General features: G+C 42.8%; 4 protein-coding genes across 16 annotated transcripts in view; all 4 read left to right on the top strand.

The window, feature by feature from the left end:
* Window positions 1-1,042, top strand: part of nr2c1 (nuclear receptor subfamily 2, group C, member 1) — a 7,019-nt gene extending 5,977 nt beyond the window's left edge. For all 6 annotated transcript variants that reach the window (XM_069695155.1, XM_069695156.1, XM_069695157.1 and 3 more), the window contains exon 14: window positions 129-1,042. In XM_069695155.1, coding sequence (XP_069551256.1) covers window positions 129-300 — 172 coding nt within the window. In that variant the 3' untranslated portion in view covers window positions 301-1,042. The remainder of the gene's footprint in view (window positions 1-128) is intronic.
* A 2,948-nt stretch (window positions 1,043-3,990) lies between these two features.
* Window positions 3,991-16,776, top strand: LOC138618999 (transmembrane and coiled-coil domain protein 3-like). Of its 2 annotated transcripts, none has more exons than XM_069695161.1 (4): window positions 3,991-4,284; window positions 12,932-13,905; window positions 14,143-14,278; window positions 14,704-16,776. In XM_069695161.1, the coding sequence occupies exons 1-4, from the start codon at window positions 4,219-4,221 to the stop codon at window positions 15,007-15,009; spliced, it is 1,482 nt and encodes a 493-aa protein (XP_069551262.1). In that variant the 5' UTR covers window positions 3,991-4,218; the 3' UTR covers window positions 15,010-16,776. The 2 variants fall into 2 exon arrangements, with proteins under 2 accessions (XP_069551262.1, XP_069551263.1); XM_069695162.1 differs by having other exon boundaries at window positions 4,235-4,298.
* Window positions 16,777-23,054: 6,278 nt separating this feature from the next.
* LOC138618997 (coiled-coil domain-containing protein 136-like) lies at window positions 23,055-43,676 on the top strand. Of its 6 annotated transcripts, none has more exons than XM_069695150.1 (10): window positions 23,055-23,380; window positions 24,188-24,324; window positions 31,278-31,583; window positions 34,521-34,595; window positions 35,490-35,792; window positions 36,983-37,100; window positions 37,480-37,756; window positions 37,917-38,048; window positions 39,745-39,857; window positions 41,481-43,676. In XM_069695150.1, the coding sequence occupies exons 2-10, from the start codon at window positions 24,273-24,275 to the stop codon at window positions 41,491-41,493; spliced, it is 1,389 nt and encodes a 462-aa protein (XP_069551251.1). In that variant the 5' UTR covers window positions 23,055-23,380; window positions 24,188-24,272; the 3' UTR covers window positions 41,494-43,676. The 6 variants fall into 6 exon arrangements, 5 of the variants coding, with proteins under 5 accessions (XP_069551251.1, XP_069551250.1, XP_069551252.1 ...); XM_069695149.1 differs by lacking the exon at window positions 23,055-23,380 and adding an exon at window positions 23,605-24,020; XR_011310773.1 differs by lacking the exon at window positions 23,055-23,380 and adding an exon at window positions 23,610-24,020 and having other exon boundaries at window positions 39,794-39,857; window positions 41,481-41,516.
* Window positions 43,677-45,735: 2,059 nt separating this feature from the next.
* On the top strand, window positions 45,736-69,480 carry LOC138618996 (filamin-C-like). 2 transcript variants are annotated; one of them, XM_069695147.1, is made up of 47 exons: window positions 45,736-46,496; window positions 49,714-49,962; window positions 51,454-51,551; window positions 52,643-52,793; window positions 53,243-53,361; window positions 53,500-53,577; window positions 53,689-53,851; window positions 54,015-54,215; window positions 54,380-54,496; window positions 55,112-55,249; window positions 55,441-55,567; window positions 55,667-55,803; window positions 55,894-56,087; window positions 56,186-56,299; window positions 56,403-56,546; window positions 56,808-56,931; window positions 57,210-57,370; window positions 57,476-57,566; window positions 57,729-57,898; window positions 57,989-58,106; window positions 58,196-58,458; window positions 58,572-59,169; window positions 59,487-59,660; window positions 60,460-60,622; window positions 60,804-61,132; window positions 61,226-61,349; window positions 61,511-61,667; window positions 61,742-61,931; window positions 62,039-62,062; window positions 62,182-62,423; window positions 62,523-62,622; window positions 62,728-62,868; window positions 63,003-63,131; window positions 63,237-63,410; window positions 63,530-63,694; window positions 63,838-64,041; window positions 64,123-64,275; window positions 64,369-64,491; window positions 64,605-64,853; window positions 64,994-65,263; window positions 65,363-65,500; window positions 65,649-65,764; window positions 66,736-66,868; window positions 66,951-67,127; window positions 67,285-67,503; window positions 68,005-68,229; window positions 68,764-69,480. In XM_069695147.1, exons 1-47 carry the CDS (start codon window positions 46,121-46,123, stop codon window positions 68,949-68,951), a joined length of 8,238 nt encoding a protein of 2,745 aa, XP_069551248.1. In that variant the 5' UTR covers window positions 45,736-46,120; the 3' UTR covers window positions 68,952-69,480. The 2 variants fall into 2 exon arrangements, with proteins under 2 accessions (XP_069551248.1, XP_069551249.1); XM_069695148.1 differs by lacking the exon at window positions 54,380-54,496.
* Window positions 69,481-70,420: the final 940 nt, after the last annotated feature.

Genomic DNA, 70,420 nt, shown 5'->3' with positions numbered 1-70,420 from the left:
CTGCTGGGCAGGCAGTGGTGTATCACTACAGAATCACTCTATAAAGCGGGACAGATTTGTCGTGGTATCATAGATGCACTTGCTACATGTTTATATTTTATCTCTCCTTTCTCCCTCATTACTCCCAGGTTATCCAAGCTGTTACTGCGTCTTCCTGCCCTCAGGCTGATAAGTGCAGCTGTCACTGAGGAGCTGTTTTTCGCTGGACTCATTGGCAATGTGCAGATTGACAGCATCATCCCTTACATCCTCAAAATGGAGTCCACTGATTATAACAGCCAGGCAGTCTCCGGTGTCTGACACACTGTGCCATTTGTCACAGCAACATTGGACTGTGGGAACTGGACAGCCAATCGTTCAGAGTGCTCAGCCGACTGGTTACTGAATGGTCATGACATACTGTATTTATGGCAGCATCGGATGTGAGTTTCACTCTTGCTCTCTCACTTACGTTGCTCTTACTTCTGACTGCTTAGTAACCAGTCAGTGGAGCGTGGCTCTCAAAGAGGACAAATAAAAGCAACTCCAGTGGCAAGTGAGCCTGCCACTATATGCCCCTTCAGGAATCAACCCTTGAAACCTGCATTGTAGATTGTGCTTTTTATCGTACATAGTATTTTATGCTTCATCGCCTCCAAGCCTTTCCTTTTTCTGCGGATCTTGTTTGTACTCTGAAGGAATACGTATAGTTTGTTTTTCACTGCTTTCCTACATGGTCATGCTTTTTTATTTTTATTTTATAGTAACTATGAGGAAAAAAAACACTCGTCTTAATGTGAATTGATTTGAGATGTTATCACGAAAGGTTATAACCTTTATTTCTTATTTGTTTGCAAATCCAAAGGATGTGCAGCATCACTCGTCAAATATTTGACATGAAATGGATCAGAATTAATTGTGTATATAGATTTGTATATAGGATGCACCAGGAAGGCTATAATAGGAAGCACTTGGTAATTGATGGATTCCATCTTTTGGGACAAATTCATGTGGATGGAAAACAATGGTCATGTCATTTGAAAATAAAAAGACATTTCAGTCACGTTTCTCTTATTATTTGCACAATAAAGCTTTCATTTTACCTTCTGAAAGTTATTGTTATGCAGTGCCTGCCAGGATCACGAGGTGTGTTGCTGTGTCAGTGTTTGCACAAAGGCCCTGGGTTACAAAAGGGGCAGCTTAAAATAAGATGTGTTGGACCCATGCTCAGTCATGGAGGAAAACTTCGCATCAGCAGGCTGAATTATAATAGGCTTTCTGTGTGTTGAAGGATCTCGTACGTCATGGTTGCAAAAATCCTTTAATTTCAGAACTCAACGATGGCAGTGACAAAAGAAAACGGCCTATGTAGACTTTCAGAGAGGTCATCTCTGCAACGCAGGCAAACATTCAGACATCAATGAAGCATTCGTAAAATTGTCTTTTACTGTTCAATACCAAACTTATCTACCTTTGTTCATTTTCAGCCAAAGTCCCTTTAATTCCCTTGTGTTTGTTGTCCAGGTTCAAGTATCTTGGTCCGACCTCTGGAATCTCTTCTTTTCTCCTATCTCATCAAGTGCAGTGCCAGTTTACGGATTTATCTGCATAGCGTCGGGCAGTAATACCCGGAGCAACTTTTTAGTAAATCAAGTCTGTTTTAACAAAGTTTCAGGGTTTTCCTCATGCTTCTTGGAACTCACCTCTGCTTCTGTAAACACAGCAGATTGCTCTGAATTAATAATGTAAAATCTGTGTGCTGCCCCAGGGACTTATTGTTGTGTTTCGTGTCAAGTGATGTAAAGGTGGAATATGTTGCAGGGTGCTGTTGCATGGGACTAGACTTTCAGTGTGTGTTGTTGGCTAATCAATTTTTCATCAGGGCTCTGCGGATGTCGGTGAACAACGTCTGTGAGCTTTCCTTTGCTGTGGCTACCTAGTCAACTTGTCCAGCTAATTAAAAGCACTGACAACAGCATTAAAAGTAGATGAGCAGATTAATGAAATTGTCTGCTGTTGATTTTAGAAGTCCATTGTCCACTGTATCCAGTAGCATCTGTGATTCTCCACATCTCTATTCATCGCTTGATTCGCCCTCTTTGGACCACAGAAGTGAATGCATAGCAGTATATGGTGCACTCAAAATCCGCCCACCCAACTCAGAACTGCAAAAACAACACTAATTGTAACTGTAAAGGTTTGGGGACTTGTGACGCAAGAGGCTTTTGTGTTTATAGGTGGATTAGCTCATTCCAAGCTAAATGAATGAGGGTGAAAGGCCCGGTAGGACTTTTCCCATGTCCTCTCAAGCATTTGGGTTTCACTGCTTAAGAGGGGGAATTGGTGAAGGTGTTGTGAAACAAGGTGACAGAACTGGTTGTATGAAAAACAGCAAGAATCTCATTTATATTAAGTTTAAATTCCTCTTATAGCAAAAGAGCTTACTATTAAGTTAAAAACATCAAAAAATGACATCTCAGCTGTACCTGTGCTATTCTGTGATTTAAAAACCTACAATAAAGAAAAATAAAATTGAAATGTATTTCAGTTTTTAAGCAATTACTACATACTTTTTCTACAATACATATTTGTTATCAAACTTCCTGCCATGCCTGCTGATCAGCAGACTATTCTGATAACACGTTTGTCACCATTTTTAAAAAGGAAAGAGCAACACATTTTCTGTTCCTCATTTTCTTTTAACTGTTGCCGTACCTTCACCCCTTCAACTGAAATAGGAATAGTATTTTACATCAGTCCTCACAATTTTGAACATCCCTCTTTCATCATATTATCATTTTAAATAGGATTTGTACAGAATCTAACAAATATCTGAATTTTATGTAATGTAACAAACAGGACTTGATGATTTTTTTAGAAGTACTTTGCAATTTGATTAAATTTTTAGATATGTATATTTCAAACACACACACACACACACACACACACACTTTTTACACCGTTACAGTGACAAAACTGGTCACCGGAGTTAACACGCAGAACTTATAATCAACCATTAAAATACTATGCATCATTCTAGCTTTACCTACCCAGCAATGAATTAAGTGCTTGACCTGCTACATTAAAATACTGCCAACATATTCTTAAATGTATTTTTTTTTTTTTTTTAAATCAAGGTCACAGCCATACTGTCAACGGTGGGGAGAAGCAAATGGGCCTACGGGGTCTGGTTTCTGGCCCCCTAAATACTACAAACTGTATTTAGGTTAATTTAAATTAGATTTGCTATTGATTATTTCAGCTATTTACTGTATATAAAAGTGCATGTAGCTTCCAGTTCTGAAAAATTAGGCCGATGCAGAGGTGCCTTAAAATGCAATATCCTTGATGGCCACTAGGGGCAGGTTTCAAAAAGGCTTTTGTTCCATAGACTCCCAATCAACTTCTTTCATGAAACACTAAGTGAATAGATTTCTTCCACAAGTTCTTATGGTGTTATTGGCTAGAGTCACTCCTTGTTAGTTGTCTGGCAGTCCACCTGAAAATATTCCTATCATTGATAAGAGAAAAGGCCCCCAAAAAAAGAAAATGTATTTTTGGGGGCCTGTCTGTTTGATGGACAACCCTGTGGTGCTGTCAAGTTTCCGCTATCGCTGAACTGGACATAATGTCTTCTGTTTTTTTTAAAAATCAATTTAAGTCACTTCCATTGCTCTATTGCTTAATATTAACCAATGTTTTTTTTAGCATAATTTATCCTCATTTTCCCAAACTAGATTCGAGACACTGTTTTAATTTGACATCATATCGTCTTATAAAATGGCGTAAATCATGACGCTTCAGAGTTTCTAATCCAACTACAACCATGATGGTCATGTGTAAGAAATGTTTAAAAAAAAATTATTTTTTACATTTCAGACATACCTCAGTTTTATCAGCCACTGATAGGCACGTGTGTTGAAAGAGTTAAGCCCTCTTCCCTCAGTCACCCTGCAGAGAAAGAGGCGGAGTTCGGGTTCACAGTTTTTTGTATGTTGAAGGGAGCAGTCAGTGTGTGTTTACTTGAGTGTGCGTACGTGTATATGTGTGTGTGTGTGTGCGTGTGTGTGCGTGCGTGTGTGTGTGTGTGTGTGAGGGAGAGAGAGAGAGAGAGAGAGAGAGGGAGAGGGAGAAAACGTGGTGAAACATGGATACGAGTTGAGGCGTGAGTTGTAAACTAGTCCCGATACCGAAGTGAAGACCCTCCAGCTCCTGACCGGCTACAAACTGGAGGTTATTATGCCCAGCGTAAACGTGTCCGTCCGAAGTTTGTCCGAAGTCGAGAAATACCTCAGCAGCCGGATGGTGAGTAGTATCATGTGAGTTCATTTTTTTTTTGCAGCGTTGTTGTGTCATAGCCGGCGGGTCCCGTACTGTACCAGCGATGCATTGTTGTCTCCGGAGCTCCACGTCATTTGAGAACAACAGCTGCGCCGCTTTAAAGCTGCACATTTCTCCCAACCAGGACAAAGTACTTCTCTGTGGCTGTAAACTGCGTTGGGGCTGACTAAATCCTGGTCCGAGCGTAAAGGGACGTCCTCGTATTTACTGAGACCAGCTCTCGCGATCGATTTATCTGATAGTTATTTTCATTATTGGATCTGGACAGTGTCAGATAATAGTATAACTCGCCCACCACAAGTTCCGCAGTAGTGAAGTCCCAAGAGCTTTAATCTGCTGACAAACTGACCCGCAAATGATGATTATTGTTATTATTGAACCTGTTGATTAATTTCTGGATTAATCAATTTGCTGTTTTGCCTTTAAAATGTTAGAAAATGATGACCGGTGTTTACCAAAGCCCAGGGTGCATCCTAAAATATATTGTATTGTCTGATGAACAGTCTACATCCAAAAAGATGTTCGGTTTATTATCATGGAGGACTAAAGGAACCAGAAAATATTCACATTTAGAAAGCTACAATCAGTTGATTTTACTTCTTTTCTTTTTTTTTTCTAAATAAATGTTAATGACTCAAAAACAATTGATCGATTATCAACATAGTTGGTGATTTCTGTCGATCAACTCGTCGATTAATCGACTAATCATTTCAGCTCCAGGAGAAACATGCAGAATATTCACTCAAGTTTTTTTCTCTAATTGAAATTATTGTGCAATTTTGTAGTATTGCAGTGCCACTTTTAGAGACAAGTAAAAAACAAAAATAAATTTAATCCAGTACCATAGTCGTGTAATAGTAAAAAAAAAGAAGTGTATTATTGAAATTGTTGATTTTTAATGAATGTTGTCCACCTACATAGTGATACTTAAGGCTGTAGTTTCTGGTCATGTTGTATTGGTTATCAGGTGTTTCCAGTAATACCAAATACCAGCAGCACAGTAATACAACCTGAAATTGCACCATAAATTTGAGTCAACACAAAAGCATCTGAATAATAATCTAAACAGAAAGAGAGTCTTAGGTAATGTGTTTGTTACAGAGCTACTGCCTTCAGTCTTACAGGTGTTTCTGTTTTTGTGGTCACTCAGTGACTCAATGCCTGACCTAGTTTTTCAGCAGTAAAAATTAAACTCTCAGTCAACCGCACCGCACTGTATCTGACATGTTGTGGCGGCTGCCCAACTCGCATATAGTGTCACAGTGGGTGTCGGCAAGAAATTCATTGAACATTTTTGAGACTGCAAATGTTTGTTTTTTGGTCATTTATCGTAGTGATCACTTCACTTCTATTTACCACTACGCAGATTCTTGCAGTGTTTCAGTTTCTGTTTTTAAGACATAAATTTAGATCACATAGAGAAATGTCCAGATAACTATCCAACTAGATATTATTTCATGTCCTTACACAGAAATGTAGTTGACTCAAGGCAGTCAAACTTGCCTCAGAGAGCTTTACAACCGGTAGGACTATGCAACTTTCTTCAGACACTTGACTCTGAATTAAGAAACTCGCCTACGAAACCTGTTCACCCGGAGTTTTGGGAAACCAAAGAAGCGTCAGCTAATGATAACCTATGATATGCTCAGAAGTCCCCTAGAAGATCCACCTGTGCTTAAAGCTGACAGTGTTCATTGACAGTGACAAAGAGGACAGGAATGTATGATTCTTATCAACCAGAAAGTGAGTCAAGTATCATGCAGCAGGTTGTTTTTCCTTGTATGAACCTTTACACCTGCCACTCAGTCACTTTCAGTCTTCAAAGGTGGAACAACACATTTTGGCCTACCTACTGGTAGCAACAGCATCATGGTGTTGACTGGTGGCGGGTCTTTTCTCCTGTTCAAACTCCTTCTGCTGCCCTTTGATAAACTGCAGATACCTCAGGTCGTATAACTCTTAATCTGATAAACGACTGAAATCACCAACTTTTCTGAAGTAGAGCTTGAAAGAATCACACACAAATAAATTGAGCCATCTTCTCATGTAAGCATTTACACCATAATTACCCTCACATCTGAATGTAAGGCTAGTTTATTACCACTGGACTGAATGGATATGCTTTTCCTCGTCTTGTTGGCCACTAATGACATTCTAGTCTTGGTTCTCAAAAAGCCATTGTGCAGCAGATGTAGTAGGTTAGAGGCCGAAGATGATGCAACACCGGTTTTCATGGCTCATTTCCAGAAGCTGTCTTCAACCCTTAGCGAATGGGGCCTCAGAGGAGATTTGTGTGACATTTCTCCTTGACCCTTTGATAGACCCTGTGCTTTACCTGTAGTGGTTTTCTTATGTTCATGTTATCACACAAAAAACAGCTATTAATCATCACAACAGTATCATTTATAGGCCTGTATGCTGTGAATCAGTGAATGGCAACTGCTTTTTCATGTCTAATGAGGTGCTTGAGAGCACACTGGCCCTGCTTTGTCATTGGCTCTCTCCGCTCTCCCATTTTGAATCAATACATTGAATATAGCTGCACATTTACCTTAATTGAATCACATTCAATACTCTCCCAATCCACGGGGGCAAGCAGGCACTAGTAGTGTTAATGGGCTATTGATTTAGTCCTGGGCCAGCTTGTCTATGAGATAATAGTGAATACGTTTTAAGCAATTTATTCCCCTGACCTCCTGGGGATGTTTCATTCAGGAAACTTAAGACTTCAGACTCAGTTTTTTTTTTTTTTCCCCCCTCTTTGGTTCGAATGAGGCGTAGTGTTTGGCCTGCGAGCAAAGAAAGCAATCAAAGTTTGACCACAGCTGTGGGATCCAGATGAGAGGAGGAGATGTTGGGTCCACTTTCTGACTAAAAGTAAAGATGTGCTCCTCATCGCTCTCTCTGTCTCTCTCTCTGGTTCTCTTCTCGTTTCCCTGTGTGAGCACTGAGTGGGAGAGTGTCTGTATCCATGAGGATCAGCTGGAGGGAATACCAATAAGCACCGCAGGCTTCTTCCCCTCTGTGTTTCTGTTCTCTGCTGAAGGGACAGTTTTGTTCCATCTCTGAGTGTGCCAGCTCTATTGCTTTGTGTGTGTGTTTTTTGGGGTGCCCAGAGGCAATGACAGAGAGTGCTAAATAAGTACCACTTTATGTGTCACACACCAAGGCCTTGTCATTTCGGTCCAATTGAGACCACTGCAAACACCTGTGCTTGTACTTTGCATGTGTCTGCATGACTGCATGACCTATCCCCGTGAATTGATGGTTTCACCAGATTACAGCTGTTATTGTGAGTACTGACAAACATTAGTCCCTCGTAATGAGGACAATGTGTTTCTGTTTGTATTCAAAAAAAGATCTGTGATTTTGATCATGTTCCCCCTAACAGGTTGGGAGAGCTATTTGAGCAATAAAAGGACTGTTTCTGTTCATTCTACAAATCTGAACCAATACTGCTCAGTGTTTAGTAAACAGCCGCTGCATCCCCACCTCGTTCTGAATAACGTGTGAGCTTTCAACCTGCTCGAGTTCAGGACTTACATGCTGAATTGCTGCTCTGCCTTTTTCTTACAATGCTGCAGTGGGCAGATGAGCGGAAGGTCTGCTTTTGCATAAAAAAATTGTATCACGAACTAGATCATTGATCCAAGAGAGAGCACACTGCAGTGCAAGATAAGCAGCATCTGCACTTTTTTTAATTTTATTTTTTTTTAATTTATTTTTTTATCAAGTCCCCTGATTTTGCCTAGGAAATGTAACAAAGATTTTGGCAGATTTCTCAAGCGTAACAGCACACAGAGCTGCCTTGTTGGGCTAAGATTGAGGCTAATGCAGATGGATCTTTATGTTATGCTGTCTAGTGAGGTCAGAGCATATTAAATGGGTCACGGTGCTGGACAGACGCTGTGTGCTATGTAGGGCAGCGTGGGGGACAGGGGGCTCGTACAGGGCTGAGGTGTGGGGGAGGCCCCCCGAGGGCACGCTGGACTGCCGTTGGTGTAGGTGATGATGATTGGGATGATGTGTGCTGCTGAGCAGTGTTTGGGAGTATCCTCTATTCCTGCCATCTTATATCTGTCTCTCCAGCTCTCTCTGTTTTGTCTCCCACTTCCTGTCTGTCTCTCTGCTTCTGCTCTACTGACACACTAATATCACTGGGTGAGTCTAACAGCAGTGGGCGTACGCCTGGCGTGCTAATTCCAAAGACAACATCTTTAGTGCTGAAGTGTGAGAAAACACCAAAGAAAATTCTCACATTGGTAGTGACGAACCATATTTTTAAGGATATAATCAGACAACTGTGTCTCACACAGCACATCTTTTAAATCAGTAGGTGTTACAGCTACTGCACACATGTAGGAGTTCATTCCTTTGCCCACGAACACCAAGAGCTCGATACCATCTCATCAAACCTAAACCTGGTTTCAGTCTGTTACCTTTCAGTTAGGAGGACTCGTGTAACGGTCTGCTGTAGCAGTCTTTCTCCTACTTACTGAGCTTTCTTCTTCTTCTTTTTTTTTTTTTTACTGAACCCCCTTCCTCATCACGGGCCATCGCTAAAGACCTTCAATCCTTCCCCATCTTTCACCCTGCTACCTCAATAACCCCGGAGGACAGCTGCATAAGTGTTTGGGAGAAATAGGAGTGAAAAGTAGGGCAGCTCCTCAGCAGATTTAGGAGAACATTTTCATCAGCATGAGGCTACTTCATTTAGCAGAGCCAGTCATCCAGAGAGATCCTCACATTTAGTAAGAGTGGGTGGAAATCTTAAGTAGTAGCAGCAACGCCGGTGGAAACACGCTTATTCAATTTGAAAAGGTACAATATCAGCGAATCTCCTCTCAGGAAGTGGTCAGATGTCATACTTCTTGTCGCGTTGCAGTATGTGTAAAACATCTGGGTTGTGTTATTCCCGTTATTTGAGTTGCTCTCGTGGATCAGGCCCCATCCTGCCAAAAGCCATCTTGTTTTTGTAGCACAAAGTGTCCGCCCGTCGCTCCAGCTGTGGAGTGCAATTTCAGCTTGAGCTGCACTGCTCCAGGTGCAGTGTAAATATGGAAGTTGTATCGATACTCTTTCCAAACATCTCTCACCCCTGTCGAGTTCTGTTTTTGCCGCAGGCCTCAACAGTGATTCATCAATGGTTGCCAGGTGGCCCGTCTGATCTATTCTATACTCATCCCCATATCTGTGTTATCACAGCACCGTGAGGCAATAAACTTGGACCTCTGTACTCAATGTTGGGCCCTTATTGCTGCAGAGGATGCGAGAGGGCATTTCAAAGCAAGCGCTGGTGGTGGGAGGGTGCCTGAGGAGTTAGCTTAGTTCCAGCGCTGCAGAAATAGCTTGCAGTCTGAGCTGTCCGGTTGAACAGGCACTTCTTTGTGTTTGTCATTTGAAAACTAAGAAAAGACTCGGTAATATACGCTACATACACGCCAGCCTGCCTGGCACTTCCTCTTGAAGAAGGAGGGTATTGGGCTTGTCTTTCTGTACGGCAAACAGGTTTGACAAAAAGTGCAACCTGCGTGTAAACCTGATTGTTTGGGCGAGAGTTATAACACGGAAGGAGCAGGATTGTGATTGGACGCAGGGCTCCTCAGGCTGTACGTCAGGCCAGTGAATACATATGCAGGAGCTCAGTCCTGGAGAGGGCAGACGTAGGACATGACAAAGTCTGCTTTTTTTTCTCCGCAGTGAAAGAGTTCTGTGTTCAAGGAGGAGAGATGCCAGAAAGAGGCAGAGAGTGGGGATGAGGACGGAGGCTGAGATCCCCCAGGCATGCTTGTAGATATAAGCATGGCATTCACACGGCTGCACACTTTGCATAAATAAGTATATATTGTGTCTGTAAAATATAATTATAGGCACACGGAGACTAATAAAACCACACAATTATGCACAAACAAGAGTTTACAGCCATGCTTGCAGCTTGTCGTGGCTGTATTTATAGGCACAACGGGGCTTTTAGCTAAATGCTAATACTATCATGGTAACAGGGCATAATGATGTGCTAACATTTGCTGATTAGCAATAAATCAGTGGCTCTTAAAAGTGTAGATGGCGTGGAGCTAAAATAATTTGATTAATGTGGTGACATAAATATGCTTCGATGTAGGCAAGGCTAACTTGCTGATTAGAGTCTTTTGTTTATATTCATCAATGTAAAATAGATAATAAAACAACTTGGCTGGTTTTATTGTTCATCAGCTTTTTTGAATTGATTTTGCATTTCATTTATTTATTATTTTAGTTTCCATGGTATTGAAAATGAATGATAAAAGAGAAATTCATTCATGCTTGGGTGTTTTATGCCTGGGTGGACTTTTTTGGCCTCCAAAAGGAAGGACGGACAGAACAAGTTTGAGATCTTCTGCACTTAACACCTCATTAGATTCATTGTCATTTTTCAAGTATTGGGAAAAAATCTGTGAGTCACCATTGGATTTATTCTCGGGTAATCATGGATATCTGTCCTAAAATATGTGACAGTCCATCCAGTATTAAGATTTCCAGTATGCAATCGGGTCGAACGGACGGACCCATTTCTCCTCAGCACAGCTGAAAACAACTATGAAGCAGTTTCTGTGAGCACATTACGGTGACACACATTCTAGTAATGTCAGAGATGATACATCAAATTCCTGCTCAAGTTATCACACTCGCAAACAAGTTAGACTAGTTAATCGTGAGGCCATTGTGCCAAAAGCAAGTAAATGTAATTTACATGTAATTTGATTACTTAAACTTGAGTTAAGTGAGGATGAGTCCTGCTGAATATGTTTTTGTTTTAGTCTCAGCATCTGCTATATATCATTCAGTGTGTGCACCAGTATACATCTTGGCATACATCATACTATTAGGAGTAAACTCTCTCTTGAGATCCACGTGACAGTCATGTGTTGAGGAGCGTCAGTGTGGTGAACTGCAGATGCATTTGTCAGACGTAAAGGCACTTAGCTTACAATTACGTGGCGATGTTGAAAGGGCTAAGCAGGATTGCCACTTAATTCTGCTCGAGTTTCATGTGATCTGTTTATTTGCTTGAAACTAGCAGTGTTACGCTTGTTCAGGATTAGTGCAGCTTTGCACCGCACATAGTGCTTGTTGTACAACACTTTGTATCAGGCTTTATCAGCTTACACCTCCTAACATTACACTGGTGCTGGACTGTGATTAACTTGCAAGATGGCTTGTTAGGCCACTATTACACTGCAGTTTCATTACACTTGAAGTGACACTGCTACTCTTGAAAATGCTGCTCAGAAACCTAATCAATTCTTACGTCAATTCCTTTTTTCAGTTTCCTCTTTCTGGAGCGCCTTCGGGTTTCCTGCCATAGTTGAATTTGTTTAATCGACCCTTGTATATTCTGCTTTACTTCCTCAAATCCACAGCACAATCTTAGTTCTCTACTCAACAGTGAAGTATTGACACGGCAGTCAAAACTGAATATTGAGCCACGATGAGGAACACGGTAATTAACTATAAAAAAAAAATAGGGGGCAGTGTCTGGAAAAGGGATTTTCCGAGCCTTGTGGCTTTGTGTGACATTATCACTGACCTACATTAGATGTGCATGCTCCACTTCCTTCACACACATTAATAGCTGTTATCTGAATTTTGTCATCTGTGTCGTCTGTGTTCTATACTGTAAACAAACAGGATTAAATTCTGGCTCTTATAACGTAACAGATGTGCCAAATAAGAGCATTACATACACACCCAGATGGTCTCACAGTGGCAAGAGAAGAATAATACACGAGCCAGAACTGCCAATGTGGAATATATGAATAAATTCAGACATGAATAAAAAGGACCACAAAAGCAAAAATGTTTTACAGGTTTGGTCTTATTTAACTGTGTTAAGAAAAAAAAAAAAGAAGGCCCAACAATCCAAGCCATTCATTTCATTCATCATTAATTTCTACTGCTAGTTAAACCCACTGTATTCCAAAGCTACTTACTAATTAGACTTTGCCCAAATGTTCAATAGGTAGGTAGGTAGGTAGGTAGGTATATACTTTATTAATCCCCGAGGGGAAATTTTTTCGCCACAGCAGCATACATACAGGAGCAATAATAGAAACAATAGAATAAAATAATAATAGAATAATATAATAGAAAAGCAATAAAATAAAAAATATAAACTATAAAATGCACAGTACATACAGTATATATACAGTACATTAAATATCTATATATATTATATACAACAAACCAATAAACACAGTCAACATATATATATATATATATACATATACACAATACACGCAGTCGTTCACGTAGTTTTACATGTAGTTGCATCTGTAGATTGTAATGCAGTTAAGGATGCTGCTGTTCGTTTTTCCCACATATTGTTTAGCATATGCATAACTGCATAACTCTCTTTGAAAATGTTTTGAAGTAGATATTCTCTATTAGAGACACAGTAAGTGCACTTTTAAATGGTGAAAAAAGTGATTGTAATAATTCTAAATTATTGGTCATATATTTACTTTCCTTATATGATCACTTTAGCTCATAAGACAAATGTCTATTATAAAAGAGCCCCCCTGTAAGTGCAACATTTTTAATACAGTATCTAATCTTTGTCTCCTCCTCGTAGGACCGGAGTACTGACGGCAGTTTTATGAGCATCCCTGTGTCAATGCGTCGGGGCTCTTCAGAGAACAATCTGGAACTGGACCTGAGCGATGGAGGCCCCAGTCCCGCTCTTGGCTTTGAGGTCCAGCGTAGTCGCTCTTGCCTGGACAACCTCCAGCAGAAGATACTGAAAGTCACAGAGCAGCTGAAGATCGAGCAAACGGCCCGAGATGAGAATGTAGCCGAGTACCTGAAGCTGGTGACCAGTGCGGACAAGCAGCAAGTGGGGCGTATCAAGCAGGTGTTTGAGAAGAAGAACCAGAAGTCGGCACAAAACATTGCACAGATGCAGAAAAAGCTGGAGCAGTACCATCGAAAGATGAAAGACAGTGAAGTCCATCACAGCCTGTCCCCCCACCCTCCCACTGTCAAACACAGCACCATACCCAGGGAGTCAACCAGGGAGCTGCTGAGGGACATGACGGGCAGCGGCCGACACCCCACCATGGACAAGATCAAAACCATCGGGCCAGGTGTTTCCCTCTCTCCTCCGTTCTTCTTCAGCAAACCCAGAGAGTTCGCCAACCTAATCAGGAACAAGTTTGGCAGCGCTGATAACATCGCCCACCTCAAGACCACTCTGGACTCCTCCTCTCCGCTGCCCACCGACAGCGCAGGAAAGGGGCTGAGCAGCAGCACGTCTCTGGTGGGAAAGCCCAAGTATCCCAGTGATGATGAGTGCTCCTCAGGTAGCGCGTCTATTTCAGCAGACAGCAACGGGAACCCAGGGGGAGCGTCTACAGGGCAGGTGCAGGGCCATGGCCAGGGGCAGCAGGCAGGGGGGGATGGACAGAGCAGACTGGCCCTGAGCCTGGAAGAGGTGAGGGAGATCAAAGACGCCCAGAACCAGCTGGATGAGGATGTGGAGGAGTTAAAGCTGCAGTTCAAGAGAGAGTACGCCATTATCAGCCAAACACTGCAGGAGGAGAGATACAGGTGTGTTTATATTACTTAATATTTCATTGTCCTTCTCTAATACACGACCGTGTCTACATCTAGAGAATTTGCCGATAAGTATTTACTTAATGGTACGTGCTCCTGTAACTCATATGGTACATTGGTAATTCATCACGTTAACATCCGCAGAAGCACTTCATACATAGTTTATTCAAATCTGCCTTGAAATATGAATATTTAACTAACATTTCTGGATCCTCTGGTATCGACTGGCAGGTACGAGCGTTTGGAAGACCAACTCAACGACCTGACAGAACTACACCAGAATGAGATGGCAAACCTGAAGCAGGAACTGGCCAGCGTTGAGGAGAGGGTGGCCTACCAGGCACATGAAAGGGCCAGAGACATACAGGTATACAGACGTGAATCCAGGATGGAGCGATGCTTCACATGTAAACTGCAGGAAATGCAGCTTAGCTGTCTTGTTATTTAGGTTGGTTGAAAAAAGTATGCCATGCTGGTCGATCATTCTATGAGTAAAATGTCAATCTCTGGTCTGTCCAGCGTCCCTGATATCCATTTATTGGTCATAATCGGCGCCCAAGTAATGAGTCGTTACCAGTATAGAAGTGAATGTATTAGTAGCCCGAATACAATAGTTCCCTTCATCAGAGACAATTCAAGAAGCTGTTTTGTCATTTGACTTTTATGATCACAAATCCTTACGTCTTCGTGTCTATATGCTGATACATAATTCATCTTTTAGGAAAATTTGGGCAATTGAGGATTAAAATGTCAGCTGAATTCTGACTTATTGAATCTCTCCATCTTTCTCAGGAAGCCCTTGAGTCGTGTCAGACGCGTGTCTCCAAGCTGGAGATCCAGCAGCAGCAGCAGCAGCAGACGGTCCAGCTGGAGAGCCGGGACGCCCGAGTCTTGCTGGGGAAGAGCATCAACATCATGCTGGCCATCATAACCGTCATCTTGGTGTGCGTTTCCACCGCTGCCAAGTTTGCCGCTCCGCTTATGCGGAGCCGGTATCATGTGGTCGCCACCTTCCTGGGGGTTTGCTTTTTGACCATATTCTGGAAGAACTGGGACCGTTTACAGTATGCCATAGACAGGTTGCTGGTGCCTGCTTAATAGTGAAGAGAACGCTCTGAAGATACTATTAACATGGATGCTGTCAGCTGTCAGGATAGGACTGTCGAAGAGGATTGGTTGTACAATCGTCAGAAGACACGATCGCCATGCATTCACAGAGGTCACTGTTTTTTTTAAAGTCAGACTGAAATGAAATTTTGGTGATTTTTTTTTTCTTGTCTAGAACTTGAATGTGTGTAACTAACAATTTCATATAACCTTTAAAATAGTATTTATATAACAGTAAATTTTGCTACCTTTCCCATGCAGTGATTGCGATTAAATCGTCAGAAGACACAGAAAGTCAATTGGAGGATTAAGAAGGGGGAAGAAAAGTGCATTTTCTCTGTAAACAATGCAGCGACATGGGACTCACTGTTACAGGAAAATAATTTATAGATGAAGTAAAAACTCTTATTTTTAGCTACAGCCAGACTTTAACATATCTCAAACTACAAGCATGCAAACAAACAAGACCTCAATCTTAGTATCTTGTCGGCCATACCTGTGAAATGCTAATGTCACCTTAAAGGAATAGTTGGATATTTGGGGAGATATTTGCTGAGATGAGCAAGCAGCCAGTTAGCTTAGCTTAGCATAAAGCTTTTCCACATATTTTGAGTAGGTTTTAGTGCTAGTTGGTAGGGTTTTTTTTTTTTTTTTTTAAATCTTTGGACAGAGCCAGACTAGCAATGTCTCCCTGCATCCAGTCTTTCTTCTAAACTAAGCTAAGAGGCTGCTGGAATATCTACATTTTCCCAATTGTTGAAATATTCCTTATAATGGAGAATCAACGGACTAAAGCAGAGGCATTGGGCATCCTTCTTTTTTTTACATGTTCAGTTTCTTTATTGCTTAATGCCTTGTCTGCCCTGTGTGGTCAGTTAACTCTTAAAATCGTTCCTTTACCTGTTCTTGATGTCTTAAGTGCAATATATTTGATTTCTAAGATCACTGTTTTTAAAATGATTCTTTTAGGAGTGAGTGTTTTACGTCTGTGTTTTAGAGGAGTGGTGTGGTGTTGGTGCTGGAGGTGCGGTTGAGGATGTATCATTAATGTTGGCATGAGAGATCCATAACCACTGAAGCCACTGCTAGGCTCTGATAAGACCAGCTGTCTCCTCTCTCAAGGGCCAAAAATCAATCCAACTGCATTACTGTGCGAGAAGCGTGGAAATATCAACCCACGCCAACTCTCCAGTGCAGACACGTATGTACAAACAACACAAACTCTGTTTTCTGTACAGTTTATAAATGTCTTAATGGGTTATGTTGTTCTTTTACTAATAATGTGATGGGTTATACTGTGACACAAGACCTTTTTCTGAGGAAAACGGCAATTCCATTTTTTAAAGGAGCAACACGCAGGCTTCAGCACTTCATTGATAACAGAGGAGCGCATTACAGGCTCTCGGTGATAAATTACAAGACGATTTTTTTTTTCATGTTTGTCTTGTGAACATTGCCTATAAGGATTTTTACATGAAGCCACGGACCACTTTTAATGTTTGTCTGCCATAATAACATGTTTGCATTGATGTTTGTTGTAATCATTCTGTTGTTTTGACTGTATCATGTTTTTGTTTTTTTAGTTTGTTCCTGTATTGACATATTTGAGAAAGATTTACATGCAGAACTACGATCTGGTTTACATTCTCCTTTCATCTCTGGTGCACTATGTGATCAATCAGTTATCATTTCATGCATTAGGTGCCTTTGTCTGACAATTTCTGTTAAATTAAACAAACCTTTTTAATCAACTTGTAACTAATGTTTGGCATAAATTTGGTATTTGTCATGTAACATGGACCACCCAAAAAAATCAGACATTACTTTATTACATTCCACTGATGGAAAGAATGAAACTGATGAAAGGTGGAAATTTGCATCTTATGCAACCCACATATATTGACAGAAAATAGTACGTAAACTCTCCATAAAAAAAATCTGAAATTTGTTGTCAATTTCTTTAGCTTCCTCTGGAACATTTGCATAAAAAGAAATAACCCTTAAAAATTTAATAAGTACATAGTTTCTTGAGTTAAACTCTTTAATATGAGCACCACAAGTAATTACATAGGTTTCAGTACTAAATACTGTCTCCTTCATCACCACTAGGGGGAGTAAGTGCTGCACTGTTGCTATGACAGAGATCAAGAAAACCCATTAGAAGGCTGCAGAATCTAACCGGATTTATGCGTTTGTTTGTCTTTTTTTTTTAATCTAGGTATTTTAACATTTCTGTTGGTCAAAATCAAAGATACCGCTTCACACTAACCATTATAACTACAGAGACTCACTGTAGCAGTAATATCCCAAGCAATGCGGAAGAGTAGTGCCCTCTGCTGTTGCTCAACATCAAAACTACAGCTTCCCTTCATGTCCACAGTTTTGTGCATGGCTCCATTGCGGCATATTGCTGTATATTTCATTAACATGAAATCTAGGTCATTCTTTATTCAACACTGTGAACAGGAACGCTTTTTGTGGACTGATGCTACCCAGAAATCTGATGATCAGAGATACATTGAACAAAAATGTCCTCTGTCTGAAATGTGATTAAGAAATGACAGTTAAAGGGAACCGTGAAAATCGTAACAAGATCTGAAAGACTGAGCAAGCTGGGCAAAGGAGCTGCAGGAAGTCTTAGCTGGCACAAGAGTGGTGGTGCATCGTTTAACACTGCAGCTTCAATGCAAAAACAGGGTCCACATTCGTGAGTCATCAAAATGAAGCCTTGAAACGTGTCCTCGTCACAAAGTTCAATGTTAGATGTCTTGCAAAGCAACATCTGGAGAAGCCGGACAATTAGCAAAGATGTGTTTAGATTAAAAAAAAAAAAAAAAATTTTTTTAAAAAGCAGCAGCATTTGATGAAAAGAACAGTTTTCATCTTTTCTGGGGGTGAAAATATTCTACTTTTGAGTTGTATGGCAGGCACAGGAAACATTGCACTGATTCTGTAAAGGGAAGAATGAACTCTGGATGTAGATGTCATGCAGGCAGTCGAGAAAGTAGAACTGGAAAGAGGTTAACTTTTACAACAGGACGAGCAACCAAAGCATAACTCAAAATCCACCATGAACCATTTCAAGAAACACAAGCTGAAGCTTTTGCGGTGGCCCTCACAGTCCCCTGACATTATTAAAAAAAATCTGGTTGGCGGCCTTACATGTGCTGGTCATGTACAGACTAAAAAATATCGCTGAATTTTAAGAGCCAGTAAGAGTGGGTGAAAATTCTGAAATCACAAGGACTCTTAGCGAGCTACAAAAAGCATTACTGACTTAATGCCACAACCTTTATACATGCCACCATAATTTATGAAAAGACCAGCAACAGTACATCACCATTTGAAGAACAGTTTATTTGTCATGTGTTAGGGTTGTAATTACTTCTTTTCACTTCATAAATCAACAAGTATTATATATACAGTATATATATATAATATGGTTCACCTGCCACAGCAGTGTGCAGGCAGGTACTGTGTCATTAGTGACTGCCTGCATGCTAAATAGGGGCACAGACACATTGTGAGATACGGGAACAGGAACGGGGGATGACAGACAGATAGCTTAACTGGGGCTCTCTGACACTTAGAGCTTAAGTTTAAGAGGGGAATGGTGAGTTGTGTGCACACATGTCTGTGTTTGTGTGTGTGTGTAGGAGGACTGGCTGTGTTTCATGCATTTGCAGAGCAACTAAGGCCTCTGGGTGGTGGTGGTGTTGTGTGTGTGTGTGTGTGTGTGTGTGTGTGTGTGTGTGTGTGTGTGTGTGTGTGTGTGTGTGTGTGTGTGTGTGTGTGTGTGTGTGTGTGTGTGTGTGTGTGTGTGTGTGTGTGTGTGTGTGTGTGTGTGTGAAATATTCCAATTGGTGTGACGCAGAGATCCTAACACACACAAACACACACCCACACGCACACACACAGGCTTCAAAACAGGGATTATGGGCTATATTTGTAGGTGTGAATGGAGAGCAATATTTTCTCTCCCAATCTCTCTTTCCTCTTTATTATGTGGGCTAAAAAGTGAACGCTTCCCTTTGATGTGAGCTCCAATCCTGTGTTTTCCATTGCGCTGTCCCTTGTGGGCCCCTGGAGCCCGCTGGCCTATTCACTGGGCTCCATAATGAGCTGCTAATTATCCCAGGACCTCATCAAGTCTCTTTGGGCCCACAGCTAAGCCTCCTCCTCGCACAGGTTGGCATGGTGACCGTAGGGGACGGGACCTGGAGGAGGCCACCATAAAGGACTGTGGCAGCCTCACTCCTGCTCTCTCCTACACTGAGGGGGAGTGAGAGGGACATCTTTTATTTCACCCAGAAAGACAAAAGAAAGAGTGGGAAGTGTGTAGATAGAATTAGCCATGTGTACGACTGGTTTTAGGTTTGTGAATATTTTAGTTTGAAGGTTTCTAAATATGGGTGTGCATTTTTGTGTTTTTTTGTCACTCATGCATGGACTCGACTTATGGGAAAGTTCTGACCTCTCTGGCAACTTCCACACTGATTTACGTAGACTCCTGTGGCAGCACTGGGCCCTTCCCATTTCCTGTTTACGGTGTCATGGAAACGGGCCATGTTCCCTTCCTCTGCCTTTGCGTTATAACATGAAAATGTAACTGCAACGAGCCACAGCCTCATACCTCAGCCAGCACAAGATCTGCAGCTCTGTGACGGTGCAGTGTCTGTGACCAGAATTAGAACTTCCAATGATGAATACATAGAAATAGCCGCGAGGAAATTCCAGATTTATGGAGACATTTATCATCAAGGTCTTCATATAAATCACCTCTTAAAATGCCTTAATTCAGAGGCACCTCCAGTTTCCTTTAGTTGCTAGGCAACCACAGAGCGCCACAGTGATGCTCGGAGTTAAAGGCTGACAGCCCAGTGGCGAATCACTGTCTTTTATAGCTCTGAGGCTCCATTACATGGCCAGCTGACAATGACAATGATACACTGTTAGTGCAGAATAATTACACAGCCTGTTGATCCCCCTGGTGTATCCACAAGGATATTTGGTCTGCCGAATGGTTGAACAGGTTTTTTTTTGCAAGTTGACCAGTGCCGCTGGAGAAGCAGTTCACCATTATCACCAGTTTCTGACAGTTTACAACCCGTGGTACATCTTCCACAATGTTGAAAATGTGTTGTCAGGGGAAGCAGCCGTTTCAACATGGTATTTGATCAATGTCTTTGAATCCATTTAAATCCTTTTGATGTCTATTATTGGTCCATATGTGTCTGTGAATAGCTCTCTTTTATTAATATTATTCCTGTTCTCTGTGCGTTGTGTATATTTCCATCACCTTCGCTGCAGAATACACATGACCACACAGCATTCCAGCTGCACGGACCCGGTGAACAACCTGACCCAGGTTTGCTCAGTTTCATTCACGATTCTAAAAAAAACAGGACATTTTCACCTAAAAAAAAAAGTGTTTCTTGAAGCTAAATATTTACTCTACAAGAGGTTTTAGAACGATATGACTCATGATATGTTCAGTAGGCCTATCTATAAGCTCAAACATTGCAATATTAATATATGGAAGAACTTTGAATAAAAGGTTGACAGTTGGCTAATTGGTGTTGAGTACTGTTGAGGTTTACGGTTTACTTTTTTTTTTTAGGACTTTCCCCAGTGTAAAATATTTGTCAGAAAAGTAATCAAATGTAAAAAGTTACATTACTTTAAGGATGTAATTAAAATGGTCACATTACTTATTACATTTTTACAGGGAAACTAGAAAGCTCTAACCTATTTCATTTCAAAAGATACCAACACTGACTATTATGAGTAATGACGTCCTTCTGAGGCGTAAATGACTTGTGTATGAAACTGAACACTTCCCATCGTGCTCAACGGTTGCCATCTTTGTTACGAAGCGGAAGGGGAGGAACCACCTGTCTGTTTTCAAACCGCGGCTGGCTTCAAACAGCAGCCTAGGAAACGGCTGCTGTTTGAGCGCCGCATAATACAAAGTTGTACATTAATAAACGCGTGTTATTTTTCACCAAGTACTGCCATAATATGTTTACTGTGTGTTTGAAACAGTGGGCACTAAAACGGGTACATGTTTTTGGTAATATCACCAAACAAAGCCTGCAGATACTTCCGCAGGTGATGTGGCCGTCGTTTCCGGTAAGTGCACAACAACAACAACAACAGTACTTCGTTGAAATTCACACACCACGAATATAAGTTTACAAACAATTCAGTGTAAACTACATGTAAGTAGATACATTGAGACCCAGTGCCATTCTTGCTGTCTTGGGAGGCTGCAGGTGTAGCAGTGTTTTGAGTGAAAGATAATAACATTTTCTAATTTGCAAATAAGAGAAATTACAGCTGGGGCTGATGGGGATGTTCTTAATTTTGCAGGTCTCTTATATCCAAATATTAGAAACTGATATTTGACCAGATGGCCATTGAAATTACTAGCAGTTGCCCTCCTACCATAGATATTCCACTGCACTTAACCTAATTCAAGAATTAAAAAGATATTTAATTTAAAATCAGTAATGTTGACTGCCAGTGGCCCTGGAGAAAAATTCAGGACATCACTAAAATCAGTTGACTTTCCTCGCTGGACCGTGCATGTCTGTACAAAATTTGATGGCAATAAACTGGATTGTTTAGATATTTCAGCCTGGACCAAAGTGGTGGACTGAACATTGCTACATTTTTGTGTTAAATCCTTTTTCAATAGTCCCATTCAAACAATTATCCCACAGAATTTTACATGAATGATGGACGCCACAGATATGCAGGCATGTGTTACAAATACAACGAAACTGTTGGCCTTTTGTGTGTTGTATGATAATTTGTGTTGCATGCCAATTACAGTCTCACATTCCTGAGGTCTGTACTGTAGCTGTGGCTGCCATGTGTGTGTGTATGACTTGTTGAATTTGGACAAAACAAAGATGTCAGTATGAGCAGATTGGAGCGCTTCCCTTCGTATGACCTCACACTGGGCCTGCGCTCTATTACAGAATAAACAGCTCATCTCCAACACACTACTACTGCAGAGTGACCAGACGGTGGACAAATGGCATTTGTAAATACTTTTCATAGCTTCATTTTCCTTTAAAAAAATAAATAAATATATATATATTTTAAGAAGAAAATGGGTGTAAATTCCCACAAAGAAAAATCGGAATGTTTTAGTTTTAAGAGCAAAGCATTTAACAGATCACTTACTGCTTGGCAAATAACGCTAGAGCTGAATCTAGTGGAACTGTTTTGAGCCAATTACATGCCATCCATCTGGTTCACTTTTAAACAAGCACCGAGAGGTGCTCCGATGGTATCTGCATTCCTTCTTGGCCCGTTCTGCTCTGCAGCCCTGCTGCTGCCACACTAGAGTGACACCTGTGGATTGAAGCCAGGCATTGTCAGCTCATTATCAACACCTTGTCATGTGTTGTCAGCCAACTCTCTCCACAGCTCTCCCTCCCTTCCTCTCTCTCTCTCTCTCTCTGTGTGTGTGTGTGTGTGTGTTTTGTGGGGGGTGGTGGTGATTGTGTGTGTTTTTGTGGGGGGTGGTTATTGTGTGTGGTAAGAAGACTGTGGGATGACTTCAAGTTGAAAGATGCCTCCCTGCTTGGGCTCCTTGTCTGGGGATTATGTCTGCCTGAGGAAAAGCTGCACGGAGCCACACAGCAGTGAAGGAAGTGCTTATAAGCAGACATCAGTCTTTTTCAATCTGGTACTTTGTATCCCTTGTTTCCTGTTGTTTGTCTCTGAGAAATCACTTGCTGTTCATCAGTGGTACAAAGAAGCACATGCTCACTCAGCTTTCTGCTTCTTTCTATTTCCGTTACATAAACTTCTGTTTTAAAAAAATATTTTTAAACATTTCCTCTTCCTCAGATATCGCCATGTTGCAAATGAGTGTGTGTGTGTGTGTGTGTGTGTGTCTACAAACGCTTCCTGCTCTCTGACGGTGCTGTGATAGCCATATCCTCATACTGGGCCAGTGAACAGTGAAGCCTTGGCCCTCCTTTCCTCTGCGCCTCTTTCTGCTGACATATTTTCAGACGTGCGCGACACACCTCACATTTCTGGCTTCTTGCGTATCTGCACAGAAGTTGTCAGATGTAATAGCGGCTGAAACAGACAGAGACGGAGACACACACAGAGAGAGGGGGAGAATAATGTTTGTAAAGGTTAGTGGTGACAAATGGAGGAGGGGTGGTGGTATTATGGTTCAGATGCTGTTTTTAGAGAGCCACTGTTCATTAGCAGTAAACAAGAGTCAAAGAGACTCAGCAAGGGGAGGAGATGAACAACGGAGGGGAAATGATCAGTAATCCGCACTGTTAGCTGTCAGCCTCCAGTGCAACAGGCTGTCTGGATCTCATTATAGGTAAATTCATTCGGCTTGGGGGCCAAATGGGAGTGAGGAAGAGTGTGTGCATGTGGTGAATGAGGAAGGCTCTTTGTAATAAAGAGGCAACTTTTTGCATGTTTTGTTCTTGTGATTTTCTGACCCACTTCTCCGAGTTATCTCTTTGTACTCTATGACACGTATTCAAATCCTCAGTTTTGCTGATTAGGAAGTAGGGAGCCGGTTTGTATTTGCTTGATAAAAAAAAAAAAAAAAATACAGATAGATTTAAGCACATTTTGCAGCTCAGTGCATTGCTATTGCTGCACTGTGCCGAACTTTTGCTGCTGGATTGAACTCTCAGAACTGTCCAAATGAATTATTTGGTCTTAATGTCAAAAGGGGAAACACTTACAAAAGCATATGTAGAGGGATGCAGTTAAAAGAAGAAGTGTAAAAATAATAAACCGAGCCAGGCAGAGAGCGAGGCTGTGAGAGAGAGAGAGAGAGAGAGAGAGAGAGAGAGAGAGAGAGAGAGAGAGAGAGAGAGCTGGGAGCTTGCCGTCTGGAAAACAGCATCTTTCCCTCCACTCTGCTCCTCCCTTCTTCCCTCTCGGCATCTCTCCCACGCTCCGGAGCTCAGCCTTCAGCTCCCTGGATCCTCCAAAACTCTCCCGAGGTACAGCCTGTTTCTCTCTCTCTCTCTCTCTCTCTCTCTCTCTCTCTCTCTCTCTCTCTCTGTACTAGTACTTGACACTGCTCAGTACTTTCCGTGTTTGTCTCCCTCTTCCTCTTCCTCTCTCTCTCTCTCTCTCTCTCTCTCTCTCTCTCTCTCTCTGCCTGCAGCTGAGGTGGGCGTGCGGAGCCTCTGACCCTCTCTCGCCCACTCTCTTCCTCCGTCTCTCCCTCTTTGCGGCAGCTTCAGGGGGCTATGGATGGACTGCGTCTACCTCCACTCATAGAGGAGGCTTTGGACTCTACAGGTCTGTGCCGCTGTGTTTGTCACTTGTGTGTTTATCTGCGACTCCGTGCAGCTGGACGGCTGGGGTTGTTGTTGTTTTTTTAAGTCGCGCGCGACAATTGACTGCGCGATCAGCCGGAAAGAGAGAAAGGTCGATGTTTATGGTTGCTTAAAAAAAATATAAAAAAAAAATAAAAAAATATGGAGAGCGTTTACTCCTAAAGTGAGGGATGGGGTGGTGAACCGAGGAGGCGGAGGAACTGGAGCGAGGTGGTCAGGTGGTAGGAGGTGGAGAGATTATTGTGGAAGCTCGTCTTTATTAGGAGCCGAGGTCGAGCTGACAGACTGACAGACTGAGTGGGCATTGCTGTCACATATGACATCTGTGGACATTTGATGGATGCGACACACCGTCAGGTAATGAATAGCTGGCAGGCAATCATTTCAGGCCTAGTTATTAATCCAGGCACTGTTAGATGTGTTGCATATGTTCTTCTGAGGCTGATTGAGCATTGATGCAATGTGGAGTCGTGCAGCGTTGGGTGTTATTTTAGATCAGCATTTTGCACAGTGGTTGTGTTGAACAGCTGAAGTTAGGCTTGCTTGGTAACTTCATACCACTGAACACAATGCATCTTTCTTTCTTTATTTTTTTTGCCTCATGCAGAATCAGTGCTGTGTGACAGTTCGGAGAAAAATGTGTGGAATGTTTTTTTTTTCTTCTTTTTTCTCTCTGTTTGTCCCAACAAGGAAAAAGTGTATGTTTTGAATGGGTGTGCAGCAGACAGAGCAGCTCTGTGTGGGACACCGCTGGGAGGATGTTTATTGGTATGGAGAGAATCACAGGTCAACAGTGGCCAAGTTACCAGAAACTGACTTCCTTTTCCTGTGTAGTGATGCCCTAAAAATGAACTTTCAATAACATGAGGATGTTTGGTGGATTATTTCTTTGGATATGCTCTGAAAAGTTAGCCATAGACTTATTGAAGAGCTTTGTATGGTCGTTATTTTTATTTAATGCGCAGCATTAATAAGCTGAAGCCTGCCTATTGACCATTATAACATGGATGCTGTCTCAGGAGGAATTATTCCTCCTTAACAAGCTCGTTCCTGTTATCTTAACTTCAGGGACGTCTTTCCTTTCATCGCAGCCTGAGGCATGCTTTTAAAGCCGGAAATTAGGCTTCTACTCATTGCAAATGTCTGGCTTAAAAGTAGCGTGAATCCTGACTGAGTCACCCTCATAAGACCAGACATACAGCAAGCAGAAAAGTGGACTGAGTGACAGCTGGTATTAACTCGTACACATTTTTTATTACATACACTTGGGGATCTAAATGGATTAAAGTGCATTCGTTCTTCCCCAGCTGAGGTCAGTTCTCGCTAGACATCAGTTTGTGTTCTTAGAGAAAGGTGACTTTGTTCACAGCAGCAGTTGTTTTGTAGTTTTTCCTGTCCTGCTGAAGATAAGATTTACACTGCACTGGAAGAGATCCTTCTAAAATCAGCATCTACCAACAGGGAATACTGATGCTCTTACACAAACACACGCTCCCACTGATCAATAGAACATTATCAGAGGTGCATTTGACATTTGCGACCTGTCTGTATATCACGCAGCGATTCTCTACCACACTGCTCCTCCCACTTGCACGAGTTGCGGAACATTTCATTCTGCCTCCTTCTCTCTGCTTTCCCACTCAATATCTCTTCCCCCTCTTTCAGTTGCAATCCTCGGCTCTCTTCAGCGCCTACACACCCTCCAACACACGCGCACACACACACACACACACACACACACACACACACACACACACACACACACACACACACACACACACACACACACACACGGGCGCACACACACACACACACGGGCGCACGCACGCACGCGCATGTGGAATGCGCACAGACGCACAACCCTTTGCACTTGCTGGCACCTCGGCCCACACAGCATTTCTCTCCTGTCCTCTCCTCCTTCCCCTCAGCTCCTCTCCAGCGTTGTGCCACCATGCCGCGGAATTCACATCAGCACTAATACTCCCCCAAAGGTACATAAACAGGATTTCTCCCAGCTCTCTGGAACTAATAAACAGCAAAGTTGCTGCCTTAGACAAATTTTGAAGATATGCGAGGTGCAGAGACCTCTGAGGAAAAACGACAAATGAAAACAAATCTTGCATGCTTTCCCACTTTCAGGCGCAGATCCTTCTTCCTCAGCTGTGAACAGTGGGACGTGTTACCCCGCACCACCCGATTCCCCATGTTCCCCCGTCAGACTTTTAAGTGCTTCATTTAAAAAAAAAAAAAAAAAAAAAAAGGCTTTCAAGGCGCTCTGCAGGCCCAGGACAAAATCGACAAACCCTGAATGTTTTTGTGTCTTTCTCAGTTGTGTAAAGGAAAAAATTCTTTAAACTTCAGAAGGTTCTTGAACTCGTGCAGCTCCTTCCCCAAGAATGAATTCAACTTTTCTTTTCTCTCAGAAATGCGTGTCTTTGTCAACCTATCATTAGTGCACCCTCTCTCTCACTCTGGGTCTTTATCCTTTTTGGATTTGGCAGTTAGATGGTGTGCTGTGGTCTCTCATACTTCCTCTGTGATTTAAGTGATGTAAAACCTTCCAGAGAGATTGCTTTCAGGTGGGAGGCGTTGATTTGTGATCAAATGGATTATTACTGCATCTCTTGTTTTCAAGCTTTGTTCTATGGCGCTATTCATATCCCTTAATGGAATAGCTACACACCAACAGACACGCACTGCACCACTACACGAACACATTCCCAAAAATAAAATCACTGAACAAATCACCTACAGTATGTACACACTGACACAGTTTTTATGCATGCTCATTTAATGAGGCCAAATTATTGAATAGTCTGCAAAGCTTTTCTATTACATTGACCCACTTTCTCTTATTTCCCTTTGAAAGTGCAAACATGGATTTCCCATTTAAATAACAGAGTGGCTGATTAAGTTAGTCAAACTCTCGGGTGCTTGCGGCTCCTGTTTCTTTTCTTGTCTTCTCTCAGCCCGGTTGTTCCTCAGTCTCCCTGAAGTTTTCAGGCTCTGAGTACAGAGAGATAAACTCACATTATCCCCATGAGACCGGCACCCCTGCAGCTCGCTGCTCATCTCAAGCTGGCGAGTTTCACCCGGTTTGAAATCAGCAAATCTCATATGATGGAGATCGCACTGCGTGAGCTTCATGAAGCTTCTCTTCTTTTCTCTGTGGGGAAAAGCAAATGGCAGATGGAAAGGTTTCCATGGTAAGCAAACATGTGGATAAAAACACAGCTTTATTACCATGGTGACTTTCCATATGTTGAATCCCTGGTTTGTTGGTGTGTTGATTTCACCGTGGACGTGACCCGAGTCTGCTTGCATCTGATACCTGTTCATTTCACGAGGGAGGGGAGCAGCATGAGAGCCCTCAGGTCGTTACTCTTTCTGCTTCCTTGCATCTCTCTTATTGTCCTCCCCTCCTTTCCTCTTTTGCTCACACGGTCTCCATATTTTTTTCAACTCCCCCTCCCTGCTCCATATTATGTGTTGCTGTGAGGAAGTGTGCCAGTGCAGGGGAAAAGCTACAACATCAGAACTGGGCTGGCTTCAAAGCTGGGATAGGAGGGGGCGCTGTGCATTATGCATGGCCTCCTACACAGAGATTCGTGGCATACTTACACGCACCGAACACATGCAGTTTAAATATGGCAGACCAGCATGACGATATATATATGTATATATGTAGTGTATATAGGCGCACCACAGGTGGGACTCGGAGCTCATACCACACATCAATACACAGGCCCGTATTTACACACACGTGTACAAGAGCAGGAAGAAGTGATAAACACATGAAAAAAACTCAACACGTGCGCACGCACACAAAAACCACTAACACTCACACCAACACCTGTCTGCTCAGTCCTACTTTCAAGCATGGTTCAGCACGATGCACCCATCACACCACACCACATCTGTAGACAGCTTCCAGCTCCTGTTTGCAGTGAGCTGTCATTTCTCTTCACAGCTGATCTGACTCCAGATGCTCCCCTTCATACAGTAAAATTAGTTATCTAACTCAGTCATAGGCAGAGATCAGAAGAGAATATTTTCTACAGAAGTTCTCTTGAAAAATGCTTTGCGCTACATTTTGTATCATATGACACCTCATAGCATACGTAAAATGACAACTCATTATGAAGGCATATCTTGTTGTACTCTATCTGTCTGAAAGATTGAATTTCAGGTTTTGCTGCGTATCAAATATATAACAACTGCAACTGCATAACCACACTGATTGCTTCATGGAGAAAAGCTTTCCTCTCTGAACAGCTCTACATCTCACATCCATCCCTCTCCCTGCGTGCCTCTATTTGCTAAAATCCTCGGTCTTCTCTTCAATTTTGCAAAGTGCAAATTTCATTACACTCCTCACTTGATCACCGAGCACCAAATCAGAAGCAAAACAAAGTGTTTGTGTTGCCAGATTAATGTTTAAACTCAATCTCCGACAGCTGTTCTGAGATGCTGACAAAGAATACACGGCGTGCCTTGTTGCCTCCTTTCTGACGTGGCACAGTGTTTGCGTTGACATCCTCAATGTGTTCTGCTGCAATGTGATTATGAAGGAATGTGTTGTGCGCAGATAAAGCCGTCCTCCCCCTGGATCTGTAACACTGCTCCTGAGATGACTCCGCTGTCCGTCCCTGCTCTCGTATGCACGCCGCGTCCATGTCTAATGCAATCCCAGCGTGACTAAAGACCAGCACTGTGCCAAGTATGCAGTGGCGTGATCACAGGTGTCACTGCAGCTGATTCTGCTGCACAATGTGTTTGACATTCACTCACAAGGTAAGGCGATAAAGCTTCCTCAAGGAGTGAAACCATTTACAAGCAGGCTTGAGGGACCAGTGGAAAGGTAGCAGGGGTGGTTGTGTGAGGGGGATATTACACACAGTAATATGTTTAGACGTATCTTAATAAGGTAGTGGCTAATTATATCGCAAGGATCAAAGACAGTACATCCGTCCAGTATTATAAACAATCTGTGAATGCCCAACAGTAACTAAGGTGTGTCGAAAGTGTCACATTTAGCTGCTGGTCAGCTGTAATTGGTGAGTGTGGACAGGATGGATGCTGCATTTACCAACTCTGAAACACCCAGAGCTAGACATCCAAACGGATTCGGATGTGAGTGATATTCAGTGAGAAGTCTTTTGTCTCTTGATGGCCTTTCGCTGCCGCCAGCTATACAAGCTCGCTCCGTGCTACAGCACTCCATCTCTCCACTTTATGACTAACTCATTAGACGAGCATCAAAGTTTAATGCCAAAATAGCCCAGTGCTCATGAAACCTCCCTCATGCCTCTCAGGGTCTGCATTGTTTAAATTAAAATTATTATGAGACAGGAAGGAATAAGGCTGCCATCGACCCGGCAAATGAGAGAAATGTTACACGTGCTTGGCTGTGACGGAAATGGTTACATCTACGAAGAGGGGGGGGGGCAGAGAAATAATTATCTGAAGAAATGGAAGCATCCCTAGAGCTGAGATTACACCTGTGAGCATCACTCTTAATTAGGTAGATCTGTAGTTAATGCTTCCCTCCGTCCCCTGCTGCAGCCCTGTTCTCATCCCGTCTCACCATCCTCACATCGCTTTCTGAGTACAAACAGCAATTTTGAGCCACTCGGAGACCACTCGAACATGAATGTACAATGCTACATATTCATTTATTTCTTTGATGAACCTGACCCTGCAGGGTGTGTTACTGGGAAAGAGGAGTGAGATGATTTCAGGCCAGTGTTGTAGTGTGGGCAGAACTTCCAGGGATGAGACTGAAATCGGGGTACACGTGATCTCTTATCTTTTAGGATTCTGCTGAGAACAAATCAACCCTGTGAATAGACTCTCCACTGAGCTCTGGCCTTCCACGCCTCACAGAAAGTCTCATCTGACTCATGGGAAACTACTTTAAGTGGGAATTGGCCATCAATGTTGTTGTGGTGTAAATTATTGCCTTCCCTTCCAGTTTTCTGACCTGTTCTGCATTTGTCTTCGCAGCTCGAGCAAGCAGCGGCAGTTAATATGTCAAATCAAGTTTATTTGTATTGCCCTACATCATATACAATGTCTCATTTGGTTTTAATGGCCCACATTAAAAATAGCTCTCAATCCATCCCAGGCTGGATGACAGGAAAACCTTCAAATATGCAAAAAAAAAAAAACAACCTACGGACAACCGTGCAATATGACACCGTGTAATAAGAGAGATGTGTGTCACATCGCTCTTACTATGAGTGGAGGCTTGTGTTATTATGGACTTTGAGGTGCATTGCTGAGTGGTGAGTCATAGTGATTGCTTCAGCATACTGGCCCACCTCCCCCTCCTTCTCCCTCCGCATTGTGTCAGCTAACTCACTCCACCTACTGGTCGAACATTTGAATCCACAGTGCAGACTGAGGACTGTAAAACTGAGTGATATATGTGCCAGAACAGACATAAGCAGTTGGCTTTTAAAACATAATCGAAAGCATGTCGAATATTGTGACGTTAACGTCCAAATATCACCATCACCAACAACATTACACACTAGTGTGGCAGTTTTAGGCACGTGCGATCTTCTTCCAGCTTCCTCCTATATCCTCTCTGGAGGATAAAGATCATAATCCCATCTCTAATCACAGAAGAGGGTTGGCACTTCTCTTGTATGTTTGAATCACTGTTTGAATTTCTGTTTAAATTAGGAGGTATTAGTGGTATAGAGGTTGGTGTACAGAGGAATCAATGCTACTTTAATCACAAGATGGAGCTGTTGATTCAAACAGAAAAGTCAATTTGTGCTGTGCCTAAAATCCTGACTAAGTTTAGGTGATGACAGAGTTGTTTGTCACCAGTCAGTCTTTCTCTCCGTCACCCTTTTTGTCCCTATCAGGCTTTCCTCTTTAATATCTGTGTCATCTTTCAATCAGATGACCTCTGTGATCTGAAAGCCGAGAGCAGCCCTACCATGGACAACGAGATAACAGCCAAGGAGAGAGGCGTGCTGGAGGAGAACAACGAGAAGGAGGCGATGGATCAGGAGGGGGAGGGGAACGAAGAGAAATTGAAGGAGGAGGAAGGTGACGGGGAGGACAAGGAGAGGAAGGAGCAGGAGCCGCTGACAGAGGAGCAGGAGTTGGAGGAGCTGAGGGCCCAGGTGGTGCAGCTGCTGCTGGAGCTGGAAGATGCCAGAGAGACCTCCAACAAACACCAGGAGAGTTTCCATGAGCTGCAAGGTGACATCTCCAGCTTTGCATTTGATCAACACTTATTCCTCATGTAATGTCTTAAATCATTATTCGTGCTTCATCACAGACCAACCATGTAAGCTTACATCAACCACTGTGAACTTGAATGCAAACATCCTTATCATCCAACCACATACCCTAAATCCACAGTATTTTTTCCAGCATTTAAAGGGAAATTACACTATTTGTCAACGTGGGTCTTATAGTTATGATTAAAAGAGTGTACTGACAAGGAAAGCTGCAGCTCCTTTAAATATCAATTTAACAGAAAAACAATCCGTTCAACTGAAAGTAAACTGCTGGAAAAATCATATGAAGATGAAGAGCAATTAGTGACAACCGCAGTCTGTGATTTTACTCCTTTAGCATAAATAAAAGCTAATTTGAAAGCCTACCACAGTTCACTAAAATGTAGTATGTCATTATAAGCAGGGCCTGTTTCACCATATTCACAACGAGATAATTTATCCTCCTTTTAATTGTGACCGTTCAAAATCTCTGCTATACCATGAGCCTGTCTCATAAATTTATCTGCACTTTGCAACAGTCATTTGTCAAATCTGCACAGTGCACGTCAGCACTGCTCGCAAAATGCTTTTATGAAATGGGCCTTGACTTTGAAAAACTGATCAACATACTGTAGTTCCTGCACTTGCATTACATAAGTCCACATTTCCCACAAGTCTACAGTGTATTTGGTCAGCAAAGTAGACAAAAACTTGAGAAGAAGGAATCAAGAAATTTACCTTTTTAATATCTGGTGAATTTTCAGTGGGCAAAAAATTTTGTTAAAAAAGAAATCACGACATAATTATTTACTAACATTTTTAGAACATGAAATTACTTAATTTTTGTCAGAAACTCTCAACCTTAAAACTGTCATTACATTTACTCTTTTATATTTAATCTTTAATTCTTTACACACTCACAGAATAAACCATTTCTTCTCTGAACAGCTGAACTTTCCACCAGGGACCTCTCTTATACAGGGGTAACTGTTGAAATGTGGTTACTGACATGGTCGGTTGCTCACTGTCGCTAAATAGAGCGTCACGTCATGCTTTAGAAATGATGAGCTTAATGTTCAGGGACACCACCAGTGAGTAAGGTCCTGGGTATGAGGCCCATGTGAGCTCAGTGTGTGTGTACGTGTGTGCATTAATATGGCGTGGTGAGCTCTGCAGTGTATCTGGCAGCGGTGGAGACATTCCTCTTCAGACTAATGTGTGCAAGCGAAGGGAAGCTTCCAGACTGAGTGTTCCAGACCGTGACGAGCAATCACGGTTGGTCAGGTCCCAACTGTCAGCTGCTCAGTCTGCTGGCAGCTGACACAGGCAGAGGCTGGAGTTTTGGTTGGAGATTTGTTCCCCCACACCAACACGATGTAGTTGTGTGAATGGATTATATTGTGGTGTTCACAGCATTGGAAAATTATGTAAAATAGTTCCAAGATGTGACTTTCCAGAAAAATGTCACCTATATTCTAAATATTCACCATGAAAATGGCTTGTAGTGAGTTTGAAATGTTATTTTAACATTTAAAACTAAAGACCAAGAGTCTAAAGCCATGCCAGCAGCACTTTGTGGTAGTACTTATGAATATGTAACTGGTAACATGCTAATTTTTAGCAGATATAAAGTTTACTCTGTTCATCAACTTAGTTTTGCATGTCAGCATGTCACATTTTCTTATCAGCAATAAACACGAAGCACACCTTAAGCTGGTGAGAATGTTTTTCATTTTGCAGGTATTTGGTCTTAAACCAAAGATTAGGCAAATTTAAATTTCTACCCTGCTTATGGCACGACAGGAAAGAGGCAATCAAAGACGTTGAGATGAGTCTGAATCAAAGTTGTAAAAGTGGCTAAAAACAAAATTTACAATATACAGTACACATGTAAAGCTACAATATATCAGTGGATAGATACCATCATTGGTAAGTAAAACAAATATATAGTACTGCGCAAAAGTGTTTCTCACTTTAATTCTTATCCATCAAGGAGGCATCTGACCGTCCCAAAATAATTGTGCAACCATAAAGAACTATCTTCAGCCACAAGAGGAACAAGGATTCCTGCAACAGATGGCACGTCCTCACAGTGCTCTGATCTCAACATCATAGTCAGGCTGGGTTTACATGAAGAGGCAAAATACACTGAGACAGACTTAAATTCACAGAAGATCTGTGGCAACTTTTCCAAGACACTTGGAACAACTTGAGAACCTTGGAAAACTGCACCCTTGTAAACAGGTGCTGATTTAAAGGCAACGGGTGGTTGCACCAAGGACAGATTTGATGAAAACATTTTCTGTTTACTGCATTTTGTATAAAGTTAATTCATAAACATAACATTTCTCTGACATTTTTGACAGCATCCCCACTTTACTTTCAGTGCCTTAAGCTTTTGTGGAGTGTGTTTTTTTATTTGGTTTAATTGATCCATTAAGAATATGCAGACTTAACCGAGCACTCTTTATATTCAGCAGCTGTAGTTGTTGTTGTTGTACTAAAACCATCAGTGAATCTGCCTGAAGCATGCGACAGAAATTACTTGGCATGATACATGCTAATAAGGACCAAAAAGAAAGAGAATCAAAAAATAGCAGCAAACCAAAAGCTGTGAAAGTGGCAGCCATAATAATCAGCATTATTTTCTTCTTCTGTCTTCAAAGGTTGTTGGATTATTTTTAATAAAGTGGAGAGTTAGGAATAAATAGACTAAACACATTTAATACACTTATATGGATGGTCACCTCTATTCTGTGTGTTTAACAGCAGACACAAAGAACAGCTTGTGTCATTCAGTCAGGCCTCAAGGTTGAACAGCTTATCAAGTTGTCATCTTTCTATTGGCCTGCTGGACTGACTTTTTCCTCTTATCTCTCTGCCCACTCCCCGTCTCTCCTCTCCTCACCTCCACCAGGGCTGTTGGACGATGAGCGTCTGGCTAGTGCCCATCAGGCGGAGGCTTTCACACGGCAGATCCAGAATCTACAAGGTATCAACACGACGAAACCCTCAGCAAATAAAATCAATGATAGCAGATACTTTAACCCACAGACAATGCAAACAGAGAGCATAATCAAAATTATACATTCTATATTACATTTATTATGGTTGTCAATACTTGTGCTGACTTCTGATTTTGCCCTGTAAGCTGTTAATTTATTAGCAATTATCAGAAAGACTTCCATTTTATGTCTTATCTTGGCAGGATTTTCTATTGTCTCACAGCTCTTAATGGTCTCATTTCAGACAAAAAAGTCATTTTGGGATGTACATTTTTTTTTTTTTTTCAAAATCCTCAAACATTTAGGCTAATTGATTTTTTTTTTGTGGACAATTTATTTGACTCAAATCAAAGAAGTTATTCTTCTAAAAAGCCTTAGAGATGAAGTGTGGTGGGAAAAAACCCACTCATTTTAGAGATAGTTAATAACAGATTTCCAACGCAGTCGTTAAACAAAAAAAGAGACGATGACAATTAGAAAAAGCAGGAGCGTAGTTTTGTTCTTAAAGTTGTTGAGAGATGGAGACAATTTCCTTCCCTGAAACTACTAAACTAATCATCTGAACCTGACCCTGAAAAAAACACAAGGGTAACCATCAGTTACATCAGCTCTTCTTTCAAACAGTACACACACACACACACACACACACACACACACACACACACACACACACACACACACACACACACACACACACACACACACACACACACACATACAAGAACACACCACCCACACGCACAAACACATACAGGCCCACTGTTTCAGAACCTCAGGTGAGCTCATACACACATACACACACGTACACTTATAATGACACCAGTCTCACCCACACATCCACCCAAAAAGGAAACCTTCTCCATCTCCTCCTCTTGCTACAGCCCAGCTGCGCTCTGTTCAGGAGGAGATGGACAGCCTGGAGGAGGAGAAGGAGAGTGAGCTCACCGAGGCCCAGGAGGAGCTGCGTACAGCTCAGGAGGAGGTGCTCCTGCTCCAACAGGCGGCGGAGGAGGCGGCGGCAGAGAGGGAGAATGACATTGCCTCGCTGCAGGAAGAGCTGTGTCGTCGGCGGGCTGAGCTGCAGCGTCTCAGTGATGAGACCCAGGAGTATGAGTTGGAGATCACAACACTGAGGGCTGAGATCAGCATGAAGAGCCAGCGCAGGGAGGCCGAGAGGAGAGAGGGTGAGGGATGAGGAGAAGAAGGATGAAAGACAGAGGGTGGAGGTGGTTTGAGTCGACACATGCCTTCTCCTCCCATACAGCATGACTTCACATACGTTACATCGAGCATAAAATAACATGTTTTGGTTTTACACCTCATCTTCACACTGTGTAAACAGCGATCAGTGAAAAGCACAAAGACCTACTGTCTCTGCTGATACTGTGGAATTTATCCAGCTTGCTCGTAGCACAAATAGCCTGTGATCAATCTTTGTAGCTCATATTATTAAAACAAAACACGAGGTAATGGATGGTCTCATTACCTCACATCATGTTAGCATCCTGCAGTCAAAAACATAAATCATTTGTGGGTTTCAATAAATATTATAAATGACAAATGTGATTGCTGAATGTGGTGAAGGGAGTGGTGTGTGAAGATGTGTGTGTGTGTGTGTGTGTGTGTGTGTGTGTGTGTGTGTGTGTGTGTGTGTGTGTGTGTGTGTGTGTGTGTGTGTGTGTGTGTGTGTGTGTGTGTGTGTGTGTGTGTGTGTGTGTGTGTGTGTGTGTGTGTGTATGTGTATGTGTTTAGATACCAGGAACATGAAGTCATGACGGGGAGGGACACACACTTCCAACACATGATATCACCGCTGGGCTCTGCAGCTGAGCCTCGGGTGGGACTGAGGGAGGGGAGCTCATTGTTGTGTTCTTTCATGAAAACATCTCCCGAAATGTATTTCATATGCAAGTATTATCTAACTCGGGCTTGGCTTTGATTTTAAAGGAATAGTTTGGACATTGTAGGATATATGTGCACAAATAATGTTTGAATTGTTGATTTTTATGTTTTTGCATGGAATAAACGAACAAGATGTTCCATTTTTAATTAGTGAGCACTAAAGGTTCTGGTGGTTGGATTTTGCTCCCGCTGACAGAGCACATCTGTTTACTCCTGTTTCCAGTCTTTATGCTAAGCTTAGCTAACCAGCTGCTGGCAGTAGCTTCATATTTAACAGACCGATATGAGTGGTGTCAAGTTTCTAATATAACTCTTGACAAGAAAGATTTATGTCCAAAAATGTTTAACTATTTCCTTCATATAATTGAAATGTATTGTAGTTGTGCTAAACAAGCGGTAAAGTTCAAGATGAGCTCAACTGACCTGCATCCTCTTTTCATATCGTCATCTCTGTGCTTCCTCGGCCTGGCAGGTGACGTTGACCTGCTGAAGGAGGAGTGTCGTCTGCTGAGGGAGGAGTGTCAGACCCTGAAGGAGGACAACAGGCGTCTCTCTGAGAGGCTGCAGCTGCTGCAGAGACAGAGGACATGGTGAGGGGTCAATGGGTGCTCACTCATCATTTTGCTCAGTGGATCAGCTGGAGGGGAGTAGTACCCTCTGAAATAGTGACCCTAACCACAGCCATGTCTCATTTACTAAATACCAACACCTGTTTGATCACTGCAGTGAATTTGTAATGTCACGAGGGATTACTAATAGTTGCTAAAACCATTTGGTGATGAATTGATGAGCAATTACAAATAATTCTCACTCTGAAAGTTCATTCGTGATATTTGAAGCACTACCTCAAAAGCCAACACAAGTGATGGGCATTTTTATCACATTAAATACCACCCATATCTATAAGGTAGATGCACTTGGGTCACTCGGGTCAATTCAACTTTTTGAGCTTTCCCCTCCACATTACAGCTCCAGTGTCTACCTGTCACTGAAAGAGGAAGAAGCCGGGGAGGGCGAAGAGGGGAAGGAGATGGAAACTGGGTCAGATGAGGTCATGACAGAGAGCTACATGACCATGGCCCAGTCGGAGAACTGTCGCCTGGTGGATGCCTCCATCCAGAAGAATATTTCATTTGATGGGAAACCGGCGACACCGACGGGCTGGAACGGAGGCATCGGGGAGATCTTCTCCCTGAGAGACCAGCTGAAGCAGGCTGAGGAGAAGGCTTCAGAGGTTCAGAGGGAGGTATGATACATTATTCAGCAGTACCATAAGAGTTGTCTGGAAATGTCAATAAAACACTGACAAGATTTGGGTCAAATATCAGAAAATTATTTTGGGTACAATATATTCAATCAAATACAATTAATTTTGTTTCTGAGGGTTTAACCTCTGTGTCCTCTAGTGTGACGGTCTGAAGATGGAGCTGCAGGAACTGCAGATCCTGTACGACAGCAGTCAGAGGGAGAGAGAAGAGCTGGAGGAGGAGCTGCAGCGCTGCAAGGCAGAGCTGCAGAAGCTTTCAGGGGGGACTCAGGTGAGGGACCAGAGGCCAAAGGCTGTACTGGCACAAACATGAATAATTTAACGGCAGACAGTTGGTACAAAGGAGATTAATTTTAAATGCTGTGTAGCTTTGAGTGATTAAGGATAGGGCATACAAGTCTGCTAATTTGATCTGATGTAAATTTATTCTCTTAACAGTTTTCCAGCTATGATTTCTACACAATTAAAGAAATATAATGCCTTTTCACACTGTGAATTAACATATAACAAACCTCACATTACGCCTTGTGTCTGTTGAGCCCACTTTTCTTTGTGTCCCATACTGTAGCAATATATGTTGTGATATGAGCAGACCTGGCCTGTCAGCCCATATCAGTATGTAGTGTGTGCTTTAGGCTGGGGAGCTTCCCCCCCACTGTGTCTGTGTCCGAACCTCTCTGTGACAGCAATGCTTCAATACTGTTGTTGGACAAAAACACAAAATCTGTATAAAAGCATTTAAGCAGCAGGGAAATGGTGCATATTGTGCCGCTGAAGCTGATTTGTAGGCTTTTATACATTTTTCAGAAGAGCAAAGGTAAATAAAGAACCTTTGCAGCATATCAAATTTGATTCTTTTATGCATTTTTCTCATCGTCAGACTGGTTTGCAATTCTTTTACTAAGGTGCTGTATGAAAATCTACATACAGTGAAACAAAACTTAACACAGTAAATGACACTATTATTACATAATAACTATTTGAAATTCTGAAAAATCCAGCAGGATTTTTGTACTGAAGCGCTCAACCAGTTTCTACCTTCTTAATTCAAGAAGCAATAGTACCTCTAATGTATATCAAGGTATTTTTGCTTTGTTGTGAATCTTTGAAAACATAGTTTGCGTTTTCGACAGTAAGTCTGGGTGGACCATAAATTCACTTAAGTCCTTTCACCTACAAAGATTGGAAGCTGATGTTTATACAGCTTTAAAAAGAGTGGATATCGATTGCTGTATAAGTTAGATATGTTATATATCTGTAAATCTAAACAATCCCCCAAAATATGATACTTTTTGGGAAAGTGCCGGCAGCAATGTAAGGTACTTGAACACTCAAATGGTCCCTTATGATAAAAAAAAAAAAAAAAAAAAAAAGTCAAAAAATCTAAAAGAAACAGCTAAAACTGTGTGTTTTGTCTACAACAGCCGTGATGAGATGTCTCTGCATCGTGTCAAACTGTCTACCCGTGCCTGTCTCTGATGCTGTCCTTGTTCTCTGAATGTCCATGATCCCTCAGCCTGTATGACAACAAATCTGACAAAACACAAAGAGCAATTTAGCTACAAAATGAGGATCGAGAGACTAAAGTACCTCCATAAGCTAGTCACAACATTCATGCTGTAAGTTTTCTTTTTTTCTTTTAGACACCATAACCTCACATGCAGCCAGTAAATGCCACACAGGACTGCTCACACATACTCGCATTGAGTTGATGTTTATGTCACCATAAAGTTATGCATTGTTTGTTTATTAGGAAATAGAAATCACTCCATCACAGCCCTTCTTCTGTATGTCACAGCCATAGACCATGTTTTGATTTAGTGATTTTTGATTTTTTTTTTTTTTTTGTAATGGTGGTTCATTTGTGATGTTTTCACACCTGTATGTTTATTATTTGGCTCAGTCCATCCATTCATTCATCCCTTTCATCTCCATGGTCCTTGTGTTTGTTTTTGGTCCCTCCTCAGAGATTCATCCATCCGTCTGAGCACCCTGTTCTCTCCATCCCCTTCATAGGAATGATTGTAATTGTGGCTGTGGTCTGGTGCTGGTTGTCGGAGCTGGCGTCCCAGAGAGCAAGGTATGGGAGGAGCTTATCTCTGTCTGATGCATAATGCTACGTCTGGTTCTTACACACACAAATTACGTTAGTTTACCCAAATTACAAAAACAAAATCTCTGTATACTTGCCTGTAGTCCTTTGTAGAAATGCTGCAAATTTGGTATTATGTGCTCGGGTTTTGAGACGCGAGAATCAGAGATAAGAGGAGTTTTATTTCCGATAACTCTGGAAATTCCAGATACTCTCGACAGTTTCTGTTGACAAAATGTCTTCAGCAGAAAGTGTCTCAGTTAGACACTAGAGACACTTTGAAATAAATACTCTTATCGTTGGCAAAAAATATGATCAACAGATTTAATAAGTCAACAATCCCAAAAACAGGACTGAATGATGCTCAGTTGGTAGAGCTGACGAATGAACCAGTGATTTCAAGGCATTAAATAAACAACAGAGGATGGTCAGTGAAAGAAAGCATGGCTTTCATATTTGTTAAAAGAAGTTGTTTTGAAAGATTTCGAATGTAATTTTTCACTGCTGTGGAAACCAAAACCAAAAACCTTTTCATCACTGTGTTGTGGTTGGTGTTGAAAAAAAATAAAGTGTGGTAAAATAGAATGGCTTAGATAACTCCAGAGGTAAATATTGTATGGTTTTCTGTTATTTTGGTGAACTAACCCTTTAATATTTATGGTCGTGAATCTTTATATTTAGGATTCATTTAGTTGTTTAGGAAGGGAACATGACACTTTTTCTTGGAAAATCTCCAGTGAATGAAGATACTGTACAGTAGATTATGATGTTAGATATCTATGGAAGGTGGACATGAGACGGGTGGGCAGTTTGGCAAATTATAACAAAATATTTCCTTGAACGACACTGAATAAGTAATTTACAGGAATATGTCAACATTTTTGTAAATATGCTTAATCGCTTTCTTGCCAAGATTCAGATAAGAAGACCGATACCACTCTCTGGTATTTGGGTTAAATATGGAGCTACAGCCAAGAGACAGTTATCTTAGCATGAAGACTAGAAACAATGAGAAACGGGTACCTTAGTCCAAAATCTGAAAAGTAATGCCTACTTGCACCTATCATGTTCACTAATGAACAACTTTTATTGTGTTTGATAAACTCTGAAAAACAGAGATATAAAAACAGTAATTTGTGGTCTTGGAGGAGCTCAGAGGTCATGAGGTCGTCATCACAACCAGTGGAGGTAGACAGATAAACTGTTGACAGGAAACAGTTACAGCAAGTATTCATTAAAACTGTTTCAGTAGATTAAAAAAAATATTTTTTTTTATTTCCCTGTCTTTTAAACATACAAAATATAATGTGTATAGTGAGTTTTAGAGGTGCTGGTGAGGATACATGTATGTTTGAACTTTGGACTGCGCCCGTGTAGCCGTTTCCCCAGGCTTCAGGTTTTATGCTGAGCTAAGCGAATCATCTCTTGACTCCAGTTCCATGCTTGTCCACACGGGCATCAGAGTGACAACAATAATCTTATCTCGCTCTCGGTAAGAAAGCGAATATCTCCCAAAATGTGGAACTATTCCTTTAAAGGCCTGGTATGGTTTATCTGGGATGGCCCGCCTCTACGGACTCTTAACACTGGTCTTTTCATGTCTTCCCTCAGGGGAGTGAGGTAGGTTGGAACTCCATTGGGACTATCACTGCAGTCACTGCGGTGCTACTCGTGATGACTAGCTTGTTGAGAGCTCTCGTCCGATGTTGATTGGATGGCTAAAAACAGCACAGGGATGGACGTCTGCTTCAGACCAGCCCTCGTTCTCTTCTGCCACGTCCATAGACCGAACTGGAATGATCTAAATGTGATAGAAGTGACTGTGTAGTAGGAAACGAACGGGAAGCTTTATCTCTAATGAGACGGTACCACAAGCACGCGGACTGAGAATAATGCGCTCAATCTGAGAAGAAGATTGAAGATTGAAAACAATAATGACAATGAGGTGTCCTGCAAAGAGCCCACATGAGGACCGATCTCTCCACTAAATGTATGCTAGTGCTGTGTCATTCCTCCTCTGTGTCTGTGAATATTATTTTTTCTTCTTTAACAATGTGATTAAATTAAGTTCATGGTTATTAATGTCCCCCAAATGGGTTTTTACTTTATTTAACCATTATTTATTTATTTGTGTTTAAACTCTTGTTAATGGGTGTCTCTGATAATAATGACCAACATTCAGTCTGGACATTTAATTCACTGAAAACCCTGAAATATACATATACGCTCAAAACATTAACAAAAAGAATTGTTAACTAATAGTTATTTCCCTCAAAATACTAACTGCAATAAATGAAAAAATACTGCAATTACTTAACCGTTCTACTACAAAAATGATCGTGTCAGTGTTATTCTGCCCTTTTATTAACTTTGACTTCTCCATTGTAAACGCCAATGATGATGTTTATGGCATGTCACCCCTGGTCGGAGGAGTCAGCTAGTCTTCACCTTCCCCTTTAATTATTAGTTTAACCAACATGACAAAGTCAGGACAGTGCTTCTGATTCATTTTGCCTGCTCACAGTTCACTTTAAAACCTGACATCCACAGACACATTGTCACACTAACAGAATGATTTGCTGTATGTACTAGGAAAAAACTTTTAGCAACTCTGGGAGCAAATCCAGGGATGATCGAGCCGTGTAGTTATGTCTTCTCACATTTCAGCTCAATGTCAACTTCAATGTGGAGGAGTACATGTTTAATTGCCTTGTTTTTTCTAAGTGTATTGTTAGTACTGGTGACTGCAGATTGTTTAAAGGTACACAGTGCGAGTGTCCACTGTCGACTTTACTGATGACACGATTTATGTGAAAATAACTTCAGACCAGCTGACATCTGGCCACAGAAGGATTATACCATTGATGCAGTCAAGTGAATGAACACAGTTAGTTGTTTCTGAGGGAATTTTAGACATTGCTATTGGGTCCAAAATATGTAAATAGGACAGTGTTGGAAAGAGTTAGCCTGAGCATCAGTTAAAAAAAACTGTTTACATTTGTGAATTTTTTTTGCGAAAATATTAAATATTTTAGAACTGAAAAAAGCATGCCAGAAAACGTATAGAAGCACAATATATAATTTATGTTGGTTACGTGGACTGTTTCCTTGTATTTCATGTAAATAGATGTGACATAGTACTGTGGGAGAGATATTTCTTAAATCCATTTGTACTAGCTTTGTAGAAAGTTTATTCTATTTTGAAAGAGCGTCGTATATTTGATAGCCAAATTATATACCATGTAAATGTTTATTTATGGTGACATTACTCAGAAGAACCACTCGCATTGCTTACCATTGTCAGTACCTCAAAGGTGGTGTAGTCATTGCATGCGTTTAGATTGCAGTTGACCTTAGTAGCCAGAAAGTGCGATGCGACTCTTGGTTTTTAGAATTAAATTTCAGAAATGTGTTAAAATCTTTTTCTGACAGTAACAGAAGCTTGATAAAACTACCTGATCAATATTATTTCAGCATATGAACATAGACCAAGGTAATAATGTGCCACAGGATTGCAAATGTTGTCATTGTCTGTTTGATCAACTTGCAATAGAAATTGAATTCCCATCGACTGCAACAGTACATATAAATATTGTCTGATTTGGGACATGATTTGTCATTATTTCTGACCTTATTTCATGAATATTAACCTTATCATTGTTTCAGAAGGCTCTATATTGCACAGTGTTTCTCAGCTTGCTGCTTTATGTATAGCATTGTTGTTTTCAATATAGTTGTGATTATTTTGTAACCTGGAGGTCTATTTTGCACTGTAAATGACTTGAGAAAATAAATATACCGAACCCACATGATGTCTGAGAGCTTTCTTTTCTCGGGTGGTGGCCTCACCGGCTGTCAGAGTCACAAAGTTTAAAGGTCTCGTGGAATCCCATTCATGAAAACATCAGTGTTCAACCTGAGTAAGAACCCTCTCTCATGTTACCCGGCTTGTATGGATATTAATAACCTTCACTCCAGAGACATGACATAAGCTCACAGATGCGGCTTCTGTACAGATGGCAAGAACTGGTGTGTCAACGTTGTTGATGAAGCCTCCAGACATTACCACGACTCAAGGTTTAATGTTTAAATGCTGCTAATCATCTAAAAGTAGCCTGATATGCAGTTCTGTGACCAACAAGTCACAGTGTCAATTTAGGTTTACATTAAATGAGTTTCCCAAGTCTGCAAATAATCCCTTCAGATTCTGACTTGGGTCATGTCTAACTCTCAGAGTTATGGCTGAGGAAATAAAAAAGTGTCTTAACAGTCGAAATGTCAGATCCAGATCACCACACAAATTTAATCAACTACCCTTTGGCCTCGGGCCTATCTGTCCAGCCAATTCCCCCCAAATCCTTTCTTAAATATTTAATATATTCAACTGACAGACGAACAGGGAAAAAAACTAATTAAAAAAAAAGAAAAAAAAAGGTGGGAAGCTGACTGTGAGAACAGCCATGGGGAATCTCTGGAGATGTAATGTCAATTCAACACAGTCCAGGTCAACAGATCCAGCTGTGCTTTTTTTTTTTTGGTTGCTCACATGAATGCTTTCTGTCAATTGCGTGAGTCAGAAACAGAAATAAGACAAATAATATCAACATATTTAAAACCACTGTGTTAAAACTAAAAACCTGTTTGGTTTTCCCTGAGTCAAATCTTACTTTATTGTTTTACAATAAATGAATCTACTAATTTTCAACACAAAACATTATTGTGTAACTGAGGTTACAATCTAAAAAAAAAAACACACAAAACATCTTTCAGGTATATTATTACATAGTGGGAGGTCAATTTAGGGACCCCTGCTGTGTCCACACCGGATATCCTGAGAATGCCTTATGCATGTGTCACAGTTATTTTGACCTCCCACGATTTGATCAAGGCTGCTGTTGGCTTCTGATGTCACTCATGTCACTAAGTGCTGAGTCACAAAACCATGCAAATTCTTGAACCTGCAGGGAACACAGTGTTTATTCTAAATGACTCATTTTCACATCCACTTTTCTATGAACCTATATTCTGTCCTGGTGTATTACACAGCCTCATCAGCAATAAATTGTTTTGTCACTGATCAGAGTTGAAGATGACACACACTTACTATGAAGCTTGGAAAGACATTTTAAAGACAGGCCATTTTAAATGTGTGCGCTGGTCTTTGAAATTTGATTTTTTTTTTTTTTTTTTTTTTTTGCAGAAAGGGAAACTGAGTTCTTGTAGGTGACACAATGAACATATTTTACTTTGGTTATGCTTGATGGTGCAGAAATGTGATTTATTGTATATCAAAATCCAAATAGAGTGGTTTTCTTAATACAACACATCATCTCATAGCCCTCCTTAAGCTTATACTAAGCTTTGCTTATCTACATAGAAATGCATTTCACTCTGTGGTGGCACATAACTGTCAAACACACGCCATGAAGTGGCTTCATCTTTACCACGGTGACCTCATCCTTTACAGTGTCTTTCTAAGGCCGTAATGAGGTTTTATTTTGACCTATAAAATCCTTTATTTTCACAAGTAGGCTATAGCCTGTAAGATGACAGCTTATTGAAACGGTGGGACTCACCACACATTTCACTGTCTTTTCTTAGTTCTGTTATTCAGCTGCTTGGACCCTGACACACATTCACAACAATCGGTAAGTCCCAACCCCCCGCCGCCTAAATAGGAGCGCCTAAAAATAAGGAGCATGCCACAACTGTTGCGCTGCCCGGGGTCCGACCAATCACTGCCCCGTCCTCACCGTAAGCCGACCCCGGCTCCCGTTATCCGTGTGGATGAGCAAATAGACTATGATCGCAGACACTGAGTGACGTGGCCTGGGGGTCCTTTATAAACCATCTCTTTCCTCACTTCTCATTCAAATTAAAACGCTCAGAGTCGCCTTGAACACTGCTGCTCCAGCTCACCTGCCACGAAGCTCCACATTTCTACATTCTTCTCGGGGCCATATTAGAAAGGACCGGCTTGTCAGGAGGGTGCCAATTAAAAAAAAGCGGACGACCAGCTGCCTTGCACATTGTAGATCGGATAATTTAATCCATCACTGCCCTGACACAAGTGGTTTCTTCGCAAGTACGTCCGAAAAATCTCTAGGCTGCTTTTTGAACTCATCCAAGTTTGAACTTTTCTCCGCGAGCGCGCTTTGCCATCGACCTGCTAAAGTTTTCTGCGCCGCCGAGCGCACAGTTCAACACTCAAGTGTCACCGAGGTATAAAAGTGGACACGGAAAAAACCATCATGATGAGCAATAACTACGGCGACGACCAGCTGCCTCCACAGTACTACCAGGCCACTGACTTCGGGGAAGAGGAAGACGAAGAGATGCCTGCCACGGAGAAGGACCTGGCCGAGGATGCGCCATGGAAGAAGATCCAGCAGAACACCTTCACCAGGTGGTCCAACGAGCACCTCAAGTGCGTCAACAAGACCATCACCGATCTGCAGAAGGATTTTAGTGATGGGCTGAAGCTCATTTCACTCTTGGAAGTTTTGAGCCAGAAGAAAATGTACAGAAAGCACCACACCAGGCCCAACTTCCGTCAGATGAAACTGGAAAATGTTTCTGTGGCTCTAGAGTTCCTGGAGCGAGAACATATCAAACTGGTCTCAATAGGTAAGTTGGGCTTTAATGGCTTATTTAATGGGAACTTCGTTTGGAAAAGTTACCAGGCTATTATTAGTCTATACAGGGACAAGGAATGTCAATGACAAATCTATGAAAGCTGTCAATGTGTGCCCCTCATAAAATGCAGTGCTTTGATATTTAAATGTTGATTCATGACTACAAAAACATTTGATACCATAGGATATTTGTTAGACTGCAGGGGTTGAAGTGAAAAATAAGTGGCTGTAGTCCTATTCCCCTTATTCATTCACTATCATATTCTCAATTTCCATGGATTAAAGATACCAATAGATGTTGCTGATGTACACAATACAATTTAATCAAAGGGGACATTTTAATCATCATAAGATTAATGTAAATATTACAGTAAGAAGACTAGGTCAAAACCTGATATTTGGGTGAACCCTCTAAAATGGAAAATGTCTTTTAATTTGAAGGGAGGTCTTTTAATTTGAAACAGATACAGGAAATTGTAGCATAGAGACTTAGGCCATTTTTTTTCATGGAGTATAGTGCAGAAGAACCAAAATAAAAATAAATTACTTGTAAACAGACCTGTACTTCATAATAAATAAGATATTCACATACTCACAGTGTCCTCTGGGGTTAAACCGAATTGTAGCCACAGGGGTTTTTCATAATGCTAATGCTACATCAACAGGCTCTGTTCTGCTAGCGGCCTGCCGTTAGCACAGGTTGGGTAGTATTTGACTTTCAAAGCTCTGCTGTGTCATCGTCTGACTCTGTTCTCTTTCTGTCCTTTTGGAGCCAGACCAACATTATTGCAATATTACTTTTAGACTTAGCCACAGAGAAAAGCAGGAAGGCAAGAACGGGAACAGCTGAGCGTCACGCAGTGCCCCCTGGGTAATGCAGTTTATTTAAAGCTGTTATGAATCACCCAGACAACTTGATATGGAGAGAGCAGAAGAGAATACTGGCAGCTTGTCAGAAGTGCTGGTGCACAAGAAAAAGTCATTGTACAAAAAAAGTACAATGACTTTGTTCTGGTGAGTACCTGCCCACTTAAAGCACTGCTAGATTGTCATATCTTCGCAAACACATTGTGTAGCTGCTCTTTTGGTATTTTATCAACCCAGGTGTCAGCAAGCAGTGACACATGGCTTTCACAGGCCTCTGGAAAGCTGTTTTGAGTTGGGGTCAATAGCTTAATGGAAAGTTGCTGCAGAGGTGCCACTGAGGTCATTTACTTGTGTCAGGGCCAAGACCTATTTTCTCCACAGTATTGCTTTTGCTTACTCCCGCTGCAGCAATGCGGTAAACTATGGGCTGGAAATTCACGAGGACTGTGCTAATGAGAGTGACAATTCATACATGTGGACAGCAGTCACACGTGTAAATACACAAACACACACACTTCCCTTTGTCAGGTCGGGGTCAGAACGACTCAGTGGGTCTCTTCGCTGACAGCCAATTGCTGTCCAGAGCCATCAGCAGTTCCTGTGAGGGGGGATTAACTCCGGTGGGATTTGGGGATCAGACTGTGGGACAGATAGCTGAAGTTACAGTGAATTGTTATGGATTTGTGGAATTTTTGTCACATCCACAGGGTCACAATAGCAGGACTTTGCTCCACCACAGTGAACAGCATGCCACTTCTTAAAAACACTCAGGAGAAACTAGTGGCCTCACATGAAGAATAGAGATATCGTAAGATGAAGAGGGCCTTTTGTAGGCAACCCCACAAATCATACAGGACAAAAGTTATTAAACTTTGACAGAGTAGTTTTGGTGTCTAATGACCCTGCCACACACTTGAGTGAAATTCCTGCAATGGCTGAGGCTTTGGTCGTTGGACTGTGAAGGCCACAGTGTGTCCTCGTGGACCAGCAACGAGGGTGCTTTTTTTAAATGTGTGATAACAGCGGGGGGAACTCTCAATGGCAATCTCAAATGTCAGGGGTCCTGGTGATCACAGGAGGGCATAGGTCACAGTCCTCAAAGTCTATTGAGGGTCCGTCCTGAGTAACGTGTCGAGGATTTAATATTTGGGTTTTTGTCTGCCGTAGTTGTCGCAGCTGTACAGACACACACTAGATCAGATGGCTTTGAAAGAAACGGGGCGTGATTATAAAACTTCTGGTGTTTTACTTCCTGACACTCTCTCACTTGCATGCAACTCTAGTGGGTCAATGCAGCCCTCTTAAGATTATGTCTCAGCCTCATTACAGTGTCCCAGAGACATTAAAATAATCACCATGGGCTTAGCTGCACATGCGTGTAACTAGATACCATTTGATGGACCTGTCTTTGACCACACAGTTGCCCTTAAAGCCAGACACAGCGGGATCAGAACCACACTGTGCCACCTGCGTCTGCCAGTTAAACGCTGACACATCAAACATTACCTTCTGATAGGGTGCACTGATCTATGAAAAGTTAAACAGCCATAATAAAACGGGCTTGTGATAAACAACTGGCATCAAAGGCCCTCCGCTATTAAGGTCTTACTGAATTAACTGCAGTGTATCACATGAGATTAGTCAATGAGACATTACCATCTACCACTCCTCAGAGGTTATTTGGCTTAAATGGCCGAATTTCTAAATTAAAGTGGATTTTAAATGGCTTATTTGGCAAACTTTTCCTCTGAGAACTTCAGGAAATGAGCTGCACGCTCACTGTCAGTGAGTCTAATCTCCACCTATTTGATTTATCGCACTCTGCCGCTACAAGTTTAGGATGTAATTGAAATCCAAGTGGTATTTACGCAGAGAGGGATCCATTTCCACATATCCTCAGCTGTCACTGTCTTCAGAGTACCATTGTGACTGGATGACAGATCGTCAGGGGTCCTCAGCCAGACAGCTGCCTGAAAGAGAGGCACTCATGGGAAGCAGTGAGGAGCATTAGATTCTTGTCTCCTCAGCAGTCAATCAGTATTGTTTATATTTCTACCCAGAAGAGGCTGGTCAACTCTGCAGAAGGCAAAGAATATTAGTTTGATACACTAACTTATGTCGTCTTAGTTATCAGTGACAACAATATACAGAAATAAATCCAGTCTAACAGTGGGCTGCACAAATCTTATCAGAATGGCCCATAAACAGTTAACCATGACAATACAGATGATGAATACAGTTAACTGATACACAAAGAAATACTGTAGGACGTGTTGCATCATGTGAATTTTTGTAAGTTTGAAATCCCCATAAACCATGTTGTCTCTTTTATCTGACTACAGATAGCAAAGCCATTGTGGATGGCAATCTAAAGCTGATCCTGGGTCTTATCTGGACTCTCATCCTCCACTACTCCATCTCCATGCCCATGTGGGATGACGAGGATGATGAGGAGACGAAAAAGCTGACCCCCAAACAACGCTTGTTGGGCTGGATACAGAACAAGGTGCCCCAGCTGCCCATCCACAACTTCAACCGTGACTGGCGGGATGGCAAAGCCCTGGGAGCTCTGGTGGACAACTGTGCCCCTGGTAAGAAGATCGTCGTGGCATGAGCCTGTTGATAGGCCTGTTGTATATGGCGGTTTTCCTCGGTTGCTATGGAAGTTGGGGTCAGGCATGTGTCAGAGTGTTTGAAATGGTATCACTTTCTCAGGGAGAATTTGTCTCCTTTGCTCCTCGTCTAGAAATGAGAGCTTTACATCTCTCACACTTTCTTGAGCACCTACACGCACACACAACCAGATCCAGATTCAGATGTCAGCCGGTGTAATCTGTCTCTGGAGAGCAGGTAGTGTCAGTAGGTTGTGGATGGCTTGCTGATGGCCGGAGGACGCCCCTGCCAGCTGTCCCACAATGACTGAAGCTTTCACTCACTGTTTCAGGCCCTGAGGCCCAAGCCTAGCTTTAGTGTTTATAGCCTTGCTGCTACACAACAACCCCAAATTTGGGCACCATTCCTCCTCCTCTGTCAGGGGGGGATGCTTGGCCCTGCATCAAAATGCAGAGTAATCTGTCACCAGGAGGTGCCTAAGCCACAGATTCAACGACCACGAGGCCACAATCAGAGTTTAGGCTTGTGGTTCCAGCGCTGTACATTAGAGTCCTCTTCCTAACTGTGTCTCACAGAGTGAAAGGTGGAGCAGTAGAATTAGGAGTGTGGGACACCATGTTTAACTGTGTTTACATGAGCCATTGATCTGAGGAGACGCATCTTTCAAACACTGTGCTGCAACACTGACCATACAAGGTTCTGTTGTTTTATCAGCTACTGCTGAACAGCAGGGTAACTGATGAAACTAACCCTGTTCTGACACAGAAATACAAAGGCTCTGCTTTTAATTCAGATACAAATGCACAAGCAGGTCCACCAGTCAGACCAGCAGGAAACCAATTTGACAAGCAGATAGCTGCAGTTTCTGTCAGGATATTTTCTTGTGCAACTGTAATCTGTCTCCTTTGGTGTTGCGGTGATGTTGAATTACATGACAGTGGTTTTACCCCAGAGCTCACATCACTTTAAAAAGCCCCCCTAGTAACAGGCCCTCCCCGGTACCTCCCAAATGACAGCTGTACAAAACTTTATTCTGTGCTGTTACTGCACAGTCCTTCCTGGCATGTAAACTCAGCACTGTTAATACAGTGATCCTGTGTCTATATTAATTGGATAATAGTATTCTGTGGCGTGCCTGCATGGGCCATATGAGTGAATGGCCACTCCATTGCCAACACTAATCCAATTTAGGTATTAGCAGCACAGAGCAGGCTAGTCTCAGCCACACTGAGAGTGTCATGGCGACTGTCGAAGCTGTTTCTTTTGAACAGTTGAGAGAGACGTTCATTGTTACGGATACTGAGCCCACAGGCGCACGGCAGTGTGGGTAAGGTCATGCAATGTTGTAGTTGGAGGTGTTGGAAAGATAGTACTGACAGCCCAAGTGGTCTTATTATAGCCCCTGCAGCTCGACACTGCCTGCATTGGTCCGCACAGAACTGTCTAATTGCCTTTTTGCATTCTTTTAGGTTTGTGTCCTGATTGGGCCGAGTGGGACCCAAACAAGCCCGTGCAGAATGCCAGAGAAGCCATGCAACAAGCTGACGACTGGTTGGGTGTGCCTCAGGTAAGATGGATGATAGACTTTAGTTGCAGAGTGCTTTTTAGTTTGATGGGGTTCACCTGGGTGGAGCTGATCTCATAAGAGAATGCAACAAGAAAAAAAAAAGCAGACTGTCCTTAGTTTTCTGATTGGCAACTTCGTTGCACTGATAGGATGGACATTCAGTAAGCACAAATCAACTCCATGAACTTTAAAGCAAGTCTGTAAATGCAAACCCACCTCAGCTCAGCACACACACCTGTGAGGCAATGCTGAGCTGAAAAAGCAGTGCTATATGGAGCCCAGTGTTTTTCCAGGGAGATCATGCTGGAGGGCGCCATGAAATATTTATTACCCAGCTCACTTTCTAATACTTTCACTTACTTTATTTTAGCTCGAAGTATGTGAGTGCGAAGGATTTTTATTTGGTAGAATTTGGGAATTTTTGGAGGTGTGACATTTCTTAACACCTTCCGAGCCAGCCGCTGAAACAGAGGTGTAAATATGCCTGCGCTCATCAGAATAACAATGTGAACACAATGAGAGTGCGATATTTCACCATGCAGGTTGTTTTCTTGTTTGTCTAAGACACAGGGTGAGCTATTCTCCATGAGGCTTAGCATTGGTGAGATAGCCGGGGGGTGTATGTCATGGCTCTGCAGGACTGGGGAGCTGGATTCCAGTGTGGTGTTGTTAAGGAGATGTGGGAGAGGTCTGGCTCAGGATAAATCCCCCCTGGCTGGCTTATTTAGGACAACAATCCTTAACCCCTCTGTCCTGAGGTTAAATATAACCAGTGTGGAGCATGGCTTTGTGCCACTGTGTGATTGACAGGCAAACAAGTTCTTGAGTTGAGAGGAATCAGAGGTGGAAGGAATAACTAAGTTTAATTCCTGTTCAATCCCATTATACTGTATTGGTGTTGCTTTAAGTATCAATTAAGCCACAGTGTTTGTTTTTCATGGTCGTGGTTGTCGTTGTTTGTTGCGTAAAAGCTGAACTTTACCATTTATTTTGATTATCCACCAATGACTACTTATCTTTTTTCGCACAGAAAAGCCCAGTAAGTGTGTGCGATTAACCCCTGTAATGCTGCTTGGCCTTCTGTTCTGTAGGTGATTGCCCCTGAGGAAATTGTGGACCCAGATGTGGATGAGCACTCAGTGATGACCTACCTGTCTCAGTTCCCCAAGGCAAAACTGAAGCCTGGGGCTGATCTTCGCCCCAAACAGCTTTTTCCAGACAAGGCCAAAGCCTATGGGCCAGGTAGGTTGCCCAACATGAATGCCTGCACAGCTCACAACAGTTCAAACAAACATGATGAAATGAATAATGGATTTCTTTCACCTTCTCAGTCCTGAATATAAAAGCAGCGATGTTAGGCACTAGTGCATCATAGATGTTTTAGGAACAGTACAAGCATCCTCCTGCAGGGAAACCTTTTAATACTTTATTGTTGATGTATAACATTGTTGCCTTTCTCTGTGAGTGTTGCTTTGCCCCAAACCTTTCTAGAAGAAATCAATATTCTACCTGTGTTTTTTTTTCCTGTACTGTCACTGCACATCCATTCCTTACATTTGTGTGTAAACTCAACCCTGTTAATACCGTGGATAATAGTAGTCTAGGCTTGTCTAGTTGTTGCCTATTTCTAGGAATATTGTTTTATCCCAAACCTTTCTGAGTAAACCACCGCCTCTATATCTACATCACAGGCATTGAGCCTCATGGTAACAAGGTGCTGCAACCAGCCGTGTTCACTGTGGAGACTCTGGAAGCTGGCAGTGGTGAGGTCCTGGTCTATGTGGAGGACCCTGAGGGACACAAAGAGGAGGCAAGTCATACATGATAGTCAATGGATGTTGTCATACATCCTGCTAGCTAACTCACATAATCCGGCTACAGTAAGTCTCAAAGTATAGCCTTTTATGTTTTATTAAACACTCTCTTACTTTGACCTCCTCTCCTCCAGGCTAAAGTTAAACCCAACAACGACAAAAACAGAACCTACACTGTCACCTATCTTCCTAGGGTTGAGGGCGTCCACAAGGTAAGCTCAAACTGCCAATATTTGCTGTATACTTTAAGTAGATACACTGCTCACCACACCATGGCCAAAACACTGTATTTTAATTTGTTTTTCTCTTTTCTTCAACATTAGGTGAAAGTGTTGTTCGCAGGTCAGGACATTGACAAGAGCCCGTACACAGTGAATGTGGCGAAGGTTATGGGTGACCCGAGCAAAGTTCAAGCCCGGGGACCAGGTCTGGAACCGACAGGCAACATTGCCAACAAACCCACCTACTTTGATATCTACACAGCTGGTAAGCACGAAAAAACACGAGCCTCTTTGCCAACATGCAGTCAACAAAAAGTTGATCTAATGAAAGCTTTGCGGCATCTTAAACCATGCCAAGTCAAAAGAATCACTAAGTTACGACATCAACATCATCCTCTGGTAACCAATGACTTTTCTGGCACACTCAGGTGCTGGTAATGGCGACGTCAGTGTGTTCATCGTTGACCCTCAAGGAAAAAAGGACACAGTGGAGCTCATCCTGGAGAACAAGGGCGACAGCGTCTTCCGTTGTACCTATCGTCCCATGCTGGAGGGGCCTCACACCATTCACGTACTGTTTGCAGGCCAGGAGATCCCCAAGAGCCCTTTCACTGTCAACATCGCAGAGGGTGAGCCATCTGTCTGTGTTGTAAATTACTGTCAGACCAATCTGATTTCTTAGCGTGCTGTTAGTGTCAGGGTGATCTATCCATCACAATCTACAGTCAACTTTGTTTTCCCTGGGAACAGCCACCCTGTACAGACTGTAACCCTTCCTATCTGTCATTTCTAGCTCCAACCGTTGCTCCTCCCACAGGAGCTCCACTGCAGATAGCTCCTCAGTCAGTACGCACCCCTCTTGGAGAGAAGGGGGGAAAGGGGGCCCCTCCCCCAAAGCCTGGCCGTCCAAGTTAGTATTGTCTGATAGGAGGAGTTTGTGCCCATTGCTCAGCCAGATCGCCCCAATGCAAGGGCCCTGCAGATGCCCGTCTGTGCTTTCTCTGAGATTAGGGTGCCGTGGCTGGATGCCATGCTTGGTCGCCTGCTGCATCTTCTTGCGTCCTGCAGCTTGATGGTTTAGTTATGTTCAGTGAGAGACAGTTGCAGCGTTATACAAATAGTTTACAGATTGTCCCAGTTTGTATTTCGGTCTGTTCTTGCATCACTTTGTTTTCCTCTGTTAAATATCTTTGCTTGTGCTGTTGACATGTTTGTTTTTATCATGTCCAAATTTGCATCAGCTCGCATTGAGTTTGAAGCCTGCCCTCAACATTTTGGAGAGACTGAAATGTTGTCAGATGCTACTGTGATGCACTCTAATGGATCAATATCTTATTCAGCATGATCTACTTTGTATGATATATTCAGCAAAAAGCATTATTCTCATTTACAGGTTCTGCTGTCTACCTTTAAGGAACCCAACTTGCATTGCAATTTGCCACTAACATTGTCAACTGCTGGCCACTCTCAGCTTTTTGCTTCACTCAATATTATTCTCTTTCACACTTGTTGTTATTCCTTTCAGCCATGAACCCAAATGCTTGCAGAGCCACTGGCAGAGGGCTTCAGCCTAAAGGCGTAAGAGTAAAGGAGTTAGCAGACTTCAAAGTTTTCACCAAGGGAGCTGGCAGTGGTGCTCTGAACGTCTCAGTCACAGGCCCAAGTGAGTCAGACAGCTCTCTCACCTGCATCAGTCCTCACTCCTACTCGTACAGTGTTGAAATGATTTCCTTTGTTTGGCTTTGTTGGTCTGCAGGTTGCACTCACATATGCATACAATAAATAATTCAACAGAATTCATAAACTATGTCTGAGTTGATAAGAATCCATATTGACAGTATTATTCATCCTCAGCTGGAGCAGAGGAGCAAGTGAAAGTGCGAGATGCAGGAAATGGTGTGCATGAGTGTGAATATTACCCCCTTAAGCCTGGTAAATACACTGTCAGCATCACCTGGGGAGGCCAGCCCATCCCACGCAGGTAGGGTCCTATTGCTGCTTTTAGCTGTTCATTAACAATTCACAATCATATTCACACTCGGTAATATTGTGTATTACTCTGCATCGTTTTGTGCTGCAGCCCCTTTGATGTGGAGGTGGGTGAGGAGGCAGGTTTTCAGAAGGTGAGGGCCTGGGGTCCCGGTCTCAAGACTGGCATGGTGGGAAAATCTGCTGACTTTGTGGTGGAGGCCATCGGCACTGAAGTTGGAACTTTGGGTGAGAAAAGTGATACAAATTCTAACAAAAGAAAAGTGACATTTTTTCACGTTTTTGAAATCTAAACACGCGAATGCTCCCTTTGCTCAGGCTTCTCCATTGAAGGCCCATCACAGGCTAAAATTGAGTGTGATGACAAAGGTGATGGCTCCTGTGACGTACGCTATTGGCCCACTGAGCCCGGTGACTATGCTGTCCATGTCATCTGTGATGATGAAGACATCAAGGACAGTCCCTTCATGGCCCACATTCTCCCCGCAGCCAACGATGTTTTCCCTGAGAAGGTAATTCCCAGTCAATGAATTACAAACCATAAATACAAATTTAAAGTAGGTTACAATTGTTCTCTGTTTTAACAATATTCAAAATAAAACGTTTGCAGGTCAAAGCCTTCGGTCCCGGCCTGAAGCCAACAGGTATCATCGTGAACAAACCAACTGAATTCACCATTGATGCCCGCATGGCTGGGAAGGGTCACCTCAAGATCTACGCACAGGTATGAAGTTTGTGGACCCTTCATTTTTTTATTCATAAGAACGCATCATTATATTGCATGTGGCTGTACAGACCAGAACTGACAGGACTTTGTGTCCACTCAGGACGCTGAAGGCTGCACCATCAACATCAAGATCACTGACAGGGGAGACGGCACATTTCTGTGTGTATACACTCCTGTCAAGCCCATTAAACACACCATCATCATCACCTGGGGTGAGGTCAATGTGCCCAGCAGCCCCTTCAGGGTAAGAGACGCGCACACACTCACTCACTCACTCACTCACTCACTCACTCACTCACTCACTCACTCACTCACTCACTCACTCACTCACTCACTCACTCACTCACTCACTCACACACACACACACACACACACACACACACAGCTATTCCGAAGTTAAAATTTTATATAATGATACTTCACCAAATACGGACAAAGTAAGAGGACTGGAGCAGCAGTACTTCAACCAACTGCCTCTGCTTCAAGTACACTGTGAATTCATTAGGTGCTGGTCGGAGAGGGTTCTCATCCAGACAGAGTCAAGGTCTATGGGCCTGGAGTGGAGAAGACGGGGCTCAAGGCTAACGAGCCAACATACTTCACTGTGGACTGCAGTGAGGCCGGTCAAGGTTAGTGTGCACGCAGAGATGATGTGGGTGGTTACAAAAACACTCCTGAGTTTAGTTGACTTCAAATGAAGTTGGTGCTACATCATGTGAATTTTAAAACATATGAAGCACAGAACGAACAGAATAGGTAAATCAGTGAAGCTGACTTGCAGTGTGAGGTCAAGTTATTCAACACGTATAATTGTACTTAAGTAAAAGCTGAGAGCTATTTCAATTTATTCAGATTGTCTACTTTTGAGTAACCTTTGTGAACTGTGCTCATTGTCATGCATCATTAGGGGACATCAGCATTGGAATCAAGTGTGCCCCAGGGGTGGTTGGCCCTGCCGAGGCTGACATTGACTTTGACATCATCAAGAATGACAATGACACCTTCACTGTCAAGTACACTCCCCCCGGCGCAGGCCGATATACCATTATGGTGCTGTTTGCTGACCAGGTAAGAATACAGGTTGCAATGGAAGTTGGGTTGCGTTACATCACTTGTGAAATGACAGATTGTTTTTGTGTTTTGTTTTGACTACTTGTGAATTGGCTTTCTTAGGAAATTGCAGTCAGTCCATTCAAAGTCAAAGTGGACCCTTCCCATGATGCTGGCAAGGTGAGAGCAGAGGGTCCAGGACTCAATAAGACAGGTGAGACTCTTTGACATTTAAATGCCATAATTGGTAAAATCACCAACACACAAATGTTTACATTCACATTTACATTTGTAGCAAGATCCCACTCTAATGCTTAATGTCATAGAAATGATTTGATGATTTGACTAACACTGACAAAATACACGTGTGTTTCAGGTGTGGAGGTGGGCACTCCAACCCACTTCACCATCTACACAAAAGGCGCTGGCAAGGCCAAGCCTGAGGTGCATTTTGCAGCATCGGGCCCAGGAGAGGCGGTTCGTGACTTTGAAATCATCGATAACCACGATTACTCCTACACTGTCAAGTACACGGCTCTTCAACAGGTAAAGTCGGCCTCTGTTTGAAGACCAGGAACATTAGAACGGAATTATTCATGAAAACTCACCACATCAATAAATATTTTTTTTTTTCAGGGCAACATGGCAATTTCTGTGACTCATGGAGGAGATCCTGTTCCTAAGAGCCCCTTTCACATCACAGTGGCACCAGCCATGGATATTGGGAAGGTTAAAGTGGAGGGATTAGACACCAGTAAGTCACAAACATCTGTTCTCCTGCGTACACACTATGTGAATAGTTAACTGCAGTGGTCAAGTATTTCCTTTGAATCTCTCTTGCAGAAGTGGAGGTTGGAAAGGATCAGGAGTTCACAGTCGACACAAAGGGTGCTGGTGGGCAGGGCAATGTAGGTGTGAAGATGACCTCCCCATCTGGCCGACCCATCCCATGCAAGCTGGAATCAGACAAAGCCAAAGGCACTCATAGTGTGAAGTATATTCCCCCAGAGGAGGGGCAGTACAAGGTTGAAGTCAGCTATGATGGGAACCCTGTGATGGGAAGCCCCTTTGGGGTTGAAGCAGTGATGCCTGCTGATCCTTCAAAGGTAAAAGTTCATGCAAACTGCATGGAGGTCTGCACTTTGTCCATACTTGGAGCTCAGGAAAAACATTTTCCATGTTTCTGAATACAAATTTTTAATACCATATCACATCACAGGTGCGAGCCTTTGGCCCAGGCTTGAAGGGAGGCATTGTGGGTAAACCAGCTCCATTCACTATTGACACAAAGGGAGCTGGTGCAGGAGGGCTTGGCCTGACAGTCGAGGGTCCCTGTGAGGCAAAAATGGAGTGCCAAGACAATGGTGATGGCACATGCTCAGTGTCCTACCTGCCCACTGAGCCTGGAGAGTACGCCATCAACATCCTGTTTGCAGAGCAGCACATCCCCGGCTCTCCTTTCAAAGCTGCAGTTCGCCCGGCCCTAGACCCCAGCAAGGTGACGGCCAGCGGGCCAGGTCTGGAGAGGGCTAAGGCAGGAGAACCAGCAACCTTCACTGTGGACTGCACCAGAGCAGGCGACGCCGAGCTCACCATTGAGATTGTGTCAGACACTGGAGTTAAGGCTGAAGTGCATATCCAGAAAAGTGCAGAGGGAACCTTTTCTGTCACTTACATCCCGCCCTTCCATGGCACGCACACCATCACGATCAAGTACGGTGGCCACATGATTCCCCAGTTCCCAAAGGTCCTGCAGGTCGAGCCCTCTGTGGACACCAGCGGGGTGCATGTCTATGGACCTGGAGTGGAGCCCCGAGGTAACAGCAGGCACAAACACCTCAGATCAAAATGAATACACACTTTATATTAGGTTTTTAATATGAATAAAGTGTGAATTATTGAGCTGATAATGCTTGTAAGCTCTCAGATGTGAGGATTTGACGTCGCTGTAAAAAATAATATTATTAATTGTTGGAAATATTTAAATGGTAATTACCACTGTTGTATGTTTTAATCTAAGCACTTCATGAACAGCTCATAAATCAGTTACAGAAAAGAAGTTTCAGTGTCGGGACGGAGTCTGTTTGATGTCAAGTCTTTGGCAACAAATCACCTGAAGGGCTTTTGTTTGTAGGGGTCCTCAGAGAAGTCACGACCCATTTCATCATTGATGCCCGAGCCCTCAACAAGGTTGGAGGAAGTCATGTGAAGGTTCACATCATCAACCCTTCTGGCACCAATACAGACACCTACATTACTGACAAGGGAGACGGCACCTACAGAGTGGAGTACACAGCATTCGAAGATGGTAGGAGCACTGAAAAATGATTTCTTTCAATAGTGTAAATTCATGCAGTTAAGATATCAATGTTGGACAACAATGCGGAACTGTAACATTTACAAACCTCAGCTGATGCAGATAAAGAGAGAGTTTTACATAGACAGGGTGTCTGAAAGAGTGAATACAGACAGACAAAAAAAAAAAATCACTAACAGGTGCTTGTGTTGGCCGCCATTTGGGAATAAAGCAGGAGAGTGGGAAAAGGGAGAGCGAGTGAGATAGGGGTATTAATACAGAATGATGCAGTGGAGCAATGATGTGAGGGGCAGAGAGCAGAGATGCAGACAGGCTCTGTTTTATAAATAGTGTGCTCTGGAACAGAAGCTCTTAACCAGGCAGGTATGTGTGCTGAAGGCTGCCTGCACACAGCTATATAGTAGGGGAATGACAGGGGATATTAATAGAGACCTATAACACAAAGCAAATAGATCACAGAGCACTTCCCCACCACCAGACATGCTCTAATATCAGAGCAGTGTGACTGGGAATCTGGCATATAGGCCTACAGAGAGGGCTCTGTCAGAAAAATGTTGTAACAGAATAATGAATAGGGAACAGATGTAATGCCTTGTACGTTCACCAGAGCGTCTGCCCTCTAGATAGTGTCTTTTCTAAATAAACAGATGTTTATCTCCCTAAAAGGGAATTTGTCTGGCCCATAATTAAAGGCAAGAGGCAATAACAGAAAATATTTGCTTGCTTTGAGAGCACACAGACAAAGAGGTACGATATCAGATGTTCAGCTGATGTATTTGTTTGTATACAGGAATGCATCTGATTGAAGTGCTCTACGATGATGCGGCTGTACCGAAAAGCCCCTTCAGAGTGTGTGTGGTGGAGGGATGTGATCCAACCCGGGTCCGTGCCTATGGACCAGGCCTGGAGGGAGGAATAAGCAACAAACCCAACTGTTTCACTGTGGAGACAAGGTACTACCGAAACATATATAAAGGAGACTTTTGTAAAAAAATTGCATATTCTCCAAAATGTTTTTCTTTGTTGGCATTTTTGCCTGAAGTGGATAGGACTGTGTTGAGGAAACAAGGGAAGAGAGAGAGGACAGCATGGAATCTCTGAGTTAGATGATTAAAATTTTGGCTTCTCTCTCAGGGGTGCTGGTACAGGGGGCCTGGGTCTGACCATTGAGGGAGCTTCAGAGGCCAAAATATCTTGCAAGGACAATAAAGATGGCAGCTGCAGTGTGGAATATGTCCCCTTCACTCCTGGAGACTACGATGTAAACATTAACTACGGAGGTCACCCGATCCCTGGCAGTCCGTTCCGCGTGCCTGTGAAGGACCCTGTGGACCCCAGCAAGGTGAAGTGCTCCGGTCCAGGTCTGGGCAAAGGAGTGAGAGCCCATGTCCCTCAGACTTTCACAGTAGACTCTACCAAGGCTGGACAGGCCCCACTGGATGTCAAACTTTATGGCCCAACAGGTGAGGAGACAATGTATGAATATGAAAGCCAATAAACCCTGCACACACTGACTGACAGTAAGCAGTAAGTATGTTGTATGTCATTATTTCCAGGTACCGTGGAACCTGTTGGCGTGAAGAACAATGGAGATGGCACCCATACAGTTCACTACACCCCAGCTCAGGATGGTCCTTACACTGTAACAGTCAAATATGCAGATCAGGAAGTTCCACACAGGTACATTTAGAGCCAGGCAGTATGTTCAGATATGTCTTAATTAAAACTCTCCTCTGTCTGGCTGGATTTAAGAAAGAATGTAGTTCCGCACATTTCCTGCTCCTTTCTCTGTCTTTTGTCAGACTGAGTTTTTTAATTACACTTCTCTCTTTCTCCAACAGCCCATTCAAGGTAATGTCTCAGCCTGGGCACGATGCCAGCAAGGTTCGGGCTAGTGGCCCTGGTCTAGACACCAAAGGTGTGTCTGCCAGCGTGCCTGTTGAGTTCACCATTGATGCTCGTGATGCTGGAGAGGGACTGCTCACTGTGCAGATTCTGGTGGGTTCCACTACCATTTACACAGTAATATCTGAGCCATAAGCCACTATCTAAAATAACTTGTCCATTCACAGGACCCAGAGGGCAAGCCAAAGAATGCAACCATCCAGGACAACAGGGATGGCACCTACACAGTGTCCTATGTACCTGACTCTACAGGCCCCTACACTATCACCATTAAATATGGAGGAGATGAGATTCCTTATTCCCCTTACCGCATCCAGTCTCTGCCTACAGGAGATGCCAGCAAGTGTCTCCTCACAGGTAAGAATACTCCCGTGAATCCATAATGGGTCTGATGAATATTATATTATCTCTGATTGTTGTAATTTCTGATGTAATATTCACCATCATGCTCTTTTAATTTGCAGTTTCAATTGGAGGACATGGCATGTGTGAGTTACCAGTTTTTTTTATTATTATGTCTGTGCTATATTGCCAGATCTTACAGTAGTCCGTGTTTTTATGCAGCACTTTTTACCCTCTGTCTCTCTTTTCTTTCTGTCCTTAACAGCAAGTCTTCAGAAGCTGCAAACCTCTGAGGATACAGTTATCACAGTGGATGCCAAAGCTGCTGGGAAAGGCAAGGTGACCTGTAAGGTGCTGACCCCACAGGGGATGGAACTGGACATGGATGTGGTGGAGAATCACGATGGGACCTTTGACATTTACTACACAGCCCCTGAACCTGGGAAATATGTAATTACCATCCGCTTTGGGGGACAGAACATCCCTAAGAGCCCCTTCCACGTGATGGTGAGTAAAGGCGTATTAATAGCTGCTACAGCTGTGTGCTCGCTGTACTCTGCTGCTGTTGTATGAAACCGATAATTTCTCCTCTTCCTGTATTGACAGGCCACTAATGAGCCAGTCGCTCCCCGCAATACTGTGGATCCGCTCTTCCGTCCTGTTAACTTCCTAGTCCCCTTCACACCACAGCAAGGAGAAATCACAGGTGTGACGAACACTCCTGCAGAATCAAAATCCCGCACACATATACACACACATACAATATATCTTGTTTTTAGGTCGCTGACATTTAACCATTTGACCACTTCAGGTGAGGTGCGGATGCCTTCTGGTAAGACTGCCCGCCCACACATCACTGACAATAAAGATGGAACCATCACAATCAAGTACCAGCCCACAGAGAGAGGCCTGCATGAAATGGACATCAAGTATGATGGAAACCACATTCCAGGTCAGCAACACACCCTGTTCAGATGGGAGGAGGTTCTTTTGTTCTTGTTTTTATTGTCAAAATACAGTACATGTCTGCTACTGTAACAAAACTATACTCTGAGTCGTATTACTGTTTGATTACGCGCGCTATAGGAAGCCCTCTGCAGTTCTACGTGGATGCTGTGAACAGTGGAGTGGTGACTGCTTATGGCCCAGGTCTGAGTTACGGCATGGTCAACAAGGCTGCCACTTTCACGGTGGTCACCAAAAATGCAGGAGAAGGTAAAATAACTTTTATTTCCAGTGAGGTTTTGGATTTCAAAACTGTTGTCAACACCAGACAGCTAAAAAGGAATGAATTTGGGCATTTTTTTTTGTCCCCCTCAGGTGGTCTGTCACTAGCAGTGGAGGGTCCCTCGAAGGCCGAGATCACCTGTAAGGACAACAAAGACGGCACCTGCGCCGTGTCTTACCTGCCCACAGCTCCTGGAGACTACAACATCATTGTCAAGTTTGACAACAAGCACATTTCTGGCAGCCCCTTCACTGCTAAGATCACTGGTGAGGAAATATATTGTGTATCTCGTAGACAGACTTTTTAATACTTTAATTTAACATATTTACACTATAAATCTGCTTTTATGAGTTGACAAACATCTAAACAACCTTTATTATGTCAGGGGATGACTCCATCACCAGGACGTCCCAGCTGAATGTCGGCACAGCGGCCGATGTGTCCCTGAAGATTGCAGAGACTGATCTGAGCTCTCTGGCTGCCAGTATCAGAGCTCCATCGGGCAATGAAGAGCCCTGCCTGCTGAAGAGACTGCCCAACAGACACCTCGGTGAGATACTCACTTGGCATATACACAAAATAACAAGAAGAGTAGAACATCGATAAGACAGCGCTGGGTTCATCTAATGCACTTACATTTCATTTTCCTTTGTCTTCATTGTTTTCCCTTCCTCATTTTTTTTATGTTCACAGGCATCTCTTTCACCCCTAAGGAGGTTGGTGAGCATGAAGTGAGTGTGAGGAAGAATGGCGTGCACGTGGCCAACAGCCCTTTCAAAATCATGGTCGGCCAGTCAGAGATCGGTGAGGCCAGCAGAGTAAAGGCTTTCGGCAAGGGCCTGGTGGAGGCACACACTTTCGAAATGGCGGAATTCTTTGTGGATACCAGGAATGCAGGTAATCTTTGTGAACGGTATGTAGCCTCTTTATGGCAAGCAGAGATGGAAAAAATAAACAATCATTTTTTTCTCTGCTTAGGTTATGGAGGTCTAGCATTGTCGATTGAGGGTCCAAGCAAAGTGGATATCAACTGTGAAGACGTGGAGGACGGGACGTGCAGGGTGACATACTGCCCAACAGAACCTGGAAGTTACATTGTTAACATCAAGTTTGCAGAAAAGCACATCCCAGGTTTGAATTTTTTACTTGGAGAATTTCCAGATTGCCAAAAATGTTACATCTGAAAATAAATTAAATCTGTGTGTGTGTGTGTGTTCCCTCCAGGAAGTCCTTTCACAGTGAAGGTGACTGGAGAAGGAAGGATCAAGGAGAGTATTACTAGGAAGAGACAGGCATCTTCTATTGCCTCAGTGGGCAGCACATGTGGTCTTAACCTCAAAATCCCAGGTGAGAACAAAAGCCAGTCAGAAGTGGTTAGAGGGCAGCGATCAACCATCTTGAAATAAATACAGCAGCCGTATGCTTCCATTTGTATTCTCACCACTTTATCTTTGCTACAGGAAACTGGTTCCAGATGGTTTCCGCTCAGGAAAGGCTAACCAGGACATTCACCCGCAGCAGCCACACTTACACCCGCACTGAGCGCACAGAGATCAGCAAAATCCGCGGCGGAGAGACCAAAAGGGAGGTGCGAGTGGAGGAGAGCACCCAGATGGGAGGAGGAGGAAGCCCGTTCAGAGATGTGTTCGGGGACTTTCTGGGCAGAGAGAGCCTCAGCAGCTTCGCTGGCATCACTGCCAGACCTGAGGGTGGGTCCGGATCTGCACCCAGAACGTGCAGACTTTAGTTTCAACTGTCTACTCAATTATATAAGTTGTAGCATTTTTGACCAATACAATCTGATATATCTTTACTGTATCTAACTGCCTGGTTTGCTCTGCTTCATTAGTTGAGAGTGGCTCCCAGGCCATGACAGCTCAGGTGACCAGCCCTAGTGGGAAAACAGTGGATGCTGACATTGTGGATGGGGGGAGCAGCACCTACAGTGTGCGCTTCATCCCCCAGGAAATGGGACCGCACACTGTCAACGTCAAGTACAGAGGCCAGCACGTCCCTGGCAGCCCCTTCCAGTTCACTGTGGGCCCCATGGGAGAGGGAGGTGCACACAAGGTCCGCGCAGGAGGTCCTGGCGTGGAGAGAGGCGTTGCTGGGGCACCTTGTAAGTTCACTCTTTGGAAACTGATTTTAAATGTTGATATTTTAGATGAACTTTCTTCTAATCTAACTTCTTTTTTTTTTTTTTTTTACCAACTTTAAGCTGAATTTAGTATCTGGACCAGAGAGGCAGGTGCTGGTGGCCTGTCTATTGCTGTAGAGGGCCCCAGCAAGGCTGAAATCTCCTTTGAGGACAGGAAGGATGGTTCTTGCGGCGTCTCCTACATCGTGAAAGAACCAGGTAGAACTTTTGTCAATGACAAACACCCTCGTTTACATGTTTTATTTGAGTGTTTTTTCTCCCTGAACTGCTCAGCTTTTCAGTAATTCTTCTAGACTCCCTGCAGTTCATCTGAAGGTTAAAGTAAATAACCTGTCTCTTTCCCCAGGTGACTATGAGGTGTCAATCAAGTTCAACAATGAGCACATCCCTGACAGCCCCTTCATCGTTCCAATTGCTACACTGTCAGACGAAGCCCGCAGGCTCACTGTCACAAGCCTTCAGGTTAACAGACACACACACGCACGCACGCACGCACACACGCACGCATGCACACACACACACACACACACACACACACACACACACACACACACACACACACACACACACACACACACACACACACACACACACACACACACACACACACACGTTGATTGTTTGTACGATATCAGCAGCAATCAGGACAAAAAACATATGCAATCGCAAAATATCAAGGTTGGATAACAGATGGCATTTAACAAAATTAATGATTGGCTGTAGATATTTCTGTCTAATAGCACTTTGCCCTTGACGTGTAATTGAATGCCAGTGCTGGAGCAGTATCCACGACTATAATACTGTGATGCTGGCCAGTGATGAAGGGCTGGATTAACTGTCCCTTGCTAATGTGGAGCAACACAAGCTGTGCTATGTAGGCATTCAGCTCGTCTGTGTGATTGTGTTTCTGCATGAGAGGAAGGAAGAAAGAAAAGAGGATAAAGATACCAATGACAGCTCAAGATATTAGTCTTATTACTGACAGATGTTTTATTTGCTTTCACAGTCTGCATTACAGCTGCCGACAATGCAAAAACAATATATTTTTTGTTAACTGAAATGCCACTCCAGAGCGCTTTTCTCCCACTGGAAGCCAGGTGAAGAGCAGCAGCAACGTTTAAAATGTCACGCTATCTCTGTCTGGTTGGACCTCTTGTCCGCTTTTGGGGCAAAACCACTAAACGCCTCGCTGTCAACTCTGACCTTTTCTGCCTCTCACACACAACTGCTCTATCTATTCTCGCTCAGGCCAGATGAGTCACACACATTGTGTCCCTCAAGGTGTGGGCGCGCACACACACACACACACACACACACACACACACACACACACACACACACACACACACACACACACACACACACACACACACACACACACACACACACACACACACACATATTTTGATCATGGTTTTCCCTGTCTTTTGTAGGAGAAGGACTTGAAGGTAAACCAAGAAGCATCTTTCATGGTGCAGCGAAACGGGGCGCGAGGTGTGGTTGACGCCAAAGTCCACACCCCCTCTGGCTCTTCTGAGGAATGCTATGTCTCTGACCTCGACACAGGTATGCACCGCTCTCACTCTCTGATACAAAGTTGGAGCATCGTTTACGAGCACGTCAAAATCATCTCCTCTTGTGTTTTCAGACAAGAGTGCAATCCGCTTCATTCCCCGTGAGAACGGAGTTCACGCCATAGATGTCAAGTTCAACGGATGCCACATTCCTGGGAGCCCCTTCAATGTGCGGGTGGGAGATCCGGGTCTGGTTGGAGACCCAGGCATGGTGACGGCACACGGCCTTGGACTGCAGGGAGGAACTACAGGTACATCCCCACTACCAACACTTAACATATGCACCACATTTGCTGATAACTTTGCATGATCTTTATATATCTTTCTATTTTTTTATAATATAATGTGCGGCAGTGAGCAGTACCGTAACCATCTGTGTCTCTTTCTGCTCTGTCCTTGTTCGTCCAGGCGTAAACTCAGAGTTTGTGGTCAATACCTGTAACGCGGGCCCTGGCACTCTATCAGTCAACATCGATGGGCCATCCAAGGTCAAGATGGACTGTTGCGAGTGTCTTGAAGGCTACAAAATCACCTACACACCCATGGCACCTGGCAACTATCTCATCACCATCAAATACGGCGGGCAACAGCACATAGTGGGCAGCCCTTTCAAAGCTAAAATCACAGGTCTGTTTGACAGTCTTTCTCCCATCTGATCTGTGGATGACAAGTGTCTCGATTATGAAACAAATGTTCCTCTGAAAGAAAGGTGTAAGTTGGTAAAATGTTATGTCATCCATTTTTGTGCTGCTCTGGGTAAATCTTCAATAAAAGCTGCCTGCAGTTATTTAATCCTGTCACTACTTGGTACATGAAAAAAAAAAAAAAAAAAAAAAATCCTGTTTTTTTTTTTTTTTAAATAATGTGACATGAAAATACTCTCAAGCTTGCAATCCCAAGAATTCCAGAAGTTCACTTTATTTGAAAGTGGTATAAAATATTTGCCTATCTGAGCTCAGACCATAGTCCACTTGGTCTTTTCTGTAGAGAGAAACTCCCCAGGAGCAGCAGAATCTTTACTCACCTCATATGTTTGTCAACACTGAGTGTGTTATGTAATGTCTGGACTAAGCCGTGATGACTTAAAATAACCTTCTTTTTTTTGGTCTTTATCTCCCTCTCCTGCAGGCACGAGGCTGTCAGGAGGACACAGCCTCCATGAGACCTCCTCTGTCCTGGTCGAAACAGTTACCAAAACCTCCAAAGTGGGTGGTGCCTACAGCTCCTCCTCTTCCTCCACCACCTCAACCAAACTGACATCTGATGCCAGCAAGGTAGTTTGTCGTGGAACAGGGGTGTCCAAGGCATCGGTCGGGCAGAAAAACAATTTCACTGTTGACTGCAGCAAAGCAGGTGAGATGATTTAGATAAAACACAGATTTTACACTCATATGGTAAAACTTGAATAAAACACATAGTCGCTAAATATGTTCAAGTAAAGTAGGACTGAATGGTTTTTGGCTGCTTAGATGCAGTGGATTACCCTGTAAACAGCATCCACCCCTGGTAATTGATAGAACCTTCTCTATGCTCACTGGCTGGTTGCAAAGTGTGATGTTTACTGCTAAGTTGATTGCATACAGGGAGATTTTTTTTGGGAAACAGCTGCCTGTTCTCTTGTAAACAAGGTTAATGACTGGGTGTAAACAAAAGTTGCAGCCTGCAACATTGAAGTTGGGCTATAAAACCAACACAAATTGCTAAAAGACACTAAGATGGTGATGTAGAGCTTGAGGCCAACTGCAAAATCGAGTGTTAATTGATGTCAAAATAAATTGTTTAGTGTAGCTTGCACAGCCACAAGTTTTGTACACCACAATCATTAAACCCTCCCTCCCTTCAACCCTCCTCCAACCTCCTCCCCCCACCCCTTGCTACTCCCTCCAGGAACAAACATGCTGATGGTTGGCGTGCATGGACCTCATGCTCCCTGCGAGGAGGTGTATGTCAAGCACATGGGCAACAAGCTCTATAATGTCACCTACACTGTCAAGGACAAGGGCAGTTACACCGTCATCGTCAAATGGGGCGACGATAACGTCCCTGGGAGCCCTTACAAAATGGTTGTACCATAAAAAGAAACTGCACAAACGCCACGTCCCTTTTCCTCCACTGCCGTGGCTCGCTTTTCTCATCATGTGCACGAATTTGTCAAACTCCCCGGTCCTCTTCTCCGGCACCGCTGTTTGCTCCCCAATGGATCGCAATATACTCAACAAGCACGAAAACCTGCAAGGACATTTGCTTGAAGCTTTACTGATGGCAGAATAGCTATTGTGCCAAAGTTTTGAATTAACTCCAGAAATGGCATTTTAGACCCACGAGCATTCATCCACATTCAGAGGGAAGTAAAGCAACTGTGTGGTTTACCAGTCATTGAGTGATGATGGTTAAATATTATGCTCGGCCCATAACATTTTTCCTGCCATAATACATTAAATAAATGTTAAGAGATGCTGAAGTGATCAACAGTATTAAAGTGTGATGCAATATGGTTTTGTATGGTTTAAGAATGAGAAAGTGACTTTTTTGTTATATTAACCTATTTTTCGTAAGTCTTTGCAGACCTAATAAAGATTTAATTGCTAACTTTCCAAACAAAAATGATTGAATTTATTTTATTTCATTCAGTGCTGGTATTACGCCCCTGAAAACGGGGAGAAATAATCACAAGTGATGTGGTGATGTTTCCTCAATGAACGCATTTACTGGAATGAGGAGAACACCGCGAATTCCCTGGGTTTGCAGGGTTAGGGTTAACCTCAAATATTTCATATTTATGAATATGAATGGACTCTTTTTAAAATGATAACAGAGCTGTTATCATTTTAAAAAGAGGCCATTCATATTTATACTTGTCACACTGGCAGACAGTTCTTAAAAGATAAGAGATGTAGAAGGCATCTGTTATCTTTTATATGTTCATAGTTTCATCATGCAGCTTTTTTCTGACCATTGCTGGTTTTTCTGTCTGAGCAGCTGTCAGGATTTATTATCTTGATCACAGAGGCTCCCGGCTGTGTCCTGTGAGTAGTTAGATTTCGAGTTTTTCTTTCTTCCCAGAGAACCCATAATAATGTCAGATATTGAGACGACTATAGCTCTTCATTTACCTGTAATTTAATTTTTTTTATTTTTATTGAGTATTACATCAATAAAACAGTCCAGGATCTTCCTCTAGTCCTCTTATTTACATCCTGTAGTTATCCAGATGCAATCACAAGATGGCAGCATAGTCAAACTCACATCTGTATCTACATCTCCACCAAATACACCAGAACAAAAATCTCCATTGTTCCCAGTGAAGATTAACTACACCGTTGGTAACACAGTGGAGCCCATAGAGCACAGAAACCAGAGGCATCAGGTTCCATTGTGTGTGTAATTAATCCTGTTGGATCAGCGATGGAACACAAGTGGTTTCTGTTGTGGTATCCTCATGGGGGGCTGCGGGGACCTGCTGAGGCACAAATCAACCATAAAGTGGGGAGGTTCAGCCTTTTGCCTGTGTGTGTTCCTGTGCATATGTGTGTGTAATCACTTG

The sequence above is a fragment of the Brachyistius frenatus genome, unplaced genomic scaffold (assembly GCF_029030835.1).
Source record: "Brachyistius frenatus isolate BFR_SWC_R1_liver_20210118 unplaced genomic scaffold, ASM2903083v1 Contig_19, whole genome shotgun sequence".
NCBI lineage: Eukaryota > Metazoa > Chordata > Actinopteri > Embiotocidae > Brachyistius > Brachyistius frenatus.
This window is presented reverse-complemented; position numbering and strand designations above follow the sequence as displayed.

Bases quoted from the DNA above. Each gene is read 5' to 3' on its own strand.
- LOC138618999 (XM_069695161.1), top strand. From the start codon at position 4,219: ATGCCCAGCGTAAACGTGTCCGTCCGAAGTTTGTCCGAAGTCGAGAAA. The intron at 4,285-12,931 runs GTGAGTAGTATC...TCCTCCTCGTAG, and splicing joins AATACCTCAGCAGCCGGATG to GACCGGAGTACTGACGGCAG. The intron at 14,279-14,703 runs GTATACAGACGT...CATCTTTCTCAG, and splicing joins AAAGGGCCAGAGACATACAG to GAAGCCCTTGAGTCGTGTCA.
- LOC138618996 (XM_069695147.1), top strand. From the start codon at position 46,121: ATGATGAGCAATAACTACGGCGACGACCAGCTGCCTCCACAGTACTAC. The intron at 58,107-58,195 runs GTAAGTCACAAA...TCTCTCTTGCAG, and splicing joins AGTGGAGGGATTAGACACCA to AAGTGGAGGTTGGAAAGGAT. The intron at 68,230-68,763 runs GTGAGATGATTT...TACTCCCTCCAG, and splicing joins TGTTGACTGCAGCAAAGCAG to GAACAAACATGCTGATGGTT.
- LOC138618997 (XM_069695150.1), top strand. From the start codon at position 24,273: ATGGATGGACTGCGTCTACCTCCACTCATAGAGGAGGCTTTGGACTCT. The intron at 24,325-31,277 runs GTCTGTGCCGCT...TCTTTCAATCAG, and splicing joins GGAGGCTTTGGACTCTACAG to ATGACCTCTGTGATCTGAAA. The intron at 34,596-35,489 runs GTATCAACACGA...CTCTTGCTACAG, and splicing joins GCAGATCCAGAATCTACAAG to CCCAGCTGCGCTCTGTTCAG.